Source organism: Pezoporus flaviventris, unplaced genomic scaffold (genome assembly GCF_033815535.1).
Source record: "Pezoporus flaviventris isolate CSIRO_AGI_PZ_B2104156 unplaced genomic scaffold, CSIRO_AGI_Pfla_v1 ptg000188l, whole genome shotgun sequence".
NCBI lineage: Eukaryota > Metazoa > Chordata > Aves > Psittaciformes > Psittacidae > Pezoporus > Pezoporus flaviventris.
The window spans coordinates 1,602,366-1,665,236 of record NW_026892736.1 but is presented as its reverse complement, the minus strand read 5'-3'; the positions used below and the strand labels follow the sequence as shown (position 1 = coordinate 1,665,236).

Here is a 62,871-nt window from a genome sequence, read left to right as displayed (position 1 = left end):
ATGTACGTGCATGCGTGTCCATGTATGTGCGTGTGTGTGCATGTCCATGCATGTGTCCGTGCATGTGTGTCTATGTAAGTGCGTGTGTGTCCATGTATGTGCATGTGTGTTTGTTCATGTATATCCGTGCATGTGCATGTCTGTCCATGCATATAGAATCATAGGATTGAGTAAGTTGCAAAAGACCTTTAAGATCATTAAGTCCAGTATGTGTCTGTGCATGTGCCTGTGTACCCATATGTGTGTGTGTGCATGTGCATGTATGTGCATGTGCACCGGTACATGTGTGTGTCCGTGCGTGTGCATCCATGCATGTCTGTGCGTGTGTGCCTGTGCATGTGCCTGTGTCCCCATATGTGTGTACGTGTCTGTGCATGTGCCTGTGTACCCATACATGTGTGTGTATGTCCGTGCATATGTGTCCATACATGTGCATGTATGTCCATGTATGTCCGCACGCGCACCATCACAGTGTGCAGACACAGACCGCGCACACTCACTGCAGCCCCCCCCAGCCCCTCACACGCTGCTTCGCCCCGAACACATCCCCACGGGAGCAGCTTCCCAACATCCCGACATCATTCCCGGCGCGAGGCTCCCATCCACCCACCCCCTTCCCAGCCGCCTTTCCCACCCCGCATGCCTGCGGGGGCCCCAGCCCTAATACACCATTAACCCCCCTCCGCTGACCCTAATAACGCCATTCCACGTCCAACCCCGGCATTCCCGGCCCCTGGAGCAAGGTCACACCGATCCCCCCTCACTCCGAGCTCGGGACGGGGGGGTCGGGTGCTCACGGTCACGGCCCCGGGGCTCTGATGCCGTCGCGATAAGCGGTGTCCGGGGCCGCCCCGGTTAATGGGACGGGGCCGGGCTGCTCTGCTCTATCGCTCCCATCAAACACCGACCGGACACCTTCAGCTGTGGGCACCTTCACAGCCCTTCCCCGGGGGCCGGGGGTGTCCGTTCCGCTCGGATGCAGGAACACGGGGGGCCCTGATGGTCCTTGCGGGATTGCTGCGGCTCCCTGCACCCCATCTCCTTGCTTTGGGGGCTTTGCACCGCTCCGCCTTGCCCCAAAGAGACCGAACCCTGAGTGCTGATAACCCACATTCCACCCCCAAAAGCCCCCCAACTGCGGGAAATAGGGAAAAGAACCCCTCAGGAACCCGTGTGTTTTCCCAAGGGATGCGCTGCCCCGTCCCTATTCAAATCTGACATTAAAATATGCTTCATAGAGGCATCAAAACACAGGGAATTTCTTATCGCCCCCGAGATGAACTGAAATCCAATTATCCCACCCGCCCGGTGCCCGGCCCCGCTCCGCTGCCGCCGCTTATCCCTCCTCAGCATCTGCTCTTGATTTTGCCTTCTTTTGATGGTTTTCCCCCCTTTTTTTGCCCTCCTCTCTCATTATCTCTCCTCGCCCGCATCTCCTCCTCGCCTGCTTTCCATCCCGGCCCCGTATTTGGGGTCCTTGTTCTGTCTCCACCTTTCCCTGCCCCACTTCCCGGCTCTTTCTGAGTCACCTCTTTGGTTTAACCGACACTTTTGCACCTGAGCCATGAAGAGGGGGGTTCGTTACCCCAGGAGTCAAGGAGGGGTTGGTTATTCTCCTCTTGGATCTCAGGGAAAACAGGTTAGGAGCAGCGCTGGGGCCGTCACTGCCCTATGGGTGCCTTCACGTTGTCCTGCACCAGCCTGGGACGGGTTAAATTCTGCCTTACCTTTTGCTTCCACTTTAATTTTGGATTTCAACTTGAATTTCCCCTTTAATTTTAAGATTTCTTTAAACTTTGCCTTTCCCCTTCAACCTTGATTTGTGTTTAACATTGATTTTTGCTTCCTCCTTCTCCTTCCCTTTAGCTCATCCTCTCCTATCATTGCAACAGCATCCCAGATGAGGGCTCTCCCATAATCCCATCTGCCACACAAGCAAGGAGCTGGAAAACGATGCTAATGACATGATTTTGCTTCCCCCCCCCTTTTTTTTTGGTGCAAAATGCTGCTCTCCATCATGCTGTGCACCTCCAAGGGCTTCTCCAACCTGGAGCTGACCCTTTGGGATGGGAAAGGCACATCACAGGGGTTGCAAAGGAGTTGGATTAGATGAGAGTGATGCTGGGAAGCTGCGAGGTGAGTGGGATGCTGAGCTGGGTTTTGCTCTGGGGTGGCAGTGGGTGCTGGGATCATCCCCCCCCCCCCCCCAAGGCTCCTTTGCTGGTTGGGTTTGGTTTATGGGAAGCTCTTCCCTGTGAGGGTGCTGAGGCGCTGGCACAGGGTGCCCAGAGAAGCTGTGGCTGCCCCATCCCTGGCAGTGTTCAAGGCCAGGTTGGACACAGGGGCTTGGAGCAAGCTGCTCCAGTGGAAGGGTTGGAACTGGATGAGCTTTAAGGTCCCTTCAGCACAAACCTTCCTGGGATTTATGGTGGCTGCTGAGACTCAAGGTGGGAGCAACTGCACCAGCACCCACACAAACAAGCTTGGGATTGAGGGGAAGAGATGAAGGATGTGCTAAGAGTTGGGGATGCAACACCCCAAATCTCTGCCCCAGCAGCGTGAATCATAGGAACATAGAATCCCAACCTGGTTTGGGTTGGAAGGGACCTTAAAGCTCATCCAGCTCCAACCCCTGCCACGGGCAGGGACCCCTTCCACTAGCTCTAACCCATCACCGAACCACCCCGAACGCAGTGCATGGACACACGGCCCACATTTAACAGCATCACCAAACCTCCCTTTGCTCCATTGAGGGGGTACAAGCAGAATACCCCCTAAACCCAAGGTACAACAGTGATTGGCGGTGTTTTACCACCACTAAATCCCAACTTGCAGCACAGGAATGGCAGGAGGGTGATGAAGGGAATGGGGGGGGGGGGGGTGCGGGTGAGGCTGAAACCAAGACAAATAAAGAGTTCCAATGGGAAACGATTAAAACTAAACTCAACTCCAATAAATGGGAAGCGGGCGAGATAAGGCCCGGGCCTATTTAACATTCATTGGATTGAATAATCAGGCGTCATTATCTCCAATTGCTGCATATTTGCCCTCAAAATGCTAATGGGGAAGTTGGCTGCAAGCACCGCTTGCCTATTTTGACTGCACTGCTCCTCGGATTGGCCTTTGTAGCTCCGGGGGCATTTCCCTGCGCGGAGCGAGAGGGAAATGAGGGGGAAACAGGTAAAAAAGGAAGACACCCCCCCCTCCCCTTGACGTTTATCAGCTGTCTATGGGAAAGCAGCGCCCTGTTTTGCTTAGAAATGGCATTTTTAGGCCTTGCAGTGAAATGAGAGGCGTTATCAGCGAGGGGAAGGGGGACAGGGGCTTTATCGCGCATCTCGGGAAGGGAGAGAGGAGAAATGATTTGCTTCTATTCTGATTGTTTGCTTCCCGCTTCCCCCCCCCCCCCCTTCCTTTATCCCTGTCTCCGTGCCCCCCATAACCCCTTCGCCCTCTGCTTCGGGGAGAAGCCGGGGGGGGGGGGTTTAAATCAAAGCTTTGGGCTTTATCCATCGGATCCCGCACGGCAAATGAACCCCCGGCTCCATTTGTTCTGCGGGCGGGATTCAGAGCATCAATCTCTTTCTGTTATTACCCTTTCTAAAAGTCAATCAATAGATAATAAGGTGGGAAGAATGGGCAGGAGTTACCCCCCCGCCGCAGTTCAGAGCCGAGGATTAGGGTTATTGAAGGGCAATAGCTTCGGAAGCGTTTCAATCCGGCGTTCGGGATGCCGGGATTCACTCCCGGCTTAGCCGCGGCACCACCGGCCACCCCCAAATGACCCGTTTCTCATGCAGACCCCGCGCCAGGCCCCCCCCAAAAGCTGTTTGCAGAGCAAACTGCAATTGTATGGGAGATTAAGGGGGCTTTGCGGGGCCGGGGGGAGGCCAGGCAGCCTTGTTGACAAATAAGGGTGGAAATCCGGCTCCATCAATTCCACAGGCACCTCTGGATTTGGCAATGACACTGCTTTTGACTTTCCCGGATGGGCAGATGGATGGGGAGGGTTCTGAGTTGCTCCCACGTTTTGGGGGGCAGATGGGAGCGCTAAAAGGGGGGATGTGGGGATGCTCCAACACCCCCCCCCCAATATTCCTGCCCCAGGGAAGTCAGAGGAGAGATGCATGTTCAGCCCCAAAAGCAGCACATGGAGAAGGACAAACCTCAACCTTCCCATTGCCCCCACCTGGTGTTGTCCCATGGGATGGGGGGGACAGGCACGGCCTTCAGGTGCTGACCAGGACTGTGTCCTTTTTGGGTTGATACATGGGGGTTTGGGGCTGGTTGCAGCTCACGTGGGTTCTCCTGGTTGGAGATGGGGTGAATTTGCTCACCTTGGGATCAGCCAACGAGCGGATGGAGCCATGCCCATGGGGTTCATGTGGCTCGGCTGAAGGCAGGCCGCTTGGATGAAGCTCCAGGGTGGATTTCAGACCCTGAAAGCACCCCTGCTCTGGGCACACAGGGAGGTGATGGTGCCCTTGGTGTGCCCTTGGCTGGTTGGATGGGATTGGGCTTGAATCCCAGAATCCCAGCCTGGTTTGTGTTGGAAGGGACCTTAAATCCCATCCAGCTCCAACCCCTGCCACGGGCAGGGACCCCTTCCACTAGAGCAGCTTGCTCCAAGCCCCTGTGTCCAACCTGGCCTTGAGCACTGCCAGGGATGGGGCAGCCACAGCTTCTCTGGGCACCCTGTGCCAGCGCCTCAGCACCCTCCCAGGGAAGAGCTTCTGCCTAAGAGCTCATCTCAGTCTCCCCTCCTTCCTCCACATCAGCACCCACGCTCCCAGCCCTGTTTTGTCCCATCCTGATGTCCCACCCCAGTGTGTCCCATTCCAATACATCCAGTTGCTGCAGTCCCAGCCCACTGCGCCATTCCCACCCTAGTGTGTGCATCCCACCCCGCTGTGTCTCATCCCATTGTCCCCCGTCCCACTGTCTTAGCCCAGTGTGTCCCACCCTGGTGTTTCCTATGCCAGTGCGTCCTACCCCATTTTCCCATCCCAGTGTCCCACATCCCAGCCTTCCTAATCCCAGCGTCCTACATCCCACTGTCCCCACCTGCTGCCCTGCCTGCTGTGCCACCGCCCGGTGTATCCCATCCCGGCGTGTCTCCCAGCCCAGTGCCCCCCACTCTGCTGCCCCAGCCCGGTGTGTCCCACTCCTCATGTCCCATATCAGGATGCACCATCCCGGGGCTCCCCATCCCGGGGTTCCCATCCCGGTCCCCGCGGGTCTCCGGGCGCAGCGCGGTCGGGCAGCGGCCTCTGGCGGTCAGCGGCGGAACAGCCCCGACCGGACCCACCGGGACCCCCCCCGGCACCCTCCCGGTCCCCCCGTAACCCCCTCGAACCCTCCGGGACCCCTCGGGATCCTACTGGGATGCTGCCAGTTGGGTACGTCCCAGCTGGGGCCCTCACGAAGTGGGATGCTCCCTAACTGGGATCCCCGGGGGGTAACGATCCCCTCGGCAGGCTCTGCACTAAGGGGCATCCCCACTCATCAGCAGCCTGCTAATTAATTGGGGTGTTTGGTAACTGGGATTCTCTTTAACTGGGAGAATTCCTGCTGACTGGAATTGTGCTCGCTGGGATGCCTGTCAACTGGGATCTCTGACAAGTGGGATGCTCGCTAACTGGGATGCCCTTCAACTGCCATGCTTGCTAACTGGGAGCTGGGGTTCCTGGTAACTGAGCTGCTCACGAACTGCAATGCTCACTGAATGGGATGCCTGCTCCTGGGAATGCTCACCAACTGGAATGCCCACTAGCTTGGATGCCCACTAACTGGGATGCCCACTAACTGGGATGCCCACTAACTGGGATGCCCACTAACTGGGATGCTCACTAACTGGAATGCCCACTAACTGGGATGCCCACTAACTGGGATGCTCACTAACTGGGATGCTTACTAACTGGAATGCCCACTAACTGGGATGCCCACTAACTGGAATGCCCACTAACTAGGATGCTCAACTAGGGTCCTTACTCACTGGGATGCTTGTCAAGTGGAAAGCCCAATAACTGGAATGCTCACTGACTGGGATGCTCACCAACCAGGATCCTCACTAACTGGATACTGGCTAACTGGGAAGCCAGGTAACTGGGATGCCCACCAGTTGGGGTGCCTGCTAACTGGATACTCACTAACAGCAGTGCTTGCTAACTGGGATCCCTACTGCTGGGCTGCTCCCAGGTCCATGTGGGTCAGAGCTGCTCTGCACTTGGGTGCCAAAAGTGGAGCTTTTGCTGGAAGCAGCTGCCAGCACCAGAAAGAGCCCATATGGAGCAGGACCAAAGCAGCATCAACAGGGCAGGAATTGGCCTTAGCTGCAAATCCCATGAGCCAGAGCTCTAAACCACCATGAAACAGGAATGAGGAAGGTGATGGAAAGAAAACCCCTTCAGTTTCCCTTCAGGTGCATGGAAAGGGGCAAAACCTTTAGGGAACTGAAGGCAAACTTTGCCATCCTGCTTCAGCTCTTGGAGGCATTTCTAGAACCCCCTTGGCTGCTGGGGGGTGTGGACGGGACAGGACACCCATCCCAACCTGGAGGGACCAATCCCAGACCTGGAGGGAGCCATCCCATCACTGAGCCACCCATCTCTGCTGCAGGATGCTCCAGTCTGGGATATGGTGCATCTGAACCCACATCACGCAGCTATGGATGCTGTTACTTGCAGTAACTCCTTTGCTGAAGCTCTCAACCACCACAAGCTCCTGGACAAGGGGTTCCTCAGGTCAATCCCTCGCAGGGTTTTAATAGAAATGATGTTTTTCCTTGGTTTTATTCCCTTTGGATCATAAAACAGGGGCTGGCAGCAACCAGTGCACTGAATCCTGCTGGAACACCCTCCCTAGGGCCAGGTCAGGTCTATGGAGAGAAGCAGCGGAGCCGCATATCTTAGGATGCTTAAGGGAGGGCTTCGCTCTGCATCCCAAATCCCACTGCTGAGGCCTTTACTAACAAGCAAGGAAGTTAATGAATGGATTTCATTAATGAATGTTAATGTTAAAGGAAGTTAATGAATGGATTTCATTAACTGGGTGACATGATTCAGATAAGATCCACAGGACCATCGGTCAGGCCTGGGTCCTCCTCAGCCACTTGATGGCAGCGGCTGTCCGAATACTTCGTGGTTTTCCCAATACTTTGAGCTGAATTGGGAGCAATTCCCCCTTTTCCCTGAAAACTGGGTGTCCACAGCCCGCCAGCCCAGCCCAGCGCATTGGCAATTGGATACAAAGGGATTTGGGGGAGGAAACGGTGCGAGATAGGATGGATGGACACAGGGATGCTGCAGGACACAAAGGGGGGGATCCTGTGGGTCTGGTGTCACCCTGAGGCTCCCCAGGACACGGGGGTGACCCTGGAGACCCCATTGCTTCGCAGACACAATCCACACCAGCCCAGACAGAGGCCTAAGGAGCAGCATTGATATTCATTAGCTCAGGAACTGCAGCCTTGGGGCAAGTTTGGCTCCGAATTAGGCAGGAGCCATCCCTGCTGTGCATACGGACAGGGATGAAAGGAGAGGGGTTTGTGAGCGGTGACCCCCCAAGTTCCATGCCTCCATCCCTCTTGTACCCCCAAATTATTAACACACACTCATGTCTCTCCAGGACAGGGTTTTCCCACCTGGCTGTCCCAGTATCCCCACTTTACCCCATTTGGTCCCCATTTAGCATCCCAGCCAGCACAGGGATGCTGAGCACCCCCAGCCCTGCGGTCACCCCACTTCGGGGCAGTGATTTGCTGAGCTCCATCAACCAGAGGGAGAGGAACAAGGACTAAACCAAGGGAAAGCCCCTCCTGACCAAACAAACAGGTTCAAGGACCAGGGCAGGGGTCTCCTGCCTTTATCTCAGACCAAATAACCCCAAATTTGCCTTTCCTTCATCTTTGTGTCCCCATAAAGGGTCTTTATTTGCCCCCAACACAGTGGCTATGGGGTGAAGGCTCCAGGATGAGCTGGGGAGCGTGGCATGGTGCCCATCACCAGCTTCTTATGGCTCTTTAGCTGGGGAGCCTTTGCCTATCTTGGATGTACCCTGGTACCATGGATCTGGGGGGGTCCCCATCCCTATCCCCATCCACGCAGCTGCAGAGGATGCTCCATATGGGGCAGAGCCCCGTAATGACTTTCTCAGTGATCCTTTGGGATCATTTTCCCAGCTTTGGGAACTCCCCACGCGTGTGCTGGACCCTGGGGACCTCATGAAAGCCAAACGCGGGGCTGCTGCAGCGCAGATGTGGGTCCCAGCCCCCCAACTCCCCTGTGCCCCATTTCCTCCCCAATAAACCCCAAACCCCATTGGAGTCCTTTGACCGGGGCTCGCTCCCCGCCGGGCCCGGCCCGAGGTGTGACTTTTCCCAGCTCATTAGGAAAAGCTGCGGGATTTTAGGAATCTCAGCCCTTAATGACCATCTGAATCCCATCAGCAGAGAGGGGGGAGAGCCCCACGCCTCTGCCGCTGCCTCTCGGAGCATCCCTGGTCCTGTCCCATCGCCTCACTGGTGGATCGTGTCCCCCCCCACCACAAGCAGTGGGGTGCATGGTGGTGTGATGGGCTCAGGGAGCCAAAGGTGGCCTTGGGGTGGTACTGGATGTCCCCTGCTGTCCCCTGGGTACCTGGATGCTCCTGCCTGAGTGTTTAGGGTCAAAGTCATCCTGGGAGGGGGACAGGGGGGTCTCTACACCAGGGGCAGGGGAATATGAGCAGGGAACCCCACCGAAGGCAGGGGGACATGGAGGGGGATACCCCAATTGAGGGCAGGGAGACAAGGAGGGGGACATCCTTGATGGCACGTCCCCATGGAGGGCAGAGGGACCGGTGGAGGATAACCCACTCAAGGGCAGAGGGATGTGGGGGTACATCCCCATTGAGGGCAGGGGGACATGGGAGGGGACATCCCCATGGAGGGAAGTGAGACGTGGGGGACGTCGCCATCAAGGGCAGAGGGACATGAGAGGGGACATCCCCATTGAGCGCAGGGAAGACGTGAGGAGAGACATCCTCATTGAGGGCAGGGGGGCATCCCCATGGGGAGCAGGGGGACAAGGAGGGGGGAACACCCCAGCTGAAAGCAGAGGGACATGGGTGGAACATCCCCACTGAGAACAGGGGTGACACAGGGGGGGACACCCCGGTCAGTGGCAGAGGGATGTAGGAAGAAGGTCCCCAGGGAAGGCAGGGATACATGGGGGGACGTCTCCATCGATGGCAGGGGAACCTGGGGAGTGACATCCCTATGGAAGGCAAAGGGCCATGGAGGGGACACCCCAGTCAATGGCAGGGGACATCCCCATGGAAGGCAGGGTTACACGGGGGGGGGGGACATCCCCATGGAAGGCAGGGTTACACGGGGGGGGGGGACATCCCCATGGAAGGCAGGGTGACACGGGAGGGACATCCCCATGGAAGGCAGGGTTACACGGGGGGGACATCCCCATGAAGCAGGGTTACACGGGAGGGACATCCCCATGGAAGGCAGGGTTACACGGGGGACATCCCCATGGAAGGCAGGGTTACACGGGGGGGGACATCCCCATGGAAGGCAGGGTTACGGGGGGGGGACATCCCCATGGAAGGCAGGGTTACACGGGGGGGACATCCCCATGGAAGGCAGGGTTACACGGGGGGGGGACATCCCCATGGAAGGCAGGGTTACACGGGGGGGACATCCCCATGGAAGGCAGGGTTACACGGGGGGGGACATCCCCATGGAAGGCAGGGTTACACGGGAGGGGGGACATCCCCATGGAAGGCAGGGTTACCGGGGGGGGGGGGGGGACATCCCCATGGAAGGCAGGGTTACACGGGGGGGACATCCCCATGGAAGGCAGGGTTACACGGGGGGCCATCCCCACCGATGGCAGAGGGCCATGGAAGGGACACCCCGATGGATGCCAGGGGCCATAGGCGCACACAGCTCCCTCCCCTCCGCCCCGGGCGATGCCGCCGCTCCCTCCCGCCCCATCCGCTCCGCTCCGCCCGCCGCGCTCGGCCGGTCCCGGGCTCGGTCGCCGCCGTGCTCGGCCCCGGCCCCGGTGCCCCCGGGCAGCGCCTTCACCACCGCGGCGCTGCTGGGACGTGGGGCTCCCCCCGGGGCCCGCCCCCGCCGACTGCAGCGGGGTCCCTCCTGCTTGGACTGCCCGGCTCGGGGCTACGGGTACCCCTACAGCCTGCGGGGCATCACTGATGGGGCATCTCCTGATGGGGCATCTCCTAATGGGGCATCCCTGGTGGGGCATCCCTGATGGAGCATCCCTGATGGGGATCTCCTAATGGGGCATCTCCTAATGGGGCATCTCCTAATGGGGCATCCCTGGTGGGGCATCACTGATGGGGCATCTCCTAATGGGGCATCTCCTAATGGGGCATCCCTGATGGAGCATCCCTGATGGGGCATCATAGAATCACAGAATAGTTAGGGTTGGAAAGGACCTGAAGATCATCCAGTTCCAACCCCCTGCCATGGGCAGGGACACCTCACACTAAACCATGGCACCCAAGGCTCTGTCCAACCTGGCCTTGAACACCGCCAGGGATGGAGCATTCACAACCTCCCTGGGCAACACATTCCAGTGCCTCACCACCTTCACAGGAAAGAATTTCCTCCTTAGATCCAATCTAAACTTCCCCTGTTTCAGTTTGAACCCGTTACCCCTTGTCCTGTCACTACAGTCCCTAATGAAGAGTCCATCCCCACCATCCCTATAGCCCCCCTTCAGATGCTGGCAGGCTGCTATGAGGTCTCCAGGCAGCCTTCTCTTCTCCAGGCTGATCTCCAGGCCATCACTGATGGGGCATCCCTGGTGGGGCATCTCCTTATGGGGCATCTCTGGTGGGGACATCTGTGGATGGGATCATCCCAGAGGGAACAAGCCCTGATGAGGACATCTCTGAACTGGGGACCTCCTTTCATAGCTCCAAGAAAGGACCTTAGGTCACCTCTCTAAATGGGGGACCCTGCTCAAAGGCATCTCTTCTGGGGGGACCCATATCCACCTCTCCCATGAGGACAACCCCTGATGGAGACAGCCCCTGGCGGGGACATCTCCAAGCTGGGGACCTCTTTCTGGCTCTCCAAGGGGGGACCTTAGGTCACCTTTCCAAATGGGGGACCCTGCTCAAAGGGATCTCTTCTGGGGGGACCCATATCCACTTCTCCCATGGGGATGTCTCCAAATGGGGACCTGAATCCGTGTCTCCCACGGGGTCATCTCTTACATGGTGGTTGCCTTCCACCTTCTCAAGGGGACTCCCTCAAAGGGGTTGTCTCCAACAAGGACCTAAAGCCACCTCTTCCATGGGGCCATCTCCAGATGGAGATCTCCTTTCACCTTTCCAAGGGTGTGACCCATACCCACGTCTCCTGGGGGACCCCTCCAAAGGGGATCTCTTCCAGGGGGACCCATGGCCACCTCTCTTGGGATACCCCCAAACGGGGGATCTCCTTCCGTCTCCAAGGAGACCATTGGCCACCTCTCCAGATGGGGGACCTCTCTCCCACGCTGACTTCCTCCCAGGGGGACATCCCTGCCCACCTCTCTCATTCAGGTATCTCCATATGGGAGACCTCCTCTGCCTTCTCCAAGGGGATCTGTCCAACAAGGACCCTCTTCTGCCCCTCCAAATGAGCCCCTTGTCCTCTCTCAGAGGGACATCTCCAAATGGGGGAGCTCCTTCCACCTCTCATGGGGACTCCCTCCAAAGGGATTCTCTCCAGGAGGGACCTGTATCCACCTCTCCAAGGGGACCCTCTGCAAATGGAGGACCTCCAAAGAGACCCCTCGAAAGGGACCCCATCCAAACGCAAAGATCCCTTCCAAGGGGGGACCCCACTGTAAAGGGGACCCCTCCAAGGGCTCCTCTCCACCCTGACCCACGTTCTCTCCCCCACCTCCAGGCTTCCTGATGTCCAGTGTTGCCCATCTCCAAAGCCAAGAGAGGCAAAGCCAAGCGGGTCCGGAGTCTGATGGAGCAGAACACGGTGGGCAGGGAGCGGAGGCTGCTCTCCTCCTCCCCACACCTCACTGAGGAGCAGGTAAGAGCCATCTCCACCTGCCCCACCAGCAGGTCCAAGAGGGATCCCAGACTGTGTGGGAATAGGTGGGATCTGGGCCGTGTCCCTCAGCCATGAGGGCAGTAACTGCACATAGCTCATACGGAACGGGTGCCAGATGGGGAAACTGAGGCACAAAGTGGCCAAGAGGAGGGGTTGAGCTCGTGCCCATCTAAAGGATGGACCCACACCACTGGCAGATCCCAAGTCGCCCACGCAGGCTCAGCGCAGGGGTTACAGGGATAACATTGCATCTTGAGGGACACAGTGGGCGCTGACTGAGCTATGGGGCTTTGGCAGAAACCAGGTTTGATTTGCCTCTTCCGAAGGTGAAAGCGTGGTTCCAAAGCCAGAGGATCAAGTGGAGGAAGCAAAGCCTGGATCAGCAACAACCCAACTGGGCAGAACGGGTTTGGTCACTCCAGAGAGGAGCCTGGGCTCGCAGAGCCACCATGGGGAGGAGGACAAGGGCTTCCCAATGGAGGACACGGTGGGTCTGGATGTTGCCTTGGATCAGGGACAGCACCTGCACAGACTGTGACAAAGAGCTGCTGAAGGGCCCCTTGGGGGCACTTCTCCGTGTATTGCATGGAAGTATCACAGTTGGCAAGGGGCAGATCTAAAGTATATGGGAGCAAGGGATTTCGGAGGGGGAAAGAAATCATAGATGCAAGCCTTGGGGTCATCGCTGAAGGAGGAGGAGGAGGGACAACACATGGGATCCTGGAATGGGTTGGGTTGGAAGGGAGCTTAAAGCTCCTCCAGCTCCAACCCCTGCCACGGGCAGGGACCCCTTCCACTGGAGCAGCTTGCTCCAAGCCCCTGTGTCCAACCTGGCCTTGAACACTGCCAGGGATGGGGCAGCCACAGCTTCTCTGGGCACCCTGTGCCAGCGCCTCAGCACCCTCCCAGGGAAGAGCTTCTGCCTAAGAGCTCAGCTCAGTCTCCCCTTGGGCAGGTTCAAGCCATTCCCCTTGGCCTGGCCCTACATCCCTTGTCCCAAGCCCCTCTCCAGGTTTCCTGCAGTCCCTTTAGGCACTGGAATCCAACAGGTTTGGTCTTCATGCTCCATGGGAGCTGGGTTGCTCCTTGCGAGGATGCAAAGCAAGCGAGTCCCAGCATCCCTGGGCCACTTAGATAGGAGCATCAGTGGGGACACCGGGTGCTCCTCCAGGCAGCACCAGCTCCTCCACAGTGGTTTTCCTCCATGTCTGCTCTGGGCTTGGGGCTGGAGGCAGAAGGGATTCAAGGGAGGGTTTATTTGAGCAGGTGTGAAAGGTGATGCAGGGAGAGAGGGGACAGTTAAAGGGACAATGCAAAGAGAAAGGGGTAATATAAGACAGGGGTGGTGCAAAGAGAAGGGGACAGTGTGAGGACAAGGAGGATGAAGCAAGGAGAGGGGATGAGGCAAAGGGAAGGGGATGATGGAAGCAGAAGGGACAGTGCAAGGAGAAGAAGATGATGCCAGGAGAGGGGGCAACAGCAGGGGAAGGGGACGGTGCATGGAGGGGGGAATGATGCCGGGGAGAGGGGTACAGTGCAAGGAGGAGGCAATGAGGAAATGAGAACAGGATATGATGGAAGGAAAGGGAACAGTGCAATGAAAAGGTGATGATGCCAGGAAAGGGGGACGGTGCAGGGTGAAAGGGACGATATATGAAGGGGATGATGCCAGGAGAAAGGGATAGTGCAAGGAAAAGGAGATGATGCAAGAAGAGCACAGCGCAAAGCGAGAGGAGCAGTGCAGGAAGAAGGGGATGTGCCAGGAGAAGGGGATGATGTGAGGGAAGCTGCCCTTTGTCCCGGCTGTTTTCAGAGCCGGGATTAGCCGGCGGCACTCAAAGAGCCCAAACTGTGCCGGTGTCTTCCCATGTCTGCTGCTTTAACCCCCTAATCTCACATGCTGGCGGGTTTATTGCAATCAGCCCCGAGACAACAGGGCTTAGGGGGATGTTTAATATGTCCCAGCCAGGGGCCGAGCTGATTGCCAGAGTTAAGTTGTTCTCAGGACACCTTTAATCCCTTGGGAGCTGGATCGGTGCCGTGCTCCTCCGGGGCAGGCAGCAGGGAACACATCCCTGCTCCAGGGGATGCTCCCCAGGGGCTGCCTGGCTCGGACCCCTCTGTGGGCAGTGTCCCACTGGGAAAATGGCTTTAATTAAAGCTGCTGGGTTTGATTAAAGATGAATTAAATCAGGTTCCATCCCCCTGGCACCTTGGGCTTTTCCCATGGAGGGTGATGATCCTTGAGGGGTTTGCTGGTCCCTGGGGATGCACTGGGCTCTGTTCCCTTTCCTACCTGCCACAGGCCAGTGGGATCAGAGGAAAGCTCTCACCAGTGATTTCAGGTTCCTTAGGGTGGGAAGGAAGTGTATCTGCAACACAAAGCAGCTGATGACTGCTCCAGAGGGGATGATAATGGGATGGAGCTGATGGTCTGTGGAAAAGCTGGATGTAGTTGGGATATCTTATGTCCTCTAAGCCTCAGCCAGCCCTGGCACCCTGGAAAGGGGTTAGGAATGCAGCTTCCTTCTCCCATTGGAGACACCTCCCTGCCCAGCGCGGGTCTTGCACCTCAGTCCAGTGCCTAGCGGCTCCACCAGGACACATGGGTTGAGATCAAACCCAGCCACAGCCATTTGGCACCATGGCAAATAAGGGAGAGAGATGCTCCAAGAGGCCTTGGGTCAGATCAACCCAGCTGGGATGGAGCCTTGGCTCCTCTCACCCCACAGGAAAGATGTGCAGAGGAAGAGCTGTGTGTCCCTACCCACACCGCGTACACATCCCAAAGACACCACAAGTCCCTTCCTGATCCCTGTGTATCCCATTGCCCTCTTAAGGAAAGCTTATTTTTCACCTGTCTGTAAAGCACCAGTTGGATTTCAGTGGCAGATAATTATATGGGAGTGAGAATTAAACAGCCTCACTAAGAGGATAAGGGATATCTGCTCAAGAGGCTGAGTCCTCCCCAGCACATCTCAGCTCCATAGATAAGGGTTTGCAGGAGGACAGGTAGGCTGTGAGACAGGAGGGTGGATGCATTAGGATGGGCTGTTTGCTCACCCTGGTCTGGGTGTGGATAAGATGGATGGGCAGATGATTTGGGGATGAACAGGGCGCGGGTGAATAGGTGCAAATGGGTGGCTTGTGTAAATGGGATGGGATGGAGATAGGGGAAGTTATCCCTTCTCCGGGATGGATAACCGGGTGGAACTGCAGCACACGGGTCCTCTGTGTCCCGCTCCCTGCTCTCCTTCCTGCCAGGATTAGTCCTGCTGAGCACAGGCGACGGACATGGTTGGTTTGCACCAGCTGAGTTTACTCAGCAGGGTTGAGGTCTGGATGCAGGAGCAGCAGGATCCCTCCAGCCCCCCAGTCCCTATGACCCAGCTGCTTTCCCAGGCACCTTTTCCATCCCTTCCCAAGCAGGGAGCCCCATTCTCCTCCTCTGATGGCCCCATCATGCTCTGTTTTGGTATGGGGGGGGGGGATGCTAAATGGGATTATCATGTGCTGAGGATGGTCCAAGGAGGTTCAAGGCAAAGCCCGACCGAGCTGGGACACGGGCACCGGCTCGGCCATGCGTGTTTCCAGGCTCCATCTCATCGTGTAATCTTGTTAAATGGTCAGGGAGCGCTTCCCTGCTTCCCCCTCCCCTTTAATTCCAGATTGAAACATCAAATAACATTCCCGAGGCTGCTGGGCAGCTCCGACAGCTCCACAGGGCCTGGTTTCAGTGGGGATAAAACAAGACATCACGAGCGATGGGAGGAAATGCCACAGCATCCCATCTCTGCGGTCTTTCTGGGATGAGCTTGTTCCAAGTTCCCTTGCTCAGACAAAGAGTAAAAGCACTGATTTTGTGTTAAACTCCAAGCTGGAAGCATGAGAGACTGAGAGAGCTGGGCTGGGGCAGCCTGGACAAGAGAAGGCTCCTGAAGGGGAGACCTGAGAGCAGCTCCAGTGCCTAAAGGGGCTGCAGGAAAGCTGGAGAGGGGCTTGGGACAAGGGATGTAGGGCCAGGCCAAGGGAATGGCTTGAACCTGCCAGAGGGGAGACTGAGATGAGCTCTTAGGCAGAAGCTCTTCCCTGGGAGGGTGCTGAGGCGCTGGCACAGGGTGCCCAGAGAAGCTGTGGCTGCCCCATCCCTGGCAGTGTTCAAGGCCAGGTTGGACACAGGGGCTTGGAGCAAGCTGCTCTAGTGGAAGGGGTCCCTGCCCGTGGCAGGGGTTGGAGCTGGAGGAGCTTTAAGGTCCCTTCCAACCCAAACCAGGCTGGGATTCCACGAAAGTAAGGGTGAAATGGGATGATGTGCCTGGAAATAGACTGGGAAGCCAAGCAGCTAAAGAGACCCCTCATATGGGGTGAGCCCTGCAGGGGCCAAAACCTTTGGGGTTTAAAATCCTGTCTTAAAATGCTACAGAATGAAACACAGGGCTCTGGACCAGGATGTAAACTGGGCAGACTGGGAGGAAACCCCTTCCCAGCTCTGCTCCCAGCTGTGCTCATGGCAGGAGCTGCCAGAAACCAGGTTGCTTCATTTCTGTGGAACAAGCTGCTTTGAAACAGCCTTAAAAAGGTGCAAACTGCACCATCTCCCCCTTTCCAGGCTGGGCTTTCATGGGGGGGCACTGGGGCCCCTCTGCAGCGGTGGGGTTTGACTTTAAAACGTTGATTAAATCATTAAATCAAGTAATTCCTGATGGAATGGGATGAATACGGGATCTCACCGGGACCTTTGGGACTGGCAGATGGATAAAGTGCTCCCCAGCCCTGTTAAAACCTCCTCCTGGGGCTGACTTGTGCTGCGATGCTCTTGTGCCTCGGTTTCCCCGTCACAGCCTCGGACATGGAACACATAGATACATGATGGCATCACTCAGCTCCTGTGAGCCAGGTCTGATCCCGTTCCACATCCCTGCCAAAAGCCGAGCCGGATCCAGCCCTCGCTCAGCCCCATCCTTCCCCCACTGCATCTCTATTGATTTAATAAGATGGAGAGGAATTAGCGGGGCCGGAGCATTGGAATAATACGAGATGAACAAAGGGGCAGCGCTAGCAAAGATGCTGCCAGGTTTTAATGATGAGGCCGGGCAGATCCCCTGCTAGCTGTCCCTTTGGAGTGGCGATTAAGAACATACTGTTATTGTTAAGGCAGAGAGATAAATCCCTGCACCGTTTCTGATGTGATCAGCCGGGGCTTCTCCCTACAATTTGTGATCCTATTGTAGCCGGTGTTTGCCCTGGGCAAGGAGAGTCTGGGAACCACTTATGAACCATCCTTTGGTCATTAGGCTCCTCATTAGGAGAGAACAATGCGGGAGAAAGAAGATAATTGCAGGAGCAGGGGCTGATCCTGCACTCGGGCCCGTACTGGGGCTGCCTCAATGCTCAGTTTGTCCAGAATTCCCAATTAATTTTAAATGCCTGGTTTCGGGATGCTCTTAATACCCGCGAGTGCAGCTCCTGGGAACAGGATGCTCAGGTCTGGGCTTGAGGGGAGCATCCTCCAAAGGGTTGTGGCTGATTTTTGGGGTCACCCATGCTTTGCTGTCAGTTGGGTACAGCCCCATCATGGACTCAACCCAAGCTGTATTGGGAGGGACATCAGGCTCCCAGCAGCCGGGGAGGATGAGGATGCTGGGATGCAGCAGGTCCCGCTCCTTCGTTTCACGTCTGGCTGAGAGAAGAGGCCAGATGTGATAAAGAAGAACACTGCTTGGATTGGGGACATGTCCCCATGGCTTCTGCCCCAGCCCTGGCTGGCCTCACTGCAGCTGAATTCCGATCTTGCCATATCATCCTGGCTGATGAAGGACAGGAAATCCCTGAGGCTATGGGGGGAGAGGTGCTTTGCCCCATAAGCTTGGCACTAAGAGGAGCAGGTCCTGTCCCCATCCCCAGGGACACGGGATCCCGAGGGCTCCGTGCCTTGGGGAGGAGGGGGAAGAGTTGTAATTCCTCTCAGGATGCCTGATATTATCAAGTGCTAATGAGACCTGGATGGGGCTGAGGTGCTTTGCAGGCCATTATCCCAAATTAACCTGACAATGAAGCCGGGAGCAGTGTCTGAAGGGCGGCTGTAGTGTGTATTGGCTGTCTGGGCTGCGAAAAAAGGATGCTCCCGCCCGGAGCACAAAGCACAGGCCTGGAATTCTGCGGGTTTTCCATGGCGTGGACATGTTGAACCAGCTCCCCAAGAGGTCTGACAAGCAAAAGATGGGATAAAGTGATAGGGATGATGAGGATACGGGTGGTCTCCTCTGCAGGCCAGGGTCTGGGATAACATTAGTCAAGGAAACTCATGTTTTCCCAAGTCCATGTCCATCCCGTGCTGATTCCTGCTTTCACCAGTGCCTGGGCAGTGGATCAAAGTGGGGAGCACTCAGCCACAAAGCAACCATGGCCTTGGAGCAAGCTGCTCTAGTGGAAGGTATCCCTGCCCATGGTGGGCGATTGGAATTGGATGAGCTTTAAGGTCCCTTCCTTCCCAAACCAGGCTGTGATCCTATGGATCACATCCCTGGAGCTGGTGGCTCTCGTGTGCTGGGCTCTTGCAGGGGGACACATGGGGCTGGTCACACTCGTGTCACCTACAGCCAGGGCTCCCATTGCTGTATAAGACCCCCAAAGTGCAGATAGTGTCGTGCCATCCCTCCTGTCCTCAGCACAGCTTGGGGCTGGTAATGGGACACGATGCAAGTGGCCAAGGATTCAGAAGGAAAAGTGAACCGTGGCTGGATCCGGCTGCAAACAGGAGAGATGGGGTTTGCCAAGGGGTCCCGACAGCAGCACCTTGCTCCGGAGCTCTGCAGCTCCCCAGCATCTGGCTGAAGGTGGCAAAGCCAAGGCAGAGCAGCACCCTGGTACCCAGCACCCCAAACACACAATTAGTGCTACCCTGAGTTACTTCTCTTTTCTAGACTTTATGATGAAGAAAGATATGTATCATATATTCTGTATTACTAATATTCTGTATTGATTCTGTATTAACATGCATCACTTATTCTGTATTCAGAGTCTGAAGAGGGCTACAGGGATGCTGGAGAGGGACTCTCCATCAGGGGCTGTAGTGATAGGACAAGGGGTGATGGGTTCAAATTGAAACAGGGGAAGTTCAGGTTGGAGATAAGGCAGAAGCTCTTCCCTATGAGGGTGCTGAGGCGCTGGCACAGGGTGCCCAGAGAAGCTGTGGCTGCGCCATCCCTGGCAGTGTTCAAGGCCAGGTTGGACACAGGGGCTTGGAGCAAGCTGCTCCAGTGGAAGGGGTCCCTGCCCGTGGCAGGGGTTGGAGCTGGAGGAGCTTTAAGCTCCCTTATAACCCAAACCAGGCTGGGATTCTATATCCTCCAGGGAGAAATCCATGCTCCTCTTTCTGCAATGAAGGCAAATTCCTATTCCCCTTTCTTTACAGGATTCAGTGGGATCCAGCTTGGAAAAGGGCAAATCACCACCTCCAGGAGCCATGTGATTTGGGGACGCTCCGCATTGCCTTTTCATTATTGGATTAGCATGGAATCACAGCATGGTTTGGGTTGAAGGGACCTTAAAGATCATCCAGGTCCAACCCCCTGCCACAGGCAGGGACACCTTCCACTAGAGCAGGCTGCTCTAATCCCCATGGTTATTTCTTATGACTATGGATTATAACATGAGAAAAGGCTGCAAAAATCTGTCACAAGGCTAAATGTTAATGGTCAGAATCCCATTTTTAAGTTAATTTTGATGGTTTTGAGAGAAAAAGGCACGAGATGGTGATTCCAGACTCTTTATGATGGCAGTGCTGGGCTGGTTATCCTTATGATCACCAGCACACACCTGCCTAAGCAGCAACACGCATCCACCTTCTCCCTATAGGATGTGACAGAAAGGATGCTCTGGGTGGAGAAGCTGTTTCCTCACTTGCAGGACTCACGCCCTGGATTACAGCGGCCCCAAATCCCTGTCACGTTTTCACGTGTGCTTGTTGGGCCTCTGGGGAGATTTCCTCCGCTTCTTGTGCCCGCTGGGCTGCTTCGGAGGCCGGGAGAGGGCTGGAAACGGAGCCAGGCAATCCCGGCCGAGCCGAGGTGTGAAATTTCTCATGGGCAAACAAGTGAGAGCTGCGGGGAGCCCAGGAGAAGGGGACGGAAAAGATGAAGGGAGGGAAAGAGGAGGAGGAGGGGGGGGGGTAGAGAAAGCAGCAGCCAAAGAGAAAACACAAACGCCCAAAGCAGAACCCGGTTTGAAGAGCAGAGGGGGGGTGTTGGGGGTGTTTTCTATGAGGGGATTGTAAAATGCGGCTCTCTCTTTCCCCTTTGCAGGGGGGAAGAAGGGCCCCCACTCGATCTGATAGTCATTAGCATCAATTAGCCCCGTTTGAAGTAGGCAACATCTTTGTCTCTCGGCCAAAAAAAGAAATCAAAACCCCTTTTCAGGGAGCCCATAATAACATCTGGAGCGAGGAGAGGCTGAACTCAAGTTCCCCACTTTCATCTCTTGTCGAGGTACTTGGAATGTTAATGCAGCCTCATTCTTTAATGGAGTTATCAGGAAATGCTTTTCACCTCCTTCCCTTTGCTCAGGGGGGATGTTTACAAAGGGCTGGGGGCTTGGTTTGGGGTTGGGATTTGGGTTTACCCTCCCCTAAAGGACTCCCCCTCCCCTTTCATGTTCTCCCCTCTTGCCAAACAACACTGGAATCATATAAAATAACGAAGAAATAAAAGCAACCCCTCAAACCCAAGCCCGCAGCGCTAAAGAGGATCAGAGCCCATCCTTTCATCTCCTGCAGCAAAGTCCTGCTCTCCTGGGAGCGGGTGGGATGGGAATGGAGGAGAGGGGGGGTCCCTGCTCTGCCTGGCTGCTGGGTGCTACATTTCCCAAGTCATTACCAGTGAGTGAAAATTTCCAGCTTTCAAGCCCAAAAAGCATTAGCTGAGCACACAGTACTAATGGGACACAGGGCATGTCATTAGGCAGAGAATTTGGCCAAGTGGGAGAAGCCAAAGAGAAAAAGTCAGGGATTTTGCTGCTTGTCTGTCCCTCTGGCTCGCTGTCCATCCATCCATTGAATCATAGAATCCCAGCCCGGTTTGGGTTGGAAGGGACCTTAAAGTTCCTCCAGCTCCAACCCCTGCCACGGGCAGGGACCCCTTCCACTAGAGCAGCTTGCTCCAAGCCCCTGTGTCCAACCTGGCCTTGAACACTGCCAGGGATGGGGCAGCCACAGCTTCTCTGGGCACCCTGTGCCAGCGCCTCAGCACCCTCCCAGGGAAGAGCTTCTGCCTAAGAGCTCATCTCAGTCTCCCCTCTGGCAGGTTCAAGCCATTCCCCTTGGCCTGTCCCTACATCCCTTGTCCCAAGCCCCTCTCCAGCTTTCCTGCAGCCCCTTCAGGCACTGGAGCTGCTCTCAGGTCTCCCCTTCAGGAGCCTTCTCTTGTCCAGGCTGCCCCAGCCCAGCTCTCTCAGCCTGGCTCCAGAGCAGAGCTGCTCCAGCCCTTGCAGCATCTCCATGGCCTCCTCTGGCCTCGCTCCAACAGCTCCACGTCCCTCTTGTGCTGCTGCCCCAGAGCTGGATCAGGACTGCAGGGGGGTCTCCCCAGAGCACAGCAGAGGGGCAGGATCCCCTCCCTGAGCTGCTGCTCACGCTCTGGGGGTGCAGCCCAGCACATGGGGGGGTTCTGGGCTCAAGCGCTCACTGAAGCTGGGTCATGGGGAGGTTCTCCTGACCCAATACCCCCCAGTGCTGTTCCTTAGGGCTGCTCCATCCACCCATCCATCCATGCAACCATCCTTGCTGCAGACAGCACCTCGCTCTATCACGCTTCTCTGTTGTCAGCTTGCCCATCCCAATATTCGCCATGGAAAACTACTCCTGATCATCTCCAACACCTCATCCCACGGGAACTATGGCAGCAGCCATGACTTGCTATAAGGAGGAAAAGAGATTTAACAGGCTTTTAATCAAACAAATCAAACCCTTGTCTAACGACCCCCTTTACTTCAGTCCACAGCACCTCTGCACAAGCAAAGCCAGAAGCTGTGAATCCCTGTGGATTTTTTCTTCTCCATGGTAGCTTTTTTGGGAAGGGGCTTCGGCACTTGCCCAGCTTTGAATGTGTGATTTCAATTAAGCACAGAGTTACACAGGGATGGGGCTGGCTGTTTGGATAAGGAGCAATAAAGCCCCAGCTGTATTTATTCACGTAGTTTGAAGTCACTGTGGAAGACAGGATGCTAAAAGGCAGAAGAAAAGGGGTTTAAAAGGCAAACTTGAGGGGTTCTTTTATCTCCTGCAGGCATCCTCTTCCCTGAGGATCCCCCAGCCAGCCCCAGGGTGCTTCCTCATGAGCAGGATAATCCTGCCCATCCATTCCCATAATTTCCATTTGCTTTGAAATGCTTAAAAATATAGAGATGCTCTTTTGTAATGAGGTCTATGTTCGTGGCTTGGGCAGGGGAAAGAGACGTTAAATGTCAGGAATCCCTCATTTGAGGCAGGGTTTACTGCATATTGTCAGCAAGCCCCTGCATGCAGAGATCTTTAACGCTGTTATTAAGCCACAGGGGATTTTTGCTCCATGTTTATTAACCTGGAGACTCCGGTTTGGGGATTTCATAGAATCATGGAATGGTTTGTGTTGGAATGGACCTTAAAACTCCTCCAGCTCCAACCCCTGCCACGGGCAGGGACCCCTTCCACTGGAGCAGCTTGCTCCAAGCCCCTGTGTCCAACCTGGCCTTGAACACTGCCAGGGATGGGGCAGCCACAGCTTCTCTGGGCACCCTGTGCCAGCGCCTCAGCACCCTCCCAGGGAAGAGCTTCTGCCTAAGAGCTCATCTCAGTCTCCCCTATGGCAGGTTCAAGCCATTCCCCTTGGCCTGGCCCTACATCCCTTGTCCCAAGCCCCTCTCCAGCTTTCCTGGAGTTTGCATGCATGGGAGTGAATTTTCAGGACAACTCTGGGGCTTGTGGATGTTGGAATGCTGGGCACTGTGTTTGCTGGGTACGCGTGCACCTGAGAGAGGGGTCTGTGCTGTCCACAGCTCTCCACACCACATCTGCACTTGGCTCTGGGTGTATCCCACAGGAATGGCACCCAAAGCAGACCAACAATTCAATTCCCACAGCACAATTGGCCTGTGAGCTCCTGATGTGCTTTTCCCATATCCCAAACACAATGGACACCCTCCAAGAGAGCCAGGCAGGTACACACAGACACACTCCCCTTGGCATGGTGGGAGATCAGGCTTCCACAGCCGGTCCTAGGGCATAGCTGTGTCCATGGGTAGCAGTGGGCTGGTCTAAGGAGCGTGTCCAGGGGAAGGTTTGGGTGTCAGTGTAGTGGGTGCTATAGGCGTCCATGTGGGTCTCCACTGGCGAAGGTGAGGGTGCCAGCAGGGTTGTGTGTGGGGGGAAGGGACTGGGTGTCTGTGGTGGAAAGAGCAAGCGTCCATGGGGGTGTCTGTTTGGAGCGGGTGTTGGTGTCCATGGAGTAGAAGAATGGACACCCATGGAGGAGCTGGGATGTCCGGTGTGGGGGGTTCCGGTGGCAGAGAAAGTGTGTTGATGGTGAAGGGATTGGGATGTCCGGTGCGGGGGGTTCCGGTGGCAGAGAAAGTGTGTTGATGGTGAAGGGATTGGGATGTCCGGTGCGGGGGGTTCCGATGGCAAAGAAAGTGTGTTGATGGTGAAGGGATTGGGATGTCCAGTGCAGGGGGTTCTGGTGGCGAAGAAAGTGTGTTGATGGTGAAGGGATTGGGATGTTCGGTGCGGAGGGTTCCGGTGGCGAAGAAAGTGTGTTGATGGTGAAGGGATTGGGATGTCCGGTGCAGGGGGTTCTGGTGGTGAAAAAAGTGTGTTGATGGTGAAGGGATTGGGATGTCCGGTGCAGGGGGTTCTGGTGGCGAAAAAAGTGTGTTGATGGTGAAGGGATTGGGATGTCCGGTGCGGGGGGTTCCGATGGCAAAGAAAGTGTGTTGATGGTGAAGGGATTGGGATGCCCGGTGCGGGGGGTTCCAATGGCGAAGAAAGTGTGTTGATGGTGAAGGGATTGGGATGCCCGGTGCGGGGGGTTCCGATGGCGAAGAAAGTGTGTTGATGGTGAAGGGATTGGGATGTCCGGTGCGGGGGGTTCCGATGGCGAAGAAAGTGTGTTGATGGTGAAGGGATTGGGATGTCCGGTGCGGGGGGTTCCGGCGGCAAAGAAAGTGTGTTGATGATGGCGAAGGGACTGGATGGAATCGGATGATGCTGAAGGGGTGTCGGTGCGGTGAACAAAGGGTGTCGGTGGAGGTGCCGGTGCGGGCCGGGGGCTGGGGGCCGCCCCCCCGTTGCCGCTTTGCATAGGAGCGCGGCTCATCCCAGCCCACCGCGCCCTCCATATAACCCTGCGGGGCGGGCGGCCGCCACCCCGGCCCGGCCATGCTGCGCAGCCCTCCGCGCCCGCGGCCCGCCCCGGCGCCCCACAAGACCCCGTTCCACATCGAAGCGCTGCTCGCCCGGGACCCTCCGCGCCGCGGCCCCGTCGCCTTCACCTCCGTTCCTCCGGCCCCGGTGGCTCCGCACTGGCCCGCGGCGGGTCCCGGGCTGGGGCTGGGACCGGGACCGGGATCGGGATTGGGGCCGGGACCCGGCGGTTGGGGCTGGGGCTGGGGCTGCGCGGCCATGCGGGGCGGTGCAGGTGAGCTGAGGGATGGGGGGGTACTGGGGGGTGCGTGGTCGGGGGGCGGCTGTGGAGGCAGCGGGGGTGCGAGTATCACCCCCGGGCAGTAACGGGGTTCGGGGCACCCGAAATGGGTTGTTGCTTCTTCCCCTTTCGACCAGCCGCGGGGCGAAGGGATGGGAAATGTGGAGGGAGAGGGAAGAGTTTCCTAATGCCTTTTTGATTCCCCTCTCTATTAATCGATAATTAATATTAACCATTAACGCCCAATGGTAAATGCGTGGGTGAAGCGAGACCCCAGTGACGGGATTTACAGCCCTCAAGCCCGACTTCAGCCGAAGGTTTTGGGTCGTGGACAAGGGGTGGTCCACCAGCATCCATCCCCACCTGCGTTTTAAGAGTGGCTTTGCATTGGTTTCTCTTGTAATGTATTAGTAAGGTAGCACAGTGTCTGTGTTTTTATCGTGCTTGCGGAAAACTGCTGTAATTTCCCAAACCCTCACCCTTTAAAATCCCTTTCCCATCACGTCAGAACTCCTCTACTGTTGTGTGGGGTCCCCTCTTCCTCCAGACCTGCCCTCATCTGTCTGTAATTCTGCTCTCCCTACAAGTTATCGCTCACAGAAGTGAAACTGCCGAGTGCTTCACAGCACCCGGCCCTAAACCTGCGTTTTCAGTTGGAAAACACCTAAGGAAGAAGGGTTTGTTGTGGGTATGTGGGTTAAACACACACGGGTGATGGATTGTACTGGCTGGTGCATCAGGCTCTGTGTGTCCACTGAGGGTCACTGTAACTTCTTATAAGTGTAAGAAACTTATTTTAATGAATTACCTCTATTCAGAGTGTTTTCTGTGAAATTAAGTGTCTTTTTAGCATGCAAAGCCTGATCTCAACATTGCTCAGCCCAACGCGTATTTGACTTGTATAAGGAGCTCTTGATTTAATCCCAACAGCTACAATATCCAACATCAAAAGTGTTTGCTACTCTTAATTCTTTTTAACCACTCTTATTTCATTTAGAAGACAGCATTTCCCTAGCTGTGTGTTAATCTGTGTTTTCTATCAAACACATGTATGAAAATACAGTTAAACAACTGGCAAAGCTGTTTCCAGGGTGTATTTCACATTTGAAATTACACCCGCTATTATCCTCGTGTTAAAATAGAAAATAGATGTGACAGGTGAAATGATTTTAATGAGGAAAGTGGTTGTCTGTGCAATTACAGCTGTTAAACTGTCAGGTCTCCATCCCACAAAGCCTTAAACACACGCAGAACTGGCACCCAGGTAATGAAATGAAGTAGATCCAGGTGCCAACATCAGTCATTACAGGAGAGAGGAGTCAGGGTGTGAATTGCCATCTTTATGAGCAGTATGGCCATAGAAGCCAAAGCAGCCCAGCCCACAGATCGCGCCAGGCAACGGCTCTGGCTGAGGGGGACCTTTGTGGGCTGTTGCATCCAACCTCTGCTCAAAGCAGAGCTGATCTCAAAGCCACATCACAGCGCCCAAGGGCTGAGATGGCTGAAGAGCACTAGGGGAGCATTAATGGCTTGATCCTGTACCTGCAGGATGGGCATGTACCTCCAGCCCCAACCCCTGCCACGGGCAGGGACCCCTTCCACTGGAGCAGCTTGCTCCAAGCCCCTGTGTCCAACCTGGCCTTGAACACTGCCAGGGATGGGGCAGCCACAGCTCCTCTGGGCACCCTGTGCCAGCGCCTCAGCACCCTCATGGGGAAGAGCTTCTGACTAAGAGCTCATCTCAGTCTCCCCTCTGGCAGGTTCAAGCCATTCCCCTCGGCCTGTCCCTACATCCCTTGTCCCAAGCCCCTCTCCAGCTTTCCTGCAGCCCCTTCAGGCACTGGAGCTGCTCTCAGGTCTCCCCTTCAGGAGCCTTCTCCAGGCTGCCCCAGCCCAGCTCTCTCAGCCTGCACTTTAGCCCTCTGGTCTCTGTAGGTCGAACAATATGTGTGCAGAGGCATTAGCAGGACTAACAAGTGGATCAGGTCTCAGCCTCCTATCTAGCTGTGGCCTGATGATAACCATAGCTCCTCAATTAACATACAATACCCCGCCGGCACTGTCACAGGACCAGCTGGCACCAGCCTAAGAGCAGGGATGTCTCATAAAGCCTCATCCTGCCAGCACAGCCTTTGATTCACACACATCTCAATGTACAAAAGGAAATCTGTGATTAGGAACTTCTTGAGCCAGAGAGATGGGATTTTTTGTGCTCAGCAGCTCTCAATGGGCTTTATTTTCTGTTACAAATACACAGACGGAGATCAAACCCTGCTCACCCCATTGAGTGCTGACTTTTGGATCTGGCTGCATGTCCAGACCTGTCTCAGGTGCTTTCTGTGGGTAGAACTGTAGAATAGGTTGGAAGCCACCTCAAAAGATTATCTGAGCACTGGAAAGGGAGCCTAGATGAGATTTTAGGTAGGGACAAAGTAGGGCCATCCCTGCTATTCAGTTTTGGTGCTTTTTTCCCCCACTCTTCTTTAGCTATAGCTGAAGGAGGCTGGAGGAATGGCCTCGAATACAACCCCCAATTCATTCACTGCTTCTTTCTTGCAGGTCTGGAGTTGTCTCACTGTGTAGGAGCCAACTCACTGGGTCCTACTGTGCCCTGGAGGCCTGGGGGGCCCTGCAAGATGAAGAGGGTCCGCACTGTCTTCAAGCCCGAGCAGCTGGAGCGGCTGGAGCAGGAGTTCCTCAAGCAGCAGTACATGGTGGGCACGGAGCGAGTGGACCTGGCTGCAACCCTGCACCTCACAGAGACCCAGGTAAGGGATGGGGGAGATGGGGGTGGAGGCATAGATCCTGCTCTGGGGTGTGGGCTGTGGTGATGTCCCTGCTGTGAAGGGCACTGGGGGGAGGATGTGATGCAAAGTGGGTCCTTGCTGCAAGATGACATTGAAGCCACACGTGCCTGGAGGGATGTGAGATGGGTTTAGATGGTTTATGGATAACAGCATCCTTTTCTTAATCCATGAAGTGGAACAAAAAGCATTTAGGAGCACAAACGTGCTTGCTTTACAGTTCAGGCTGGGTTGACCTAATGTATCTGTTGTTACGCTCCTCTGGAGACAGTTTATGCTTTAAGTGCTCTTCTATGATACCAGATCTCATTTTTTTTCCTGCTCTTCCCAGTAAGTTCCTGCTGCTTCCACTGGTTATTTATTGTGGAAGGAAGGAGCAACATGATCTTCTGTGGTGGGATCTAAATTCACCTGGGGAGAAGGGAGAGCAAAGGGTGGTTCTGGAGGGGACATGGAAGGTAGGAGCGGGAACAGGGGGAGATGGGTGTCTCATTGTGTCCTCTGACAACCTGCGTATGGGTTTGGTGGCTCCAGGGAGCCTGGGGAGGTGATTCCTCACTCCCCTGGCCAGAACCTCTTCTGTGCATCCTCCTCTCCCCATGTCCTTTCTCCCAGCACCACTCTGCCCTCCATAGCATCACCTGCTGCTTGCAAGCACTGTGCCCTGAGCAGAGAAGGAGCATGTCCCCCTCTTTGAGGGACTTTTTGGGGACACCTGCCTTGGAAGCATGGGAAAGGGGGACCTGCAGACCTTGGGTTAAGCTGTTGTGCCGTTTTCCTGCTAGGTGAAAGTGTGGTTCCAGAACCGGAGGATCAAGTGGAGGAAGCAGAGCATGGAGCAGAAGGCAGCAAAGCTGTCTCAGTTTGGGGTGATACAGCCTGCCAGCGCGGACTCCACCGACACCAAGGACCGCGAGGAGGACACCGTGGACGTTGAGCTTTGAACAGCTCCTGAGACTCGGGTGGTTTCTGAGCCGTGTCTGCTTGAAGGAGATACCAGGGATGCAGGAACATCTTTGCTCCAAGTGAGACACGCTCCGGATCCAAAAGCTGGAGCTCTACAGGACTAAACTGCAGCTGGCTGGGAGAGGAACCCCATGAATATTGTTGGGTTGCTGTTTGCTGACATTCCTGGGGCTTCCATCACCAGGCTGGTTGTACTTGAAGGTGCCATGGCTATGGCATGGTACATAGCATGTGATCTGTTTGCTCTTGAAGGACCATGAACAGTTTCCAGCAGAGAAGCTGGGGTGGGTGACAATCATACGATGTCTTTGGATGTGAGCATAAGGGCGTTTAAACGTGGGCTCACTTGTGTTGTGTGTGGTTGTGTGCTCCTAGGAGGGAGATCTGTGATTCTCCTTGGAGGAGAATCAACCCTGATTGGTTTTTTTTCTGGTTAACTCTCATATTTGATGCCTTGATCGCCACAAAAACCCCTATGACAACTGGAAAGCCCTTTGCTCCCACCCACAGGCTACTGTTGCAATGAGATGCACAGGGTCTGATCCTGCCCCTGGAACAGAAGTGCCTCCTCTTGTCCTGTGCCTTGCTTTTGCTGCCTTTTTGACTTCCCAAACCTGGAGGGCAGATCCCGGGGGGGGGGGTTCTCTGCCTTGTAGCATTGCCTTACTTCACCCAGGTGTGCGCCTGCTGCTGCAGCAGGGAGTGAAGCACTGGGGTGGGCCGAGGTGCAGGGATTGGTTCTACAAAGGCAGCTCTCCAACACCTCTGGTGCTTCAGAGGACCCCCTGCCCCTCTTCCAGATGTGCTGATTCTGGCCCTGTTGCTGTGTTCTCTCCTCATTATACACCCAGGTGCTGTAGGAAACAGCTGGAGTGTTCAGGGAGCACATCTGTAACCCCCAATGCAGTCACAGTTGTGGTTCTGGTGGGTGGGAGGCTTTGGGGGTCAGGACTAAGTACTTGACCCTCCCTGTCTGTGTGTTAGGCTGTCAGTGCTCAGGCTCTCACTTTGTCTTCCCAGGTCTGTCCTAAGTTACCAGGCACCACATCCCGTCAGCTCAGGATAACTTATTCCCTCTCTTTCTGAGCAGGAACACTGTACATCACTTTACTCTCCTGTTATTTATAGAAATAACGTTTTTTTTTCCCCTTTATTAAGTGTTATTTATTTGCTTTACTTCTTAATAAAAATCTAGTGTATTTAAAAAAGAGATGGGGCTGTGTGGAGGGGAGGAGATTTGGGCAGCTCCGTGGTTTCTGAGCAAGCAACGCTACCTCAATGTCTCTTTGCCAGGGGGGTGTTATCCAGCCTTTCTGCTGTGTCCAGAATTAGAATTATAGAATAGTTAGGGTTGGAAAGGACCTGAAGATCATCCAGTTCCAACCCCCTGCCATGGGCAGGGACACCTCACACTAAACCATGGCACCCAAGGCTCTGTCCAACCTGGCCTTGAACACTGCCAGGGATGGAGCATTCACAACCTCCCTGGGCAACCCATTCCAGTGCCTCACCACCCTCACAGGAAAGAATTTCCTCCTTAGATCCAATCTAAACTTCCCCTGTTTCAGTTTGAACCCGTTACCCCTTGTCCTGTCACTGCAGTCCCTAATGAAGAGTCCCTCCCCACCATCCCTATAGGCCCCCTTCAGATACTGGAAGCTGCTCTGAGGTCTCCACGCAGCTTCTCTTCTCCAGGCTGAACAGCCCCAACTTCCTCAGCCTGTCTTCATACAGGAGGTGCTCCAGTCCCTGATCATCCTCGTGGCCTCCTCTGGACTTGTTCCAACAGTTCCATGTCCTTTTTATGTTGAGGACACCAGAACTGCACACAATGCTCCAGGTGAGGTCTCACGAGAGCAGAGCAGAGGGGCAGGATCACCTCCTTCGCCCTGCTGGTCACGCTCCTTTGGATGCAGCCCAGGATACGGTTGCTTTCTGGGCTGTGAGCGCACACTGCAGCCGGCTCATGTTCATTTTCTCATTATTTGTGTTTCTGAGGGAACTAAATTAAAAATAAGAGAAATTTAAAGAAATGCACCTTTTCCTCCCACTAAAAGACCCCTGTTGTCAAAAAAGTAGCATCCGCGCTCTACCATAGCTCACAAAAGGCTGATTTCTCCTCAGAAGGATCATTTCATCTCACACGTTTTCATTCCTGACATGCCAATACGAATAAGAAAGCAGTGTGGGTTATTCCCCCCCCCCCTTGTGTGTTTGCTGATGAACCTGTGCATTCATTTCAGGTCTGAAGCCTTTGCAACGGAGCAATGAAAGCTTTGAAAGAGATCAGCTGAAAACCTGGGAATGTCAAAAAGAACCAGAAGGAAACCACATTTTCAACTATTCCCTTTTCCAGCTGAAATTATTAATAACCCCCCCACAATACACAATGTAATTACAGCCTCCCCAGAAATTAGGGATTTTTTTATCTTAATAACCTGTTCTGGACAAAATATATGTTAAAGGAATGTGTGTGTGGGGGAAATTGCTTGATTGATTGATGACCCCATATCACGGGTGAGAGTAGATAACAGGAGTTACCTCTAGTTATCTCTAGGCCAGCTCCTGCAGAGATAAACCTGCATTTACAGTAGGAAACACCATCTCCTGTTAGCATGGGGTGCTGGGGATGCTGCCCTTGGAGAGCAAGGCCCTTGGTCTGCAGGTGGATGGGGCCAAACCTGTGAAGCCCCTGGGCTGATGCTTCAGCGAGCTCAAGCCCAGGTTAGTGAGTGTTCCCCCTGTGCTCTGCAAACAGCAGCAACAGAAGCAATCCTGGTCCAGCTGCACAAACTGCTCCACATTAATGCTGTAAGCACAGGCCTGGTTCAGAAGATGCCTTTGAAGCGCTGCTGGACGAGCCGTGATTCAAGTTGATGGGATGCTCTGTGCGTGAAACACGCTGCCAAACAGCATGGAAACCTTGAATGGGACATGGAATGCTGTTATTACAATAATGGTTAGGATTCCTACTGTTGGTATCATAGGATCCCAAACTGGTTTGGATTGGAAGGGACCTTCAAGCTCCCCCAGCTCCAAACCTGTGCCACGGGCAGGGACCCCTTCCACTGGAGCAGCTTGCTCCAAGCCCCTGTGTCCAACCTGGCCTTGAACACTGCCAGGGATGGGGCAGCCACAGCTTCTCTGGGCACCCTGTGCCAGCGCCTCAGCACCCTCCCAGGGAAGAGCTTCTGCCTAAGAGCTCATCTCAGTCTCCCCTCGGGCAGGTTCAAGCCATTCCCCTTGGCCTGTCCCTCCATCCCTTGTCCCAAGCCCCTCTCCAGCTTTCCTGCAGCCCCTTCAGGCACTGGAGCTGCTCTCAGGTCTCCCCTTCAGGAGCCTTCTCTTGTCCAGGCTGCCCCAGCCCAGCTCTCTCAGCCTGGCTCCAGAGCAGAGCTGCTCCAGCCCTCGCAGCATCTCCATGGCCTCCTCTGGCCTCGCCCCAACAGCTCCACGTCCCTCTTGTGCTGCTGCGCCGAGCAGGACACAGCTCTGAGGATGTGACTGAAACACCATTCATACGGTCCCATTGCTCCACCGCTCTCTGGGTCCTCTTTCACCCCCATTGCCCGCTGGAGCAGTGCCCTGCACACCCGCTGCTGGGCTCACTGGGACCAGACCCCCAAATGAAGGTGTCCGGGGAGGGGGGGGGCTTTGTCTGCCCCTTGACAGCGGGGCCATGCCCCGCTCTGGGGCTGCTCCCTCAGGTGCTGCTGGCCCGGCCATGCCGGGTGCGGTGTTAAACCCGGCGGCAGGTCCCCACCGCGAGCCGCCAGTGCCACCTGGTGACTCCATAGCCCCGGCGCTAAGGCCGCCCTCCTGCCTCATGGGCTGAGGCTGAAGGGGCGTTTGGGTTAATAAATACAGCTAAACCCGCAGTGAAGCGTTTGCGGGCTGCCCAGCAGGGGGGAGCCGGCGTGGAGGAGCCACATTAGTGCGTTTTCAAGGTTTTATTGGGGAAAGTCGGGGCAGTTTTGGGTGCGCAGGGGGGGCTGGCGTTGAGTCCTCACTGTGAGAGGGGGGTCCCTGGCGCGCCCGCCTGACAGGGAGATAAAGGCTATTCCTCGCACGCCTGTACTGTTAGAATAACTCAGAATTAATAGGGAAGAGGCAGCAAAACTCCTCTTGGATTTTCGGAAGGTTTTGGAACCGCCGCAGCCCCGTTTCGGGGCTTTTTAGCGCTGTTTTCGGACAGCGGCGGTGGGCTGAGGGGAGGGCTAAGATGGCGGCCAGCCCCCCAAAGCCCCGGGGCTGAGGTGGGTGATGGCAGGCGGGGAGCCCTGAGGGGGACCGGCAGCCATCTTCGTGTGGGGTGAGGGGGACGGAGGAGGAGGAGGAGGAAGAAGAGGAGGAGGAGGAGGAAAAGGAAGAGGCGCTGCCCGCCCCGGCGGGTCAGAGCGGGGAAGTCGCCGCCCGAAGATGGCCGCCGCGGCGGGGGACGTGTGCGGCGCGGTGCCGGGGAGCCGCGCCGGGGCCGGGGCTGGGGCTGCGGCGGAGGCGCGGTTCATCAGCAGCGCCAAGGTGAGCCCGGCGGTGCCCTCGCTGCGGGCTCCTTCCTTTCCCTTCCCTTCCCTTCCCTCAGCCTGCGGCAAGGGGCAGTTATGGGGAGGGAAAAGGGGGGGGGGGAACGGCGGCAGCCTCCCCTCAGGCTGGGCCGGGGGTGGGCTTCGGCTTTGGGCGCATCCCCTTGAGCCGCGCGTCTCCGTCGGCAGGGAAAAGGCTTGTTCGCCACCAAGAACATCCGCAAAGGGGAAACCGTCTTCGTGGAGAAGCCGGTGGTGTCGTCCCAGTTCCTCTGGAACGCGCTGTACAACTACCGAGGTGAGCGGCTGGCGGTGGCATGGCCCTGGGAGGGGATTGCAGCGTCCCGAAGGGGCTGCCTGGTACCCAAGGAGAGGGTCCCTCCAGGCCCTTGTCCCGAGCCCTTCTCCAGCTTTCCTGCAGCCCCTTTAGGCACTGGAGCTGCTCTTAAGGTCTCCGTGGAGCCTTCTCTGACTTCCTGATGGTGTTGGTACCGGTTGCACTGTCTTGCCCTGGGCTCTGGCCCCTTCTCTCTTGGAGGGCTGTGGTCTCATGTGACATCCATCCACGCTGTCTCCCCACAGCCTGTGATCACTGCCTGCGGGCTTTGGAGACAGCAGAGGAAAATGCTCAACGGCTGCTGGGGAAGAGCTCCCTGGTGCTGCCTCACCCGGAGCAGTGCAGCATCCGGAAAGACCTTCACCAGCAGTGCCCCCGATGCCAGGTATGGGGCTGCCGTGGTCATCTTGGCCTCACTGACTCCTGCACAGCCCCCATCCAGGCACTTGTGCTGCCCTGGGATGGTGTCTTTCCCTTCTGCATCGCGATGGCTAAAGAGCTGGGGCTCAGATGCTCAGGGAAAGGGCAGAGCTGGGCCTAGGACCCCCTTCCCTGCTTCCATAGCCAATGCTGGGCGCTGTGCCCCTCGCTCTAGGTGACGTACTGCAGTGCTGAATGCAGGCAGGCCGCTTTGGAGCAGTACCACCACGTCCTCTGCCTTGGCCCGTCCCGTGATGACCCCACGCACCCCCTCAACAAGCTGCAGGAGGCATGGAGGTAGGGGCTCAACCTGCCTGTGGCACCCTGGGCAGAGGAAGTGGCTCTTCTGGGCTGGGTGATGCTGATGGCACCAGGGCTGAGGACCATCCTTGCTTTGCATCCTTGCACGGGGTGGCTGGAGGGTGGTGGTGGCCACAGGTGGATTTGTGTTGGCACCACAAGGGTTTGGACCCATGGCTGAGCAGCTCGTTTTCCTCTTGGTTAAATAGCTGCAAAGCAGAGCTGTGCATCCCTTGATCCTGAAGATCTGCAGCCTCTGGGAGATCTTCTTTGTAGCACCCCTGTGGGTACATATACTGCTGTCCCTGCTTGTAGATGGCAAAATAGGCACAGAGGGGAGAAGTGACATCCCTGAGCCAAAGTTTGTCACTAACCCAAGCTCTTGCTGCTGTCCTGGGCTTTTTGTGGGACCAGGCTGTAGTTTAATGGGATGATATGGGATTATTTGGTTAGAGCAGGCAGGTGGGTGCAGGCTTCTCCTCACCCTAAGCAGTGCTGGATCCCCACTTCCCAGTGCAGCACTGGGCACACTGGTGTGACACAAGTGCAGGCCTGGCCACATGAATGGCAGCTGCCTCTGCTTCCCTCTGTCTTCTTATTTCCATACCAGCATTGATCTACTCATGTCTTTTCTTCAATTATCCCCCAGAAACATGCATTATCCACCAGAGACTTCCAGCATCATGTTGATGGCCCGCATGGTTGCCACCATCAAACAGGTACGTTGCAGTCTGAGCCACAGCTGCCAGTGTGTGCTTTCCTCATCCCATTGTGACTGTTACTGCAAAGGACTGGGTGACTCTGGTGATTGGGGGGGTCCTGCCTGGATAGATTTCAACATCTAGTGCTCCCTGGTGATGGAGACAGCAGCAGCAAAGGAGGTTCCTCTGTCCTGAGCCAAGCAGGTCCTTTTTCCCATACCAAAATAGTCAGAAGTGAACCTTCCCTTTGACTCTGTTTCTTTGGCTTTCTTGGTGTTTGTTCTGACAATAAACTACCACCATGCGACTGCTTCTGGTGGCTCTTAGTAGCAACTGGATACCTCTGAGTGCAGGGGGGTTGTCTTCTCCTCCCTGTCTCCTGGCTGGGAATGAAAGCCATCCCTTTGCTTGCTTCCTTTGTCAGGCTAAAGACAAGGAATGGTGGATCAAGACCTTCTCCCAGTTCTGCAATAAGACAGCAAATGAAGAGGAGGAGATTGTGCACAAGCTGCTGGGGGACAAATTTAAAGTAAGACTCTGGAAGCTTTTGGATGTGTTCAGGCCCTGAGCCTGTTGTCTCCCTGCCTAGGCCTGTGAGCCCTGTTACAGTTGGGATGGGAGACATTGGAAATCCCGGGATTAAAGTGGGAATTCCAGTGTTCCCATTAGGGCCTGGCTGAGCTGACAGAAAATGGGTTTCCTAGAGGGCTTTGGGCTTGTGGTGCTTCAGTGGGACACGCTGCTCCTTCCTGTGGTGATGTTTGCTGTGGGATGGCACAGGGTGATATTTAGCTGCTGAGTAGGTGATGTTTGCTGCTCAAATGAGTGGCTTTTGCTGCTCTGAGGGCAGCAGCCTCCAGCCCTGCAGGCCAGGACGAGGAGCCCCAGTGACTCCTGAGCCCTGTGGCCTGTGCTGGGCTCATTGTCAGCCTGGGTGTGACACCCAGCAGCCTCTCCCCACCCTGATGGTGTTGCCATGTCCTGCCAGGGCCAGCTGGAGCTGCTGCGATTGCTCTTCACTGAAGCACTTTATGATGAACATCTCAGCAGGGTGAGTCGAGCTGCATCCTCACTAGCCTATGGCAGGATGCTCTGGCTGGCCAGAACTTCCCCCGGGACACTCCCCATTCCTTGCTTCCCCCAAAGCTTCCCTGTGGGATTTGAGGCACTCACTGGGGTGCTGCTGCAAGCTGGCCTGGCGTCAGCTGCTTTCTTATTTCCATTCTCTAGTGGTTCACTCCAGAAGGCTTTCGATCCCTCTTTGCCCTCGTTGGGACCAATGGCCAAGGCATAGGAACAAGGTAATGGGGTTTGCTGGGTGCAGAGATGCGGCTTGGAGAGGATGTGCAGTCTCAATCCATTACCCAGTGATGGCTGAGTGCAGATGGAAGAGGGGAATGCAGAGGCAAACTTAAAAGCACTCCTTCATCTTGGCTACATCCAACCCTTTTGTGTCCCTCTGCCAGACCTTGGCCACTCAGAGCCATGAGTTTAATCCCTGCTGTGAGGTCCCACCATGTAGTGACAGCACCGTGGGACTGTAACAGTGTCCCTCTGCTTCCCAACAGCTCCCTGAGCCAGTGGGTACATGCTTGTGATGCTCTGGATCTCCCCATGCTGCAGCGGGAGGAGCTGGATGCCTTCATCGACCAGCTCTACAAGGACATTGAGAAGGGTGAGCTGGAGACTCTTCCCAGCATTCAGGGACCAGGAGGGGTTCTCAGTGGGCAGTGGGAAATCCCATTCCCCCTGGTCCATGCCTGCTTCTTGGGCAGGTCCAAGTCTGTGAGCAGCGTGGCCCATGCAAAGCTCTGACCCCCTTCTCTCTGCTGCAGAGTCAGGAGAGTTCCTCAACTGTGAGGGATCAGGACTCTACGTGCTCCAGAGCTGCTGTAAGTAACACAAGGACTGGAAGGAAAACTAATGAGGAGGGAGATGTCCTGGGTGGCTCACCTCTTCCTCACAGCCTCTGGAGAAGGGGTTTGTGATTCCCATCCGTGGGATGGGGTGGGATGGGAGTTGCCCAGGGCCTGGCTGCTCTCTTGAGGTCTCCTGGCATCTCACCTAGCTCAGTCCTGGCTTGAATGCCATGTCATCTCTGGGAGCCACGTATGCAGTTAGCAAAGAGACTGTCTCCAGCCTTGTCCAAGCAAAATGGAGCTGGGTGAACTGTTACAGGAGGGAATCTTTCTTGGCTGGCCCATGGGGATACAGGAGGAGATGTCCCAGCACCGGGAGCTGTTGTCTTTTGCTCCTCAGTGTTAAAGGCAGAGCAGGGATGAGCAGGGACTGGCTGCTGGGGCAGCATCCTTCCCTCAGCACCTAGAAGCAGAGGTGGTGCTGTGCATCCCAGGCGTGATCCAGGACAGTGGGTTTTGTGGGTCTAAGGGAGAGCCCTGGCTCTGCACCCTGTCCTGCTGGACCCATAGTGTGAGTGGATGGTGCCATGTGAGTTGACAGTCCTGACTGCCTCTGCCTTCCTCTTCCTCTGGAGCCACCCTCAGAGCTGTGTCCTGTCTTTCCCACAGGTAACCACAGCTGCATCCCCAATGCCGAGACATCCTTCCCAGAAAACAACTTCCTCCTGCATCTGACGGCTCTGGAGGACATCGAAGCAGGAGAGGTGAGACAGTGGGGTCTGGATGAACCTGGGCTGGTCTCCCTTTGGGAGAGGATCCCTGTGTCCCCTATAGCCCTATGGACTCCAGCCCTGCACCTCCTGTCTCTGGTGGTGTCTTGGCAGAAGAATTCACACCTCATCCCATGGAGGGTCTACCAGATGCTGTGGTTTTGCCTGACTTGGAGGGGGACTGGGACAAATTGTGCTGCTTTGGGTTTATGGACCTACAAGGATGCTGGAGAGGAGCTTTTCATCAGGGGCTGTAGGGACAGGCCAAGGGGAATGGCTTTAACCTGCCAGAGGGGAGATTGAGATGAGCTCTTGCGCAGAAGCTCTTCCCTGGGAGGGTGCTGAGGCACTGGCACAGGGTGCCCCATCCCTGGCAGTGTTCAAGGCCAGGTTGGACCCAGGGGCTTGGAGCAAGCTGCTCTAGTGGAAGGTGTCCCTGCCCGTGGCAGGGGTTGGAACTGGATGAGCTTTAAGGTCCCTTCCGACCCAAACCACTCTGTGAGTCTGTGATTCTCAGCCTGATCCGTTTCTCTCTGCTGACAGGAAATCTGCATCAGTTACTTAGACTGCTGCCAGCGGGAGCGCAGCAGACACAGCCGCAACAAGATACTCAGGTACAGCTGCTTGGAGGAACCCAGGGGGATGTGGGATCCCCTTTGCACCCCTTTTTGCACTCCCAGACTCCATCCCCACCTCAGGGCCCCGTGTATGCCCTGCTGTGTGGCTGTGCAAGCTGGTGTGCTCATGGCAGGGTGTGCATGCTGTATGTGGTGCTTTTGGTGCTTCAGGCTCCTTCCACTCCCTTCTTCTGTGTTGTAGCCTCAGGGACTGAGGATCTGGGCTCTCTCCCTGCAAGCTTGCACCCCTCCTGCAGACCCTTCCTGTTCTTACCCTCCTTTTCCTTCTCTGCCCTTCCAGCGTAGGGGTTCCTGCTGACGGTCACCATCCCCATATCCCATCACCCTGCAGGGCTGAGATGTCCCCCTCTCACCCAGACTTCCTCCACCCCATCCAGCCCAGCATGAGTGAACTCCTCTGGGTTTAACATACTTAGCCCCTTCCTGGCTGCTCCTGCCCTGCCCAGCAGCAGGGTTGGGATTGTTCCCTGTCTCACCACCATCACTCTGCCTTCTTCCCTCCCTTCTTCCAGGGAGAACTACTTGTTTACCTGCTCGTGTCCCAAGTGCCTGGCGCAAGCCGACGATGCTGACGTGACATCAGACGAAGAGGAGGAGGGTGAAGGGGAGACGGATGATGCTGAGCTGGAGGACGAGATGACTGATGTTTGATCCTGGCCCCAGGCGAGAGGAGGGGGAAGGGACAGGGATGAGGATCCTCCCGGAGGCAGCAGCTTTAATTCGAGGAACAGGGTTGTGTTGTGGGGTCAGGAGCTCTGGTGGAGTGGGGCAGCAGCGGAGCCATAGGCAGGCCCTGCTCCCGCCTGTCCTTGTGTGTGTATGTGTGTGTCAGGCTGTCCCCATCCTCCCTGTGAGGACAGGCTGGGAGCATCCTGGTCCCCAGAAGGGCTGGCTGGGGAGGCTGGAGCAGAGCAGGGTCCAGCCAGCCCCTGGGAAATCATGATGGTCACCCTGAGGCTGCTCCACTGTGCCTGTGCAGCTGCGGTGCGGAGGAACACATCCTTCCCTTCCCCACGGGGACGAGGGGAACGTGTGTATGTATGTACGTGTGTTGTGCACAAGAGGTACTATTTAATGTCTATAGTAGCACTATCTACACACTATGGAGCTGGGGTCTTACATATCCTCCATTCCATGCCCCAGCTTGGAGCAAAAGATGTTGCAGGTGGGACAGAGACACTGCAGAAGGTGGCTCAGATGCCTGAGACCAGTGGACGTGGCGTGGGGCTGTGTGGCTTCCCTACACTGAGATGTCACTGGCAGCAGAGCATTGTCATCCATCCCATGCCACCCGTGAGGCCGCACTGCTCTCTGCCTTGTCTTCATCTCTGGCCCACGCTGGAGGGAGAGGACGGCTCCAAGCGATGGATGTGCAGCAGGTTGGGGATGTGCTTGGAATATTTGCCTCCCCTCTTGGATTTTGGGAGCTGTTTTCCTGCTGCTGTTTCCTCCAAACCTGTGGCAGCTGGGTTGTGGGACTGAAGGTGACACCTCTTGACATGGGCACCTCTGACACTGCCATCCCCACCAGCCCTGCACCCACTGCTCATCCCCACCCGTCCTGGGGCCATGTCCCCTTCGGTGTTCGTAATAAACCGAGACTGGTGAGAAGTGGGGCTGTGGTGGTTGTACTGGTTAAACTAGAGGGGTGTGAAGGTGGAGATGAGGGGCTGGTCCCAGTGGGGACATGTTGGTTTGGGAATGTGGGAATTTCGGGCCCTGGATCTATGACCAGCCCATCCCTGGGGATGGATTTCAGAGGGATGCTTTCCCATGAGGCTGTTCCTGCCCCGGTGTGTGACTGATCCCTGCCTGGCTTCAAGAGGAAGTTTCCTAGGATAAAATGTGACGGGATGAGATTTATCCCTTAATTCCCAACCTCCTGAAAAAAAGGAAAGACTTCCCTTTAAAACTTGTTCAGGTATCATCAGCTCACACAAAACACACAGATGAGGGCATCTGCTAGAACAGACCAAACCCATCTCTCCCATCCCTACCAGACCACGTCCACTCTCGCTCAGTCAGCAGCACAAAACACTGGTGGTATCTTGGGGAACGTTAAAACGAGTGTCAGGGAGGTGCTGCCCTGCTCTGGGCTCCCACCCCAAAGTCACTACAAAGGGTGCTCAGTGCTGGGTTCAAGGCCCCCACCACAGGTCCTCGTGCTTGCCCTTCGCAGCAGAACCATCTCCCTGCTGCTGAATCCACTGGGAGAATCTCTGGAGCATGCTGGGATCTCTGGAGCACATGGAGAGCCTTTCCTCAACCCCCATCACTAGGACAAGCTCCTGAGATCCATCAAGTCCTCGATCTGCCACAGCCTCTGCAGCTACCAGAAGGTCCAAGGGGGCTGCATCATCTCGTACGTGGGGATGCTGGTGACGTTGACAGGAATGGAGATGACAGCCCAGGGAAGTCCATGTTGCTCCAGAGAGCGTCTGATCATGTACCTGGGAGGGTAAAGAGGACACCAAGAGGGTCACATCAACAGGGATGTCACGCAGGGATAAAGGTGTCAAGGTCTCACTCAGCTCAGCACTGGTCAGGCCACACTTGGAATACCGGGTTCAGTTTTGGCCCTGCTGTAAAAAAGCTGTGGATGGGCTGGAGAGGGTCCAGAGAAGGGGCACGGAGATGATCCAAGGAATGGGAAGCGTGTGAGGAAAGGCTGAGAGAGCTGGGATTGTTCAACCTGGAGAGAAGGTGGCTCAGGGAGACCTTGTCACCATGGTCCAGTGTTTAAAGGGCGGCTGCAAAGAACACGGAGACTCCCTTTTGATGAGGACTCCCATGGGAAAGACAAGGGGTGATGGACACAAGTTACTGCTGGGGAGATTCCAACTGGACCCAAGAGGAAGCTTTTTCCCAATGAAATCAGCCAACCACTGGAATAATCTCCGCAGGGAAGTGGTGGATTCCCCAGTGTTGGCCACTGTTAAGACTGGGCTGCACAGGGTGCTGAGACATCTCGTCTAAGTCATGCTTTGCCTGGAAAGGTTGAACCAGATGATCCTTGAAGTCCCTTCCAACCTGGGATTCCAGGATTCTATAAAGAGGCGACAGATATTGCTGACCTGTTTGCCCCTACAGGCACTGGGGGCTGCTGTAAGGTCTCCCTGGAGCCTTCTCTTATCCAGGCTGAACAGTCCCAACCAATGGAATCCACTAAAACCCTGGTCCCAAAACCCAGGTGGGACACCCTGATCACCAGCATCTCCCTGTTCTATGGGGACAAGGCCCTTCCCATGAGCTATTCCCCACTTAGGAAGGTGGGATACCCCTTGGCCAAGGCACATACCCATCCCTGCCCAGCAGGAAGAGCGCTGGGATGTCGGCCGTGCGCCTGGTGCTGTCCTGGATCATCTCGATGTAGAAGCTGTCGTTCTCATAGGCGTTATCCGCGATGATGACCGCCCGCCCGCCGTGCTCCTGGATCACCCGCGTCTTGGACAGGAAGGAGCAACCCCTGGGGCACACAAGCACAAACCTCTGGTGGCCACACACAGCTCCAAGAGCCAGAACTTGCCTGGAGATTCCCAAAGGAGGGATTATCCCCCCCCAAGCCCAGTGCCTCCCACAAATCCTCCTCTGCTTTGAGGCTGTATTTTAGGCACAGGACACCCACACTCTGCCATCTTCTCCTCAGAATCCAATCCAATCCAATCCAATTGGGCTTTTTCCACCTTACCACAGGCTGTTTTGAAGATGGAGGTGATGGTGAAATGTGGATGTGGAACTGTCACCCTCTGCACCCCAGGCAGCCCCCCTCCTGCCCCAGTGTCCCCCACCCCAGACAGCACCCGTGACACCAAACATACCCCCTCTCCACCAAAGCAATCTGGTCCTGGATGAAGACACCATTATTCAGCTCTCCACAGGCTTCGGGGGGATCAGCTGGGACCAGGTGAATCTGTTCGTACCTTGTGTTCTCCAAGAGGGAGACGGGAAATGTGAGTGAGGAGGGATCAGGGCTGCTTCCTGCTGTCCCACAGCTTGCTCATCCCTGGGTGGGCTGTGATTCTGGGGGGACCTATCCCAACATAAGAGGGATGTGGAGCTGCTGGAGCAAGGCCAGAGGAGGCCACGGAGATGCTGTGAGGGCTGGTGCAGCTCTGCTCTGGAGCCAGGCTGAGAGAGCTGGGCTGGGGCAGCCTGGACAAGAGAAGGCTCCTCAAGGGGAGACCTGAGAGCAGCTCCAGTGCCTGAAGGGGCTGCAGGAAAGCTGGAGAGGGGCTTGGGACAAGGGATGTAGGGACAGGCCAAGGGGAATGGCTTGAACCTGCCAGAGGGGAGACTGAGATGAGCTCTTAGGCAGAAGCTCTTCCCTGGGAGGGTGCTGAGGCGCTGGCACAGGGTGCCCAGAGAAACTGTGGCTGCCCCATCCCTGGCAGTGTTCAAGGCCAGGTTGGACACAGGGGCTTGGAGCAAGCTGCTCTAGTGGAAGGGGTCCCTGCCCATGGCAGGGGTTGGAGCTGGATGGGATTTAAGGTCCCTTCAGCACAAACCAGTCTGGGATTCTGGGATACTTAATACTTACAAACACGCCACCGAAGTCCTTGGCTGGAGTTGCAGTGAAGATATAGCGGATGTCCCCAGGGCTCAGCACTTGGAAATACAGATACTCATGGAGGCGTAAACCTGGGTGGGCACAGAGAGAGGTGAGAGAACAGAAGGGGAAATTCCTTCAAGGAAATAGGAGGAAATGCACCTGGATTGGCTTGCATGGAGGGGGAAATGCCCCTGGATCAAGGTGCATGGATGGGAAATACAATGGGGTCAGGGTGCAGTGAGGGGCATGCACTGGGATTGTGGTGCAAGAAGGCAAAATGCACCTGAACTGGGATGCAGGATGGGGAAATGCAATGGGGTCAGGGTGCAGTGAGGGGAAATGCATATAGATTGGGATGCAGGATGGGGAAACACAATGGGGCCAGAGTGCACCAGAGGTAAACACAACCAGATTGGGGTGTGGGATGGGGAAATGCAAGGGGAATGGGATGCAGTGACGGGAAATGTACCAGGATCATGGTCCACAGGGGGAAAATACAATGGGTAAGGGTGCAGCGAGGGGACATGCATCTGGATCGTGGTGCTTGGAGCCAAAATACACTCACGCTGGGGTGAAGGATGAGGAAACGCACCTGCATTGGGATGCACTGAGGGGAAACACATCCGGATTGGATGAAGGAGGAGAAATACAATGGAGCCAGGATGCATCAAGGATAAATGCAGCTGGATGGGGCAATGGAATGGGGCTGGGGTGCATGGAGGGGAAATGCACCTGGGCTGGTGTGTGGGAATGGGCAACACAATGGAGCTGGGAGGCAGTGACGGGAAATGCACCCGCATCGGGGCGTGGGATGGGGAATGCAATGGAATTACGGTGAGCGATGGGAAACGCACCCGGAGCGGGGTGCACAGAGAAGAACTGCACCTGAATGGGGGTGCAGGATGGGGAAAGGAACACGGATCATGGTGCACGGAAGGGAAATACAATGGGACAAGGGAACAGCGAGGGGACACGCATCTGGATCGTGGTGCTCGCAGCAAAACGCACTCAAATTGGGGTTCAGGACGGGGAAACGCACGGGGGTAGCGACATGCAATGGGGCCGGGGTACACCGAGGGGAAACACACCCGGATTGGGATGCAGGAAGGGGAATGCGATGGGGCCGGGGGGCACGGAGGGGAACGGAGCCGCAGGGGCGGGGCAAGGGCAGCCGGGGGGCACCGGGGCCGGTCCGGGGGAGCAGGGACCGGTCCGGGGGAGCAGGGACCGGTCGCACCGCTCGCACTCACCAGAGCCCGGGCAGCAGCAGAGGCAGAGGCAGAGCCACAGCCACAGCGAGCGGTGCAGCATGGCTGCCCCCGGCACCACCCGCCCCCGCGCCGCGCCCATTGGTGGAGCCCCCGCCCCGCGCCTTCTCATTGGCTGACGCAGCTGTCAATGTCCTGAGGGACCCGGCTGAAGACGGCGCCCTCGGTCGCTGGCCCCTGCCAAATAAAGCTCCATCCGCTAGCGCTGTGTGCTCCGTTACCCCTCTGCCACATAGTGATCCACCCTCCCTGCCGGCTCCGCAGCCCCGCTCTCTATGGTTGCTAGGGAACGAGCGGCGCCTCGCCAGGGGGCGCTCTACCGCCCATACCATAGAGCACAGCCGGAAGCGGTCTCTTAGCAACCAGCGCTTCCCCGCCCGGCCCGGGGAAGCTTCTGGGCGGGCGCGGTGCATTGTGGGGTGGAGGCTGTCCGGGTCGGGGGGAGCCGCACCGAGGAGCGCCGCCGCTATGATGGTGAGTGCCATCCGCCGCCATCCGCCCCGCCGCCGAGCCCCGCTGCCCGATGGCCTCCCCCGCCGCCTCCGCCACCCTCCGGGGATCGTGTTTGGTGGGGTTGTGGCGGGATGGGGATGGAGGAAGCCGGCCTGGCGTAGGGGCCTGCCGCGGCCCGCGGGGGCCTGCGTGGGAGCAGTGCGGAGCTCCCGGGGCTCCGGGGCTGTGGCTGCGTCCCCCCGGGCTGCGGACCCCCCCCCCCCCCCCCGCCCAGCTCTGGGCCCCGTTGTGTTGCTCGGGAGCAGGCAGGCTGCAGCCCGTGTATCCCTCCGTCTTCTCGGGGATAAACGGGTTCTGTTCCGTTCAGGTCCGCGCTTTGGTGGGTGAGGATCAACTCCTTCCGCTCAGTTCCACAAACGGAATTCCAGCTTTCGGGAATCCTGACCCGTCTTGTACTCGCACACCGGCCCCTCAGCCTCGTGTGCTGCAGCCGTAGTGCGATTCTGTGCCCGCGGGTGCCGGTAGGGAGCTGGGTGTCTCACAGACCTCGGCTGTGACTGGGCTTTGTTCGAGCTCTGCCTCGGAGGCACGTCTGGTTTGAGCTCTGTAAAGGGCTGGTGCTGAGCGGTGACAAACCCTGCTCTGCTGCCGCCCTTCGGGTCCTCGGAGCTGTCTCCAGCGCCTTGTCAGGCAGGTGTCAGCACTTCATAGACTGACAAAGTGGTTTGGGTTGGAAGGGACCTTAAAGCTCTTCCAGCTCCAACCCCTGCCACAGGCAGGGACCCCTTCCACTAGGGCAGGCTGCTCTAATCCCCATGGTTATTTCTTATGATTATGGATTATGAGAAAAGGCTGCAGAAATCTGTCACAAGGCTAAATGTTAATGATCAGAATCCCATTTTTCAGAAGTGGATTTTCGAAAGCAGCCTCCCCATATCTCTGTTTGCCATACTTCAGTTTCCCTCACAGGGCAGTCTCTATGCACATGAACAGACCATAGAATGGATCGGGTTGGAAGGGAGCTTAAAGCTCCCCCAGCTCCAACCCCTGCCATGGGCAGGGACCCCTTCCACTAGAGCAGCTTGCTCCAAGCCCCTGTGTCCAACCTGGCCTTGAACACTGCCAGGGATGGGGCAGCCACAGCTTCTCTGGGCACCCTGTGCCAGCGCCTCAGCACCCTCCCAGGGAAGAGCTTCTGCCTAAGAGCTCATCTCAGCCTCCCACACATCTTCCAGCAGTTGCTGTCCCTGGGGCAGCTTGGACTCTTCTTGATTTGAGGTGTGAGGGGCAAAAGGCTGCTGTGTCTGTTCTGCTTAGCATCTTGCTGGTGCTGTAATAAGAATAATAAATCACAGATCTGTTTGCAGCAGTGGTGCAGGTCCCTGCTCAGTAGTTACTGTCTGTAGTCTTACCCAGTCAGCTTCACAGTCGGAACTTTGCAGTTCCTGCTGTGTTGAGGAAGCCTGCTTATTTTAGTGACAGTTATGATATGGTCCCAGAGGGAGACAGCTGGGTGGATTGAGATCAGCCCTGAGGACAAGGATTTGGGGGTGCTGGGTGAGGAGAAGCTCTCCATGACCCAGTTTCAGTAAGCGCTTGAGCCCAGAACCCCTCCGTGTGGGATCCTGCCCCTCTGCTGTGCTCTGGGGAGACCCCCCCTGCAGTCCTGATCCAGCTCTGGGGCAGCAGCACAAGAGGGACGTGGAGCTGTTGGAGCGAGGCCAGAGGAGGCCATGGAGATGCTGCAAGGGCTGGAGCAGCTCTGCTCTGGAGCCAGGCTGAGAGAGCTGGGCTGGGGCAGCCTGGACAAGAGAAGGCTCCTGAAGGGAAGACCTGAGAGCAGCTCCAGTGCCTGGAGGGGCTGCAGGAAAGCTGGAGAGGGGCTTGGGACAAGGGCCTGTAGGGACAGGCCAAGGGGAATGGCTTGAACCTGCCAGAGGGGAGACTGAGATGAGCTCTTAGGCAGAAGCTGTTCCCTGGGAGGGTGCTGAGGCGCTGGCACAGGGTGCCCAGAGAAGCTGTGGCTGCCCCATCCCTGGCAGTGCTCAAGGCCAGGTTGGACACAGGGGCTTGGAGCAAGCTGCTCTAGTGGAAGGGGTCCCTGCCCGTGGCAGGGTTTGGAGCTGGAGGAGCTTTAAGGCCCCTTCCAACACAAACTCTTCTGTGCTGCTCTGAATTCCCATTACACTGTGAATGATGGAAAGCATTTGGATTGTGTGGAGGTAGAGGAGTATTGAAGGAGGCTGTAGGGTTTGGTGTGGTTTTGTGACGGCAGCCTGCTGGGCTGTGCAAGGACTTAGCTCTAGGTTATCCACAGCCTTTTGGGATTGGAGTATTGACCCTGGTGTGTGTTCTCTCTCCAGCCAACCCCGGTTATCCTGCTGAAGGAGGGCACAGATACCTCACAGGGGATCCCGCAGCTCGTCAGTAACATCAATGCCTGCCAGGTTATCGCCGAGGCCGTGCGCACCACGCTGGGACCTCGTGGCATGGACAAGCTCATCGTGGATGACCGGGGTAAGCACTGGGCTGTCCCCAGCCACTGAGAAGTGACTGGAAATCATCTCTGTATTTACTCACATCTTTGTAACAATTAAAGCCAGTATTTACTGGTTTCAGACTTCAACTTCCTCACTCCAGACTGAGCTTAAATCTTATGATAGAGGTTTGGTTTCTGTCTCAATGCTCAGTTCAACACCTTGACTCTGGCCCCTGCTGTTGAAGAGAAGGCAATTATTAGGCTTACCTGAGGAACTACTTGTTTGCTCTCCGCTGGCCTGAGTTGAGGCAGCTGTGAGTTTTGTTGTGAGATTGGGTAGATTGAGTGTTAATGGGACTGGATGTGAGAAAGTCCATGCCAGAAAGGAGAAACAGTGTGTCTTGAACCACGTCTTCAGCTGTCTGATCATTTCTGTTTATTCTTTAAATGAGGCTCCTAATAACTGTGAAGTTACTCAGCACTTAGGGCTGAGTGTCAAGTCAGTGGATGTTGCTTGGTTGAGTTTTGTTTTGGGTGTGATTTAGGGAAGAGGCTTCCCCCCACTCTGAAAAGGCTTTATTCACAGCACTCTAATCTTGCCATCCTTTCCTACATCAACCCTAGGCAAAGCCACCATCTCAAACGATGGGGCCACCATCCTGAAGCTCCTTGATGTTGTCCATCCGGCTGCGAAGACCTTGGTGGACATTGCTAAATCTCAGGATGCTGAGGTAGGAGGAGAGCCTGCAGCAGCAGACTTGTGCCTGGAGGGGGTTCGGTGGGCTTTTAACTGCTGGGAATCACACATGAAATGCTCGTGTTTTTTTTGGTTTCTTTACTCATGCCTTCTCTTCTGTGACAACTTTCAAATCTGTGTCCCTGCCCATGGCAGGGGGTTGGAACTGGATGAGCTTTTAAGGCCTCTTCCAACCCAAACCAGGCTGGGGTTCTATGATTCTATGAAATCTGATTTGCCCTTGAGCCTCTTGCATGGTTTGGAAGCTCTGTCACAGCAGCTCTGCAGCGTGAGGGTCACACAGCGTTTCCTCTCCGTGCAGGTTGGTGATGGGACCACATCTGTGACTCTGCTGGCTGCTGAGTTCCTCAAGCAAGTGAAGCCTTATGCGGAGGAAGGTCTCCATCCTCAGATCATCATCCGTGCCTTCCGCACAGCCACGCAGCTGGTGAGGCAGAGCTGCTCTTGCTTAGGGCTATTCTGGGCTCCTCCAGACAGGAATTCTGGGCCAAAGAGCAAAACCAACACACTTGAAAGCAAAATTCGTTCATGAATGGGTATGGGGAGGCTCATTAGTGATCTTGCAGTGTCTTAATGCAAACATCAGCTGCCTTTTCTGGTGTCAGCTGTGACTACCAGTAACTACCTCTGGAGCACTGTTGCTTCCTTTGTGTTTTCTTTTTTCCCAAGGAAGAATGAATACATGGTAAAATCTGGTTCCTGTTTGCCTGATCTCTACTACTCCTTAGTAAACCTTCTGCCTCATGAAGCCCATCAGCCCCTACAAGCTGGGTCTTCTATGGAGGTGAACTCCCTCTGTAGTCCTTTGGTTCACCAGCTCTGCTGAAGACAGTGGAGCAGCTCTGAGCCTCCTTCCAATCCTCTTCCTTTAGTGTGTTTCTTACTATGCTGGAATAGCCTGAATGCCTGAAACTTCAGTGACGTTGAAGTAAGGAATAACAGACACCTTAAAGCACAAAAGAGAGGAATCAGAGATGAGATCTGCTACGAGCATGAATCATAAATCCAGCTTTTGCCTTGTGTTTTGACAGGCTGTAAACAAGATCAAAGACATTGCGGTTTCAGTGAAGAAGGAAGATAAAGAGTAAGTTTCCCTTGGAGATGACCTGGTTGTGGAGCTGAGCTTCAGTCAGATGCTGTGAGGGTGTTTGAGTTCCACTGGGGCTGTGGCTGAGGTCTCAAGGTCTGGATAAACAGCCTCACACAAGGGTTATTCCGGAGTGTTTGGGAGTTTCCTGCTCCTCTGAGGGAGATGCCCTCCTCTCACTTGGGCTGCAGTGATGTATGTAGGCCAGTGTCTTCACTGCACATGGAGGAAGCTGGGGACCAAAATAAGTGGCCTCATTTCTTTGTTGCAGTGGTGGTGACTTGCAGCTCTTGCTGCAGTCTGGGACAGTGTTAATGCTGATTTACTGAGAATCAGATCACTTTTAGCTGTTGGATCCTTATTTCCCTGGTGTCCCTTGTTATCATCCACTCTGTTATGGCATACATTACCTGAGTTCCTGGAATCACAGGTTCCCAGGTTGGAAGGGACTTCCAGGATCATCCGGTCCAACCTTTCCAGGCAAAGCATGACTTAGACTGGATGTCCCAGCACCCTGTGCAGCCCAGTCTTAACAGTGGCCAATGCTGGGGAATCACCACTTCCTTGAGCAGATTGTTCCAATGGTTATTCTCTTTGGGAAGCATTTTGCCTCTTGTATCCAGTTGGAATCTCCCCAGCAGTAACTTGTGCCCATAACCCCATGTATTTCCATGGGACTTCTTGTACAAAGGGAGTCTCCATCTTTGTAGCCACCCCTTAAGTACTTGCACATGGTGACAAGGTCTCCCTGAGCCTTCTCCAGGCTGAACAGTCCCAGCTCTCTCAGCCTTTCCCCACACGCTTCCCAGTCCTTGGATCATCTTTGTGGCCCTTCTCTGGACCCTCTCCAGTGCCTCAACATCATTTCTGTACAACAGGACCTAACCTGAACAAAATACTTCAGAGAATGTGCCACCTTTAGAGGGTTTCATACACTTCCCACTGCCTTTGGATGAGGGAGGGAATGCTGGGCCCTGTTTAGCTCAGGCCTGTGGTGTCTAAAATCCAGCTGACTTGGTCAGTGCTAGTCCAGTGCTTGGTTCTGCAAGGGAGAATCATACTTTGATAGTCTGGGTTTCCTGTGTGGGCCTTGTTTTCTCTTGTCCATAGAAGGGAGCTGATCTTTGTCTCTGTTAGAGTGGATTTATGCCATACCTGCTGGTTTGTCAGCCTGCAGAAAGAACCAGCAAGTGAACAAGACCTTTCTCCTTCCTTTCTTGCAGTGAGCAGAGAAGCCTTCTGGAGAAGTGTGCAGCCACAGCTCTGAGCTCTAAACTCATCTCCCAAAGCAAGGAGATCTTCTCCAGGATGGTTGTAGATGCTGTCATGATGTTGGATGACTTGTTACAACTCAAAATGATTGGAATAAAGAAGGTGCAAGGAGGTGCTTTGGAAGTAAGTGCTCTTAGATCTGGTCCTAAAGGGGTGGGAGACAGGGATCATAGCTCCTTTAACTGCAGCAAGAATGCAACCTGGCTTCATAATGTCTATTTGGGAGTTCCCAGAGCAAAGCAAAGCTGTTGATGTAAGGATAAAGCTTAGTGAGCAGGGCTTGATTTCTTAGCTGCGGGTACAGAATCTGTTCTGTTGAGGCAGACACCCTCTGACCTCACTGTCCTCTGCAGCAGATTTTGTTACTGGGTTGGAAGGGATCTTAAGCTCATCCAGCTCCAACTGCCTGCCACGGGCAGGGACATCTTCCACTGGAGCAGCTTGCTCCAAACCCCTGTGTCCAACCTGGACTTGAACAGTGCCAGGGATGGGGCAGCCACAGCTTCTCTGGGCGCCCTGTGCCAGCGCCTCAGCACCCTCACAGGGAAGAGCTTCCTGTGAGTCCTGGCTGTGGGCATGAGCACTGGTTTGGGAAACATGGAAAGGAAACCTGGTGAAGGAGCTGATCCAGTGGTGGGCAGGAGAGCTCTGGGGTTCATACCACAGTGCTGGAATACCTGTTGTGTATGGATGGGGCTGTGTCTGGGTATGTGGCAGAGAGCTGCTCCTGGGCTGTGGACAGTTGGGGTGTCCCTGCCTGTGTCCTGTAGGTTGGGTTACTTGGGATCCTTGTGGTGAAGAATAAAGCCCTCCAGTCTCGGAGCTGTTCCTCTGTTACTGTCTGTAAACACTCTGCAGGAGCATTTTCATTGAGAGCAGACATTATAATCACCCTCAGACAACTGATGGAGCGAGTTAGGAACATCTCAGCATCTGTTTGTGTGGTGTCTGAGCCTCTGGTGTCTGAGAGTTGCAGAATTTGGTCTCGTGGGGAGGGTGATGTCTCCTGTTCAGGATTAAAGCAGCCCTCCTTAATCCAGATTGTTTGGCCTTTGGGTTCTGCTGTGGGACTCTGAGGCCTGTATGAGGATGGGGCAGATGATTTAGCAGGTAACTTCTCAAGGTTGGTTTGTGAGAGATTGTGGAGCTTCTCACCCTGTCAGAAGAGAGGCTCTGCTTGTCCTGGCTTAGGAAGGATAGGGCTCCTCTGGGCTTCAGTGCCTGGGTAGAGCCACCTCTGCAGCATGTAGTTAGATCATAGAATCATAGAATAGTTAGGGTTGGAAAGGACCTTAAGATCACCCAGTTCCAACCCCCTCGCCATGGGCAGGGACACCTCACACTAAACCATCTCACCCAAGGCTCTGTCCAGCCTGGCCTTGAACACTGCCAGGGATGGAGCATTCACAACTTCCCTGGGCAACCCATTCCAGTGTCTCACCACCCTCACAGTAAAGAATCTCCTCCTTATATCCAATCTAAACTTCCCCTGTTTCAGTTTGAACCCGTTACCCCTTGTCCTGTCACTACAGTCCCTAATGAAGAGTCCATCCCCAGCATCTCTATAGCCCCCCTTCAGATACTGGAAAGACTGCTATGAGATTCAGATGCTGGTTTCTCTCCCAGCCATGAAGTGAAGCCGTTCACATCAGGGAGCAGTGTTGGGCAGGGCAAATCCTACTGCAAAACAATCCTGGAAGTGGTGATGGAGCATGGAAAAACAAAGCAGGGAAAAACAAACCCTCGAGTGTGTGGCTGTGGATGGGAAGTATCCATCTTCAAAGGGAGAAATGAGAAAGACATCAGAGAACAGATGCTCCATCCCTTGGTCTTCAGCTTGTGTGTAGCATCTTTTATTGTGGTGTCTTGAGGGGAGGAAGGGAGTGATAGAAGCTGCTTTGTGAACAGGGAGAAGATGCTGCTTGTTTTCCCTAAAAGTGGGTTACTCAAGGGAGACAGCACTTGGTGAACACTTTGGAAATGAGGACTCAAAGCAGGGAGTCTCCTGTGGGAGTTAGGAGCGCTGTGGAGAGAACCTTGGGGGGGCTGAGCCTAACACAGATCCCTGTCTTGAAGGACTCTCAGCTGGTGGCTGGAGTGGCCTTTAAGAAGACCTTCTGCTATGCTGGCTTTGAAATGCAGCCCAAGAAGTATCAGTGTCCCAAAATCGCCTTGTTGAACGTGGAGCTGGAGCTCAAAGCTGAGAAGGACAATGCTGAAATCAGAGTGAACACTGTGGAGGTAAGAGCTGAACCTCTCCTGCTTCCTTATGCTTGCTGCCTGCTTGGGAGCCAGTGGGAGAAACGGCATTCCCTTCTGCACATCCTTTTCCTCCCTGAAAATAGATGGGGGGTTGTAGGATGCTTTGGGTTGGAATTGGCCTTAAAGATCATCTAATTCCCGGTACCTCATGTGGGAGAAGGGAATGACAGACTCTGAATGACAGATTTAAGGGCATTTTTCTGCTCGCTCACGGTCCCTCGGCTATCCCATGATGTGCCATCAGCTTTGCCATGACCTCTTTATGCCTAATAATGCCTTTCCAGTGCTGTGAATCCCAAAAGAGCCTCTCCATATTTAAGCAAACAATTGGACAATAGTTTTTCATCCATCTTAAAATCCCTTTATGAGCCATGGTCATTCTCTGACACCTTCTTGGGAAGCTGCATGCAGTTGGTTCCTGTGTATCTGTGGTATTAAAGACCTCTGGGTGCTTTGCTTATGGGGGCTTGGCCCCACTGTTATGTTAATAGTTGTTCCCTTAAAGCCCCCTCTCTGCTGTGATGGACACAGTGGTGTTTCCCATACTTGGCTGTTGTCCTGGTGTTGCTGTGTCCTTGGGTGAGATATCCAGCTGTTTGTGGCTGTGTTTCACTAGCAAGCAGAGCACAACAGGCTGGTGAATCCCAAGCACCCTGATAAAGTAGGTTTCTTGGGATCAGTGTTTTCCCTCTGTGATACTGTCTCTGCACCCCAGCATCCCTGCACAGTTCTGTGAGCACCTCTCAGACATCAGTATAACCCCTTCCTCCTCCTTGTGCTCTCTCTTGAGCTGTCACTGCCTCTGTACCAGCTCATCCATCCCCCTTATCAACTCCATTCTGCATCTGGAAGCATTTTAAGAGTTGTGTCTCTTTGGCATAAATAAAGTGCCCTAAAATCATTTTTAGGTCTTAGGAAGCAGTTGTCTGGAGCTGAATGGAGCAGGACCACTGCTGCCTTCCTTGGAGAAGAGCTCTTTCCTTGCTGCACCACAGGATGGTGTTTGCAGCCCTCTGTAACATGAACACTGCTTCCTTTCTCCTCCCAGGATTACCAGGCCATTGTGGATGCTGAGTGGAACATCTTGTATGACAAACTAGACAAAATCCACAAGTCAGGAGCCAAAGTTGTCCTGTCCAAGCTTCCTATTGGAGATGTGGCCACTCAGTACTTTGCAGACAGAGACATGTTCTGTGCTGGCCGTGTCCCAGAAGAAGACCTCAAGCGAACAATGATGGTGAGATCCCTTCAGTCACAATGAAGGTTTGATTCAGTAGTAACAGGACCAGGCTGGTCACTCCCAGACAAGGCAGCAGCTGGTGGCTGAGCACAGAAAGATTTAAAGTTAAAATCACATCATTTTTACCACTGTGGTTATGTGAAGTTGCCATATACTGACAAAGCTGTTCCTTGATGGAAGGAGCAATCACACCTTCAATGCATCTGCACTGCCTTTTGGTTTCTCTGCTGTTGTTCTCTGTTAAGGTCTGTACATTCCATCAGCAGAGGTTTATTTTCCCATATCCTTTCCTGTTCCATCATGAGTGGGTTTTAGCTTTCTTCTTGTAGCTGCTGGACTCCAGAACCTGTGAGTCAGCACTGGGAAGCAGCACAGTCTTATTTTGCTGTCAGGGATTGTATCTGCTGTCGGTGCCTGCAGGCATGCACAAGGTGGGAGGGGAACTAGAAGGGGTTTTCTCTGAATCTGACCTGTGGGGTGGTTGTTACAGCAGTAAAAGACTGTGTCTGAAGAGTGGAGCCTGCTGGGCACATGTGTCTTGGTTCTTGGTGTTGGTAATGTTGGGCTTCTTTCCTCTGCCTGCAGGCCTGTGGTGGTTCCATTCAGACAAGTGTCAATGCGCTGTCAGATGATGTCCTGGGTCGATGTGATCTTTTTGAGGAGACTCAGATTGGAGGAGAGAGGTAGATAACACCAGTTGTGAGGATGTAGTGCTGTGTAAGCATGGAATCCCAGCCTGGTTTGGATTGAAAGGGATCTTAAAGCTCACCCAGTCCCAACCTGTGCCATGGGCAGGAACCCCTTCCACTAGAGCAGCTTGCTCCAAGCCCCTGTGTCCAGCCTGGCCTTGAACACTGCCAGGGATGGGGCAGCCACAGCTTCTCTGGGCACCCTGTGCCAGTGCCTCAGCACCCTCCCAGGGAAGAGCTTCTGCCTAAGAGCTCATCTCAGTCTCCCCTCTGGCAGGTTCAAGCCATTCCCCTTGGCCTGTCCCTACATCCCTTGTCCCAAGCCCCTCTCCAGCTTTCCTGCAGCCCCTTCAGGCACTGGAGCTGCTCTCAGGTCTCCCCTTGAGGAGCCTTCTCTTGTCCAGGCTGCCCCAGCCCAGCTCTCTCAGCCTGGCTCCAGAGCAGAGCTGCTCCAGCCCTCGCAGCATCTCCATGGCCTCCTCTGGCGTCACTCCAGCAGCTCCACGTCCCTCTTTGTAACCCTCCTTGCCCTGTGCTCTTGCAGGTACAACATCTTCACAGGCTGCCCCAAGGCAAAGACCTGCACAATAATCCTGCGGGGGGGCGCAGAGCAGTTCATGGAGGAGACGGAACGGTCCCTGCACGATGCCATCATGATAGTCAGGAGAGCCATCAAGGTAAGGACCAGAGGAGGTACCTCCCTGCTGGTGTGACATCGGGGTTGTTGAGGTGAGCTGGCACAGCTCTAACTCATAGAAGCATCACACAGCAGCATTTGGCTGAGGGCTTTGTGGGAAGGTCAGGAGCTCTCAGCTGATGGAGGGCACAGATTGGCAGCATCTGATTGAGGAGCTCAAGTGCTGTTCCTTGGCCAAAGCAGTGTTGTCTCTGCAGCTTCCCAACTGCTTTTCAGGCACCCCTGCTCTTCAGTGCAGCTGTAACGTGTGCCTGCTGTGTGGTGTGTTCTGGAGACTATCTCCACCCTAAAGGGAGCATGAGCTCCTGGCTGTGTCGGATAGATCTGCAGTAGGTTTGAGTAGCAGGATTGATGTGTGTGTCAGAGCCTGGTAAAGCCACGTGTTCCCCCCCTCTCTGAGTAACCAGTCTGAAGGGCCACTGTCCCCTGGCTGTGAAGATGGGCTGGGAGCACCATGAGGGGTGTCTGAGGCATGTGGTGGATGTTTGCTCTGCTTGTGGAGTTGCTGGTCCTGTGTGCCAGATGCTTCCTAACTGGGGGTGTTTCGGGTTCTGCATAGTCACAGACTGGTTTGTGGTCACAGCCTCCTTCAGGCATCTGCCTGGTCCACTGTGGCAGCCTCCGTGTGCTGGAGGTGGATTCTGTTCCACCATGGACCTTCATAGGCTGTGGGGGCACATCCTGCCTCACCATGGTCTTCACCACAGGCTGCAGGGCTTGCATGGTCTGCACCACAGAGCAGAGGAACCTGGAGACCTCCTTCCTCCCTCTGTGCTGACGTTGGGGTCTGCAGGGCTGCTCCTCTCACATGTTCTCACTCCTCCCTCTGCCTGAAGTTTCTCTTGTGCAGGTTTCTTTTCCCCTTCTTAAATCCCTTATCCCGGAGGTGCTGCCTCCATCACTGATGGGTTCATTGTTGCCCAGCGGTGGATCCACCTTGGAGCCAGTTGGCTTCAGGCATGGGAGAAGCTTCCAGCACCTTCTCACCCCTGGAGCCCCCCTCTACCAACTCCTTCCACCCAAACTCAGTACACAGTAACAAGAGTTTCCCCTTTCCTTCCAGAATGACTCAGTTGTTGCCGGTGGCGGTGCCATAGAGATGGAGCTTTCCAAATACCTCCGGGACTATTCCAGGACCATTCCAGGCAAGCAGCAGCTGCTCATAGGTGCTTATGCTAAAGCCCTGGAGATCATTCCCCGCCAGCTCTGTGACAATGCTGGCTTTGATGCCACCAACATCCTCAACAAGCTCCGAGCCAAACATGCACAGGTAGGTGCCCACCTCTGAACCTCCAGTTGGGGAGAACCAGTGGGATGTGTGTGGCTTCTTTCCTCCTTTTCTTCTTTCTCTTGATGGATCTGATGGAATTCAACCCATGTGAGGTTTGTGTCCTCTTTCACATCACGTGGTCCAGGTTCCTATAGAAGGGACTGATGTGTTTTCCCTTTGATCCTAACTGTTGGGTGATGGGAGGTTTGAGTTGCTTCTTAAAGATGCATCATTTGTCAAGGGGGAGCTTCTAGATTCAACATGGAAGTCATTCATTGAATCAGATTCCATGGGTTGGAAAGGACCTTAAGATCATCCAGTTCCAAACCCCCTGCCATGGAATACAGGAGTTGGCCATGTGCTTTCCAGAGCAGCTGCAGATGGAAGGTCCTGGTTTCCTCCCATCATTTTGGACCCTGTGTGTGCAAGCCCTTGCTCATTCAGGCAGCAGTTTGCTCTTTGGCTTCTCTCAATAGTAGCTGCTGCTTTGAAGGGTCACTCCTGCCACGTTTCATCCCACTGATGATTGTGGGGATAGAGAGGTGCCCTGGAAGAAGCAGCTCTATCTTGGGCTGCAAAACAGGGGCTGTAGGTGGGGGAGTGGCACAGCAGTGGTGTGGAAGCCAGTCCTGAAGGTTCTAGAGCTTCTCCTCGAGATGGAGCACACCTCTTTTGTGAAGCTTTGCTGACAACAAAGGCTTTTTGGGTGTTCCCTTCAAATATTATTCTTGGAATAGGCTGCCTAGGGCAGGGCTGGAGTCACCGTCCCTGGAAGTGTTCATAAACCATGTAGGCAAGGCCCTCAGTGCCATGGGTTAGTGGTGGCCTTGGCAGTGCTGGGGTACGGGTTGGACTTGATGATCTTAAAGGTCCTTTCCAACCTGGCTGATTCCATGATTCTTCCTTCACAGAGCAGGGTCCAGTCTCTGCCTCTCCCTGCTTGCCTTTGCTTCCAAGTGCATGGCTTGAAGTCACAGACTGGTTTGTGTTGGAGAGGACCTTAAAGCTCCTCCAGTTCCACTCCCCCGCCATGGGCAGGGACACCTTCCACTGGAGCAGCTTGCTCCAAGCCCCAATCCAACTTTACCAACCCACTAACAACACCGTGTCCCCTGCTCTGTCCCTCAGGGGGGCACGTGGTACGGTGTGGACGTGAACAACGAGGACATTGCTGACAACTTCGAGGCCTGCGTGTGGGAACCGGCCATCGTGCGCATCAACGCGCTGACGGCCGCCTCCGAGGCCGCCTGTCTCATCATCTCCGTGGATGAAACCATCAAGAACCCTCGTTCCACTGTGGATGCTGCGCCCAGTGCCCGGGGCAGGGGTCGAGGTAAAGCCCACAACCACTGAGACCTGCTCCCCATGGGGCTGGAGCTCTCCTCCAACGTGCAAAGTGAGAAGGAATTAGGATTTCGAGGTGAATTAAGAGGCCCTGCACCATGTGGTCACAGGCAACCGCTGCCCGTGTTGAATTAGAGCCAGATCTTGGCCTGGGCACCACAGCCCCCCTGGGAGAAGCTCAGCCCCAGCATACCCTGCACAGCACTGATCTCCTTAGGCTTTGCCTCGCCATTCCACATGGAAGCCATGCTGAGTGGAGCCCTTTGGGCCCGGGCAGGTTGTGCAGCCGCTGTGGGGTGGTTTGTATTTATACTCCTTTTATTTCCTTTCTGTTTTCCTGCTGGAGGGTTGGAATCCAGGCTCAGAATAAAGAGGTGACTTTGTTTCAGTGGCACATTTGGGGCTTTCTCTGTTCTCTGGTGCATGCTGCACCCTGGAGGGTGGTAGCTCATGGCTGGAGTTAAAGGTGAACCTCTCAGACTGGTTTTTGCCCTGTCTAAAAGCAGGTTCTGTGCTGGGAAGCAGATCTGCTTCCCTGTGCTTCCCAGACATTTACCTTTGTGCAGGGGCTCTCTCATGGAGCTCCCACCTATTGCTCAGTGACATTTCTGCTTGCTTTTACTTAACTGTCCATTTAAATCCCATCTTTTCCTTCCTAGAAGGAGGCTCAGAGCAGTAGCTGCGTCTGTCTCTGCCCCTGTGAGGGACTGATGGTACTTCAGAGCTGCATCCTAGCGCTGGGACCATCTCCCATAGGAAATCCCACTGGGGAATAGGGAGACACTTGGGTCTGATAGGTTGAAAGTGGTAATAGAGGAGAGTGGCAGAAATGGGGTATCTGTTTGATACCAACCCTTTAAGATCTTGTTTAATCAGGGAAGTTGATGGTCTGTTACACCACAGAATGTTCATAAAGCTCTGCCATGTGACAGACACTGGGGACATGGGGCATGTCCCTTAATGTGATGGTTGTGGCTCTTCCTCTCTGCTGGAACACGTTCACAGCACGTGAGGGTTTGTCCTGAAGAGCCAGCGCAGCCACAGCTTGTGTGTTAAACCCTCTTGGTTCCTGCAGGGGGGGGGGGGTGTCTCCCCAGAGCACAGCAGAGGGGCAGGATCCCCTCCCTGAGCTGCTGCTCATGCTCTGGGGGTGCAGCCCAGCACACAGGGTGGTTCTGGGCTCAAGTGCTCACTGAAGCTGGGTCATGGGGAGCTTCTTACCCAACACCCCCAAGTCCTCCTTAGGGCTGCTCCATCCCTTCATCCCCCAGCCTCTGTTTGTGCTTGGGATTGCTCCCACCCTTGCACTTGGCCTTGTTGACCTCCATGAGGTTTACGTGGTCCCACTTCTCCAGCCCATCCAGGTCCCTCTGGATGGCAAATAACCTGGGAACTGGGAATCCTTCAGCCATCTGGGCTCTCCTCCACCAAAAATCAGTCCCCCTTTTCCTTGTTTTTCATTCAGGTCTGTTCAGAAATACATGTTTAAGGTTTTTTTCAGCAGAGAACTGGCACAAAAGTGTTCAAACTCACCTCTTCCCTCTGCAGTGGTCCAAGATCAGCCCCCTCCATTGCTGAAGGTCCTTGGCATGGGAGTTGAATCCCTTTCATTCCTTTCTGAGCCCTCCCTTTGCTCACTGCTGCCTCCAGGCTCTCTGACAGCATCTTCCACAGCCAAGGGCTTCCAGGGTCCCACTCTGCCCAGTAAAGCCCCCCCCCCCCCCTCACCAAACTGGTCCCACTGGTTTGGTGCCAGAGCAGAGTGAAAGCCCCACCTCAATCTCCAGAGTCTTTATTCAACACCGAATCATAAAATAGCTCTTTACACACCTTGGGAAGAGGGTTAATTCTTGGGTTTTCCTGGAATTCTTTAAATACACATGGTTTACACTCGGCAAATGTCAAAGCAACAACATCAAAGTGCATCTACAGGTGATAGTACCAACCAAAGTGCTAAAGACACGGTCTCCTGCCACCACCACCACCTTGACCCTTGTCCCCGCACCCCCTGTCCCCACCGCTCTTCCCAGTGGATTTAGCAGCCAGGACCCTGTTTAGCAGGACCAGGGGATGGGGAAAAGGGACGTTTGGTTCTCCAGACACTGGCACATGGCTGCAAAAAAGACTTAAAATAGACCTCAATTTGGATAGAGTTAAAAAAATACCAACTCGGGAGGCAACTGCTGCCTTTGGGAATGCTGGAAAACCACCAGAGCAGCCACTGCCGTGAGGTGCTTTAGGGATATGATTGTGATTCCTGGATTTTATATATATATATATATCATATATATATATATTTCTCTCCATCCTCTGATTATCTCTAAGCAAGAGAAGCCAAAAGCCATCCCACACCATTGCACCCATTTGGCCCCGGCCCCAACTGCCTCATCCCAGCCCTCCACGGGGCTCGATCCTGAGGCTGGATCCCAATTTTCCCTCCTCTGTCATCCCAGGGAGGATGTGCAGCAGCTTCTCCATGGGCAGAAGGGATCGTTGCACCCACCGCAGGGGTTACTTTGCCTCCCATGGTGGGGAATGTCGTGCATCAGTACCACTCGTGATGCTTTGGTTGCAACAAACCATCTCCAGTTGCGAAATCTCTCCGTTCCATGTTCTTTTTCTCTTGGGTTTTAGTATTTTAAAGCATTTTGTGATTTGGCACCAATTCCCGAATCCTTTTACTCCTCCCAGATGCTTTTATTCCATCCCAGCCTGCAGGTTTTCAACCCAAAATCATGAAACCAAAGCATGGCTTGTGTTGGAAAGGACCTTCAAGCTCCTCCAGCTCCAACCCCTGCCACGGGCAGGGACCCCTTCCACTAGAGCAGCTTGCTCCAAGCCCCTGTGTTCAACTTGGCCTTGAGCACTGTCAGGGATGGGGCAGCCACAGCTTCAATGAGGAGCCAGCTCCTGGGGTGGGAGCTCCTCTAAGAGCCACCAGAACGCATCCATCAGTCACTTCCAGAGCCTTTATCACCACTTCCCAGGGGGGTTTTGGTCTGGTTTAACCACATTTAGAGCCTTTTGGAGGATCCAAGCCCACTGGGCATGGATGTTCCTTGGGGGGCAGCTGGGACCATGCCTGATGGCAAGAAATGGGATGTTTTTCCTGCTGCCTTTGCTTGATAAAGAGGCTTGAGCAGAGCCAGTGTGAGAATTCCCCTTTCCTTCACGACCTTCCACCCCTGCTCCCATAAAGGGATGGAGGCAGCTGGTCCCTGGAGCATCCTCAGCTCCTGGGGCCAAAACTCAACACCCCATTGAGAAAAACATAGACTGGGGACAAATTTGACCTCCAAGGTGGCTTTGCTGGTGGTGTTCCTCATGAGATCCCAGCACCCAAATTCAGGTGAAGCTTACGCCACAAATGGGGCAATTTGGGGCAAACTCACTGGAAAAGTACTAAAATTCCATTAAACTGATCCTGTGGGAATCGGGGTTGGCAGGAGCCATCAGCTCCATCCATCCAACCTCCATCAGATGGGGCCATCACCATGACCCTGAACTAAAGCTTCTCAGCACTGATGCTCAGCCCATGGTGGGTGGCTGTGCCCTGGCTTTTGCTGGGGATTGTCATTGCAGAGGCACTGCGGGGCTTCTCTAGGGTCTAGTATGGGGTTGAGTTCACACTGCTGTGGTCCCTTCCCGACCAGCACCTTGATTTCAAGGCATTCCCAGGGGATTTGGTAATTTCTCCGTCGTATCAGGAGGAAGTGGAGTTGAAACCCCACGATGGATGCGGGGAACCCATGGGCAGCGTTGCCAGAGCATCCCGTAGGGATGGGGGAGGGAAAACAGCAGGGAAAGGATCAATCTGACATTTCAGTGGAGGAAACAGGGAGCTGCTTAATGAACTCGTTGCCTTTAACAACATGGCTAATGAGGAGCTACCGGGAGAGATGCGGGGCTCTGGTTACCACCAAGCCTGTGTCACTGTGCCAGCCTCCTTCATCCCAGCTGAGGAGGAGGAGGAGGAGGAGGAAGCGACCCATCTGAGCCCAGGAAACAATCATGGAATGGTTTGGGTTGGAAGGGACCTTAAAGCTCTTCCAGCTCCAACCCCTGCCACGGGCAGGGACCCCTTCCACTAGAGCAGCTTGCTCCAAGCCCCTGTGTCCAACCTGGCCTTGAACACTGCCAGGGATGGGGCAGCCACAGCTTCTCTGGGCACCCTGTGCCAGCGCCTCAGCACCCTCCCAGGGAAGAGCTTCTGCCTAAGAGCTCATCTCAGTCTCCCCTCTGGCAGGTTCAAGCCATTCCCCTTGGCCTGGCCCTCCATCCCTTGTCCCAAGCCCCTCTCCAGCTTTCCTGCAGCCCCTTCAGGCACTGGAGCTGCTCTCAGGTCTCCCCTTCAGGAGCCTTCTCTTGTCCAGGCTGCCCCAGCCCAGCTCTCTCAGCCTGGCTCCAGAGCAGAGCTGCTCCAGCCCTCGCAGCATCTCCATGGCCTCCTCTGGCCTCGCTCCAACAGCTCCACGTCCCTCTTATGTTGAGGACACCAGAACTGTGCACACGGTTGCTCCTGTTCAGTTTCTCCTCACCCAGCACCCCCAAGTCCTTCTCCTGAGGCTGCTCTGAATCACTTCTCCACCCAACCTGTAGCTGTGCCTGGGATTGCCCAGCCCTGGTGCAAAACAATGCAAAAGGTGCAAAACGGGGCAGAAAACCCAACTTTCCGTCTTACAACCCTCAAACCTCCTCAAGATCTTGTGTCGTCGCCGGATTTTGGTAAAGACTTGGCTTTGCTAAGCCAGAAGGTGGACTTTTTGGGAATCACACCCCAAGGGGAGGGGGATGGGTTGGTCTGGTCACACCAAAGCACCAATTTGGGGTGAGGTTGTCCTGCCGCAGCTCACAAACCCCTCATGGCAGCGATGGGATGGGGACATCCCGCATCCACCCAACGCTCCACATCCACCAGCCATGGCCACCAATGGCACCAGCTCACTGATGAGCACTGAAGGTTTCTCCACGTGTCCTCAACATCTCCCCCTGCTTCCCATCATCCCATCCTCCCCTTCCCATGGCCTGGAGGAGCCAGGTGAGGAGCTGGGAACACAGCAAACCTGGAGCAACCACCTTCAGTCTTCAACCATGACTCTCCAACACGATAGTCTTTAAGCGTAGAGGGTATAAACATGCTGAGGATAGAACTTGCCTTTAAACTCTTCTCTTTTCCTTTTTTTTTCTGTATAGAAATAAATACTTTGTGGTTTTTCTTATTTTTTTAAGGGAATTTCACAAGTCTCTGCCCTGTTTCCAATGGGAACATCTCCACTTGGGACCGTGCTGGTGGGATGGAGGATGGATGGTCCCCAGATGATCGTAGCTTTGCTGGGTGGTTCTTCTTTGCTGGTTGGGGCATCTGTTGCTCTTCTTGCCCCTGGATTATGCATGTTCCAACCTCCGGGGGTGGAGGTAAAGTGATGGTGGGCACCTTGG

At 55.1% G+C, this 62,871-nt stretch overlaps 4 protein-coding genes across 5 annotated transcripts; 3 read left to right on the top strand and 1 right to left on the bottom strand.

Moving 5' to 3' along the window:
* The first annotated feature begins 24,483 nt into the window (after positions 1–24,483).
* Positions 24,484–29,798, top strand: LOC133262115 (homeobox protein not2-like). The gene is made up of 3 exons (XM_061441051.1): positions 24,484–24,741; positions 27,307–27,515; positions 28,337–29,798. The coding sequence occupies exons 1-3, from the start codon at positions 24,726–24,728 to the stop codon at positions 28,493–28,495; spliced, it is 384 nt and encodes a 127-aa protein (XP_061297035.1). The 5' UTR covers positions 24,484–24,725; the 3' UTR covers positions 28,496–29,798.
* Positions 29,799–32,637: 2,839 nt separating this feature from the next.
* Positions 32,638–39,676, top strand: SMYD5 (SMYD family member 5). 2 transcript variants are annotated; one of them, XM_061440952.1, is made up of 13 exons: positions 32,640–33,038; positions 33,230–33,338; positions 33,623–33,762; positions 33,973–34,094; positions 34,747–34,816; positions 35,223–35,327; positions 35,787–35,849; positions 36,029–36,099; positions 36,367–36,473; positions 36,634–36,690; positions 37,327–37,421; positions 37,971–38,041; positions 38,578–39,676. In XM_061440952.1, the coding sequence occupies exons 1-13, from the start codon at positions 32,937–32,939 to the stop codon at positions 38,714–38,716; spliced, it is 1,251 nt and encodes a 416-aa protein (XP_061296936.1). In that variant the 5' UTR covers positions 32,640–32,936; the 3' UTR covers positions 38,717–39,676. The 2 variants fall into 2 exon arrangements, with proteins under 2 accessions (XP_061296937.1, XP_061296936.1); XM_061440953.1 differs by lacking the exon at positions 35,223–35,327 and having other exon boundaries at positions 32,638–33,038.
* A 469-nt stretch (positions 39,677–40,145) lies between these two features.
* On the bottom strand, positions 40,146–44,019 carry PRADC1 (protease associated domain containing 1). Its single transcript, XM_061440954.1, has 5 exons — positions 43,865–44,019; positions 42,603–42,703; positions 41,884–41,993; positions 41,364–41,531; positions 40,146–40,515 (listed from the first exon to the last, which is right to left on the bottom strand). The coding sequence occupies exons 1-5, from the start codon at positions 43,992–43,994 to the stop codon at positions 40,395–40,397; spliced, it is 630 nt and encodes a 209-aa protein (XP_061296938.1). The 5' UTR covers positions 43,995–44,019; the 3' UTR covers positions 40,146–40,394.
* A 2,657-nt stretch (positions 44,020–46,676) lies between these two features.
* Positions 46,677–57,820, top strand: CCT7 (chaperonin containing TCP1 subunit 7). Its single transcript, XM_061440982.1, has 11 exons — positions 46,677–46,852; positions 47,439–47,545; positions 47,873–47,998; positions 48,603–48,655; positions 49,882–50,053; positions 52,007–52,171; positions 53,241–53,429; positions 54,018–54,115; positions 54,666–54,798; positions 55,882–56,088; positions 57,217–57,820. Exons 1-11 carry the CDS (start codon positions 46,825–46,827, stop codon positions 57,439–57,441), a joined length of 1,503 nt encoding a protein of 500 aa, XP_061296966.1. The 5' UTR covers positions 46,677–46,824; the 3' UTR covers positions 57,442–57,820.
* Positions 57,821–62,871: the final 5,051 nt, after the last annotated feature.

Bases quoted from the DNA above. Each gene is read 5' to 3' on its own strand.
- LOC133262115 (XM_061441051.1), top strand. The intron at 27,516-28,336 runs GTAAGGGATGGG...TTTTCCTGCTAG, and splicing joins TGCACCTCACAGAGACCCAG to GTGAAAGTGTGGTTCCAGAA.
- SMYD5 (XM_061440952.1), top strand. From the start codon at position 32,937: ATGGCCGCCGCGGCGGGGGACGTGTGCGGCGCGGTGCCGGGGAGCCGC. The intron at 34,095-34,746 runs GTAGGGGCTCAA...ATTATCCCCCAG, and splicing joins AAGCTGCAGGAGGCATGGAG to AAACATGCATTATCCACCAG. The intron at 35,850-36,028 runs GTGAGTCGAGCT...TCCATTCTCTAG, and splicing joins ATGATGAACATCTCAGCAGG to TGGTTCACTCCAGAAGGCTT.
- PRADC1 (XM_061440954.1), bottom strand. From the start codon at position 43,994: ATGAGAAGGCGCGGGGCGGGGGCTCCACCAATGGGCGCGGCGCGGGGG. The intron at 42,704-43,864 runs GTGAGTGCGAGC...GTGCCCACCCAG, and splicing joins CTGCTGCTGCCCGGGCTCTG to GTTTACGCCTCCATGAGTAT. The intron at 41,994-42,602 runs GTAAGTATTAAG...TCCCTCTTGGAG, and splicing joins AGGACTTCGGTGGCGTGTTT to AACACAAGGTACGAACAGAT.
- CCT7 (XM_061440982.1), top strand. From the start codon at position 46,825: ATGGACAAGCTCATCGTGGATGACCGGG. The intron at 47,546-47,872 runs GTAGGAGGAGAG...CTCTCCGTGCAG, and splicing joins CTAAATCTCAGGATGCTGAG to GTTGGTGATGGGACCACATC. The intron at 53,430-54,017 runs GTGAGATCCCTT...CTCTGCCTGCAG, and splicing joins ACCTCAAGCGAACAATGATG to GCCTGTGGTGGTTCCATTCA.